General features: G+C 33.3%; 2 protein-coding genes and 1 long non-coding RNA gene across 3 annotated transcripts; 2 read left to right on the top strand and 1 right to left on the bottom strand.

Annotated features, from left to right (window-relative positions):
* Positions 1–11,732: 11,732 nt before the first annotated feature.
* Positions 11,733–40,513, top strand: LOC143256169 (cGMP-dependent protein kinase 1-like). The gene is made up of 19 exons (XM_076512997.1): positions 11,733–12,154; positions 21,040–21,206; positions 22,220–22,333; positions 22,585–22,690; positions 25,524–25,587; positions 26,185–26,262; positions 27,112–27,206; positions 28,298–28,366; positions 28,702–28,785; positions 29,737–29,824; positions 31,144–31,283; positions 33,468–33,557; positions 33,757–33,898; positions 34,164–34,327; positions 34,957–35,079; positions 36,975–37,037; positions 38,525–38,555; positions 38,637–38,675; positions 39,022–40,513. Exons 1-19 carry the CDS (start codon positions 11,904–11,906, stop codon positions 39,121–39,123), a joined length of 2,010 nt encoding a protein of 669 aa, XP_076369112.1. The 5' UTR covers positions 11,733–11,903; the 3' UTR covers positions 39,124–40,513.
* An 11,098-nt stretch (positions 40,514–51,611) lies between these two features.
* Positions 51,612–54,645, bottom strand: LOC143256168 (uncharacterized). Its single transcript, XR_013031200.1, has 3 exons — positions 54,499–54,645; positions 54,270–54,380; positions 51,612–52,058 (listed from the first exon to the last, which is right to left on the bottom strand). It is a non-coding gene; the product is annotated as an uncharacterized LOC143256168 (long non-coding RNA).
* Positions 54,646–58,660: 4,015 nt separating this feature from the next.
* On the top strand, positions 58,661–60,679 carry LOC143257721 (uncharacterized). Its single transcript, XM_076516754.1, has 2 exons — positions 58,661–58,905; positions 59,173–60,679. The coding sequence occupies exons 1-2, from the start codon at positions 58,882–58,884 to the stop codon at positions 60,223–60,225; spliced, it is 1,077 nt and encodes a 358-aa protein (XP_076372869.1). The 5' UTR covers positions 58,661–58,881; the 3' UTR covers positions 60,226–60,679.
* Positions 60,680–66,098: the final 5,419 nt, after the last annotated feature.

Here is a 66,098-nt window from a genome sequence, read left to right as displayed (position 1 = left end):
GTTCCGGGTTTTTAATAAATTACCAATTTTTATTTACTGAATTTTTTATGCTCAACTAATAGGCAAAGAATTACTTGATAGTTAACTTTATTGTAGCTAGCTGATATGGTTCATGATGATTTACAGTAACTACTGACTATTTTATCACATTAGTTTGAGAGGTAAAATGTTAAGCTGAGGATTTATTTAGAATATAGTAAGTATATATATAAAATAATGCTTAGCAATGGGCAAATATATGCCAAGAGTAAGGTACAAACCCACCTAAATATGAAAAACATCTTACGAATAGAAAAGCATCTGCTCTTTGCCTGAACGTTCCATTAAGTTTCGGTCCCATTCCTTGCGATCCGTATTATGAACCACTATCGTTGTTCGTGAAATCTTTTTAAAAATTCACATATTATTTATGCAAGTGATAAACATTAAATATTCTTTATGCAGCCCGACATGGCCAGGTGGTTAGAAGATGACTCGTAATCTGAGGGTCGCGGATTCGAATCTCCTCCGCACCAAACACGCTCGCCCTTTCAGCCGTGGTGCGTTATAATGTGACGATCAGTCCCATTGTCCGTTGGTAGAAGAGTAGCCCAAGAATTGGCGGCGGGTTGTGATGACTAGCTGCCTTCCCACTGCTAAATTAGGGACGGTCAGCGCAGATAGCCCTCGTGTAGCTTTGCGCGAAATTCAAAAACAAAGAAACAAAAAATCTATCGCTGTGCGCCAGGCTTGACAAATGGTTAGTATACGGGGGGGGGGGTGCGTATCAAAGGTCTAAGGTTTGAGCAACAATATGTCACTGAATATCCTCCACAGTTGCAACTAAGCTGCGAAGCTACAGTTGTGACAGTCAGTCCTGTTATCCAGTTAAGAGTAGCTGCACAGAAGAATACAGCAGCTTTTGCCAAGAAAAGCGACTTTTGACGAATTTGAAATCGTCAAATACAACTTACACGCGATGGATAGCCCTCGTGTAGCTTTGCGCGAAATTCGAAAACAAAACAAAAACATAAAAGTTAGGTACAGGATATTTTGACCTCCTACATTAAACTGGTTGGTTAGTTATCAGGTGTAGATATATGTCTCGGTTATATTTTCTGACTCGTATGTTAACATTACATTTAATCTAGACACACAAAAACCTTTCATAGTGAGAAATTCACTCGGACATGAACCCTTGGTACCACTTGAAAAGTAATGACTCAAAACGTGGACAACCTAATTTTGTAACTAAACTAAAACTGACATTGAATGATTATTGAAGAATATTCAATTTATGGGTATATTTAGAGAATGAAATCTATTTCGCATCTCTCTTAACGTCTTCTGTACATGCTGGTTCATTGACAGTAAATAGCTGAGACGGATGGTATTTTCATGGTATGTTTCTCAACGAACGCTGTTTGTTCAGCTATCTGGTGAAAGAAATACCACAAAACCTCTCCTTCTGCTCACGTCAGACTGAAAACTATGTTTGACCGCAAAAATATGAAATAACTTATTTGAGTTTTACAAATGCTACAGAGAAAGTTGGATAACTGTAAAATTAGATAAAACATGACTACTGACCAGTTTGGGGCGAAACTTTTAGAAATTTAAATATGTGATAAAACACTGATATGTAATTATAAAACTACTATTTTAAATCACAGCAAATGGTGCTTATAGAAGAACTAGAAAATGTGACGTCATACCTCAGTGCTGTACTTTAGGAGTAATTAAATATTACTGAAGAACATCCAACATGTTAGCATCAATTACCAACTGGCTCGATTACCATCACTTTTCTTATGGTAACTATAAATTATCCGACGATGTGTATGGGCAACATTGTTTCAGGATTTTTAGCTAAGGAAGAGGATAAAAATATATCTGAAATACAGCACGTTTCTATTTTACTTTATGGATTTTAAAGAAGTTACTGCTTACCTTGTGTAAAGCAGGATTTGTCATTAGCATCAATGAGGTTAATAGAGACGTAAAGCAGGGTACGTGATTAGCATCAATGAGGTTAATAGAGACAAAGCGGGGTACGTGATTAGCATTATTGAGGTTAATAGAGACAAAGCGGGGTACGTGATTAGCATTATTGAGGTTAATAGAGACAAAGCGGGGTATGGGATTAGCGTTATTGAGGCTAATAGAGATGTAGGCTATGGTACGTGATTAGCATCAATGAGGTTAATAGAGACATAAAGCAGGGTACGTAGTTAGCATCAATGATGTTAATAGAGATGTAAAGCAGGGTATGTAGTTAGCATCAATGATGTTAATAGAGACATAAAGCAGGGTACGTGATTAACATCAATGAGGTTAATAGAGACGTAAAGCAGGGTATGTAATTAGCATCAATGATGTTAATAGAGACACAAAGCAGGGTACGTGATTAACATCAATGAGGTTAATAGAGACGTAAAGCAGGGTATGTAATTAGAATCAATGAGGTTAATTGAGATTTAAAAAAGAAGGAAGTGGAACGTTATTTCTCACTGTTTATTTTATAGTTTATGGTTCCGTAACGAGTGCAAGTTAAATAATATGTTAGTGGGCCTTAGGAATTACAAAGGTTCAATTACATAAAAACCTAATTGTTGTTTAACTATAAACGACTGTTTAGAAATCAAAAAGTTTATATGTTCCATTCATCTATGTACAGATAGATATACATACGTACGTATTGTTTTATCGTAAAATTTCTGAAGTAATTTCATTATTTTATATTGTTATTACACATTCTATAACCGTATTCTATAATCTCGGTTAAAGATAAGACAAACTACTAAATTTATCATTGATTTTATTTAGGCTTATTTATCACCACGAAGAAGTCGTGCAAGTCTATAACACATTATACGTTTTTCTACTGTACGTTAACATCAAACAATGGAATTTGTGGTTCGATCAACCTTAGTACAGCATTAAACTTGAAGAAACTGTTTCCCGCTTCGGACCAGTGATTTCTTGATCTGTAAACGTAAAATATAGATCAACCATCGAAACGTTGATAATTATTTTAGCCTTTTATAAAGTTGGGTTAAAAGTTATTTGACCGTTGTATCAAGTCCAATTTAAAAGAATTCCCACCACAGACGATTACAGTTTAAATAAAAAACTGAAGTCAAAATTATATTACCAGAATACCGTACCAATTTAGGCCCGACATGGACAGGTGGTGGAGGCACTCGACTCGTATTCTGAGGGTCGCGGGTTCGAATCCCGGTCGCATCAGTCGTGCTCGCCTTTTCAGCCGTGGGTGGGTTATAATGTGACGGTCAATCCCACTATTCGTTGGTAGAAGAGTAGCCCAAGAGTTGGCGGTGAGTGGTGATGACCAGCTGCCTTCTCTCTAGTCTTACACTGCAAAATTAGGAACAGCTAGCGCAGATAGCCGTCGTGCAGCTTTGCGCGAAATTCGAAACAAACCAAACCTTCTCAATTCAAAATGTCAGTTCGGCACCGTCCCCAGCGGAACAGCAGCATGCCTCCAAACTTACAGCGCGAGAAACCAGGTAACCATACCCGCGGGGACAGAGCACAGATTGTGTAGCTTCATCCAAACTTACAGCGCTAGAAACCAGGTTACCATACCCGCGGGGGACAGAGCACAAATTGTGTAGCTTCATCCAAACTTACAGCGCTAGAAACCAGGTTACCATACCCAGGGTGGACAGAGCACAGATTGTGTAGCTTCTTGTTTAACTAGACGCACAGTTTAGAACTACGAAAAGTAAAATTTCATAATGAATTATTGAACAGCAAAATTCTCGCATCTAGTGGCTGAAAGTTAGGTTTGAGGCCTTATAACGCTAAAAATCGGAGTTTTATATCCGTGGTAGGCACAACGCAAATAGCCCACTGTGTGGCGTTGTGCTAAACCACGAAAAAATAAATAAATGCACTTTATCCGTTAAAACGCGTAGCTCGAGACACACGTGCGAAACGTTGCTTGTCATATTGAGCCCCTTAAAATGAAATACATTGTTTGTAGGCGAAATCACTATAATATAATAAACGTATTCGATTTAAAACACTTACTGTAATAATTTAAACATATTTGGTTTAAAGTATTTACTACAATTACTTATATTTAATTAAAGCAGTTGCCCCAATAAAGTACGTTTACTTTATACACATGCTATAATAAATTTCATGGTCAAGGGGTTAGAGGGCGCTTAGCTCGCACTCTCAGGGTTGTAGATCATTTTCGTATGACCAAACTTATTCGCCTTTTCAGCCGTAGGGGCGTTATAACGTTACGGTCACGTCAATTCCACTATTCGTTGGTAAAAGAGTAGCCCGAAACTTGGCATTGAGGGCTTAAAACTAGCTATCTTCTCTCTAGTCTTTCACTGTAAAATTAAGGACAACTAACGCAGGTATTCGTCATGTAGCTTTGCGTGAAATTAAAACAAATAAGAAATAACGTATTTTTACTAAACACCTATCGCGATAAGCCACGTATTTGTAGCAAGCGATAGATTCATCACGTGAAGCGTTCTTTTAAAAAAGTCAGCTTTATTAACTCCTATCTTTTTCCAATCATGGTTCGAAAGAAGTTTACCGGCTCTTTCTGATTGGTTTATTTTCCACTGTAGTTTAACGACTACGTCAGAAAGCCACTCTATGCAAAGCTCGCATTCTTTTAAAATATTTATTTTATTTTTACGTCATATTTTTAGGTTCTTGGTTTGCGAAAGTGATTTCGTGCATAAAATGAGTTAAATCTTACTAATCTGGTGTTTAAAATTAGTTAACTCCAACCAACACGTGTACTAGATGAAGGAACTATTATCCACGAAGCTAAGTCTTGTTTGTTTTTAATTTCACACAAAGCTACTAGAGGGCTATCTGCGCGAGCCGTCCCTAATTTAGCAGTGTAAGACTAGAGGGAAGGCAGCTAGTCATCACCACCCACCGCAAACTCTTGGGCTACTCTTTTACCAACGAATAGTGGGATTGACCGTCACGTTATAACGCCCCACGGCTGAAAGGGCGAGCATGTTTGGCGCGACGGGGATGCGAACCCACGACCCTCAGATTACGAGTCGCAAGCCTTAACACGCGTGGTCGTGCCAGGCTGAAGCTAAGTCACGAGGAAATATTTGATATTTTCAGTCACATGAAGATTTCTTATGACTTCAACCAAAAGACATTTTCTGTTCTTGTCACTTACCTGTTATAGCAGAATAATAAAAAAAAATGTTAGTCGTTGAATAGAACTATAATTCACCCGTCTATTTACTCGAAGAGCCAGAGCGTTAAGGCACTATGGTCGTAATTCGAGTGTTGTGGGTTCAAGATACTTCTTATGTAGAGGTTTATATACAGACTGTTTCCTGTAAGTGAGATTCACTCTAAGGGCAAAGAAATTAGGACAGCAAATTCACACTACAGTCCTGAAAATTCTCCTGTTAATCTGTGGATCCTACTCATTCGAAATCTGGAGGGTCTTAGAATAAACTGTACGCTATATTGATTACTGTGGAGTTAAAGTTTGGAAAAAAGCGACAGTTAAACATACGACTAACCGGTGTATTGTGTTTTATACATAACCAGTTTAAACCACAACTCGTATACTGGTAAAAACGTTGTTGAATTTTGATTTTTTTTTTGATGATGACGTGCGTAATGTGAAAATAAAAAACTTCAAGCTGAAACGCGTAAAAGTTCGGAAAACTTCATTAAAAATTAAACTACATTTCAAACCATGTTGATATATATAATAACCAGAATAACTTACTACATAAAGATGACCCGGCACGGCCACGTGATTAGAAGGCGCTAGACTCTTAATCTGAGGGTCGCGAACTCGTATCTCCGTCACAGCAAACATGCTCGTACTTTCAGCCGTGGGAGTGTTATAAGGTTAAGTTTAATCCCATTATTTGTTGGTACAAAAGTAGCCCAATGATTGACGGTGGTTGGTGATAACAGGCTGCCTTCCCTCTAGTCTTTCACTGCTAAATTAAAGACGCCTAGTGCAGATAGACCTCGTGTAGCTTTGCGCGAAATTAAAACAAACAAACAAAAACAAACTACATAAGAATTTACAAAACCGTGATAATATATAAAATAATAGCAAGTTTGTTTGTACTTAAACACACATCTACAAAATGGGATTATCTATGCCTGCCCACAACTGGTATCGAAACACAGTTTCTAACGTTATAAGTCCGCAAACATATCGCTGTCTTACTAGTGGCAGAAGGCTGTAAAATAACACTAATGTGTTATTACACATAAACACACACATTGTTAGGTCTTTTGTTTTAACTGCTCAATAAGATGAAATCTTCATTTCTGTACAGTGTGGGCTTCCTCCAAATAAGAGATAACACGTTGGTGAAGAATATCTAAACCTCAATCAGCCCATAACTTCCTTAACCTTCCTCTTCCTTTGTGTACTGAAAATCGAATGTTTTAAGGTCCTTGCTTCTGGTTGGTTTACAACTTTGCACATTAGGTGACCAAACCATCTGGGTTTATGGAAGTGGTTTTATTCTTCCAGTGTCTCTGATGTGTTAATTTCTCACTTTGTTCGCCTGTCCGGCCATTACATTTCAGAAGTGACGATTATTAACCTTATTATGGCCTATGAAGATCTCCATGATGTCTGTTGATGGATTGTTTCCTGGTAGATCTTGCCATCCTCTGTTTGAAGATGTCATTCTTACCATGGTTGTTGAGTGGTTTGAGGAATCGTATGAAAATAATTTTATGTTCTTATTTCCACTTATCTTTACTCATTACATTATCCATGTGTCACTGGAGTTAGTTACTATGTTACTGTTAATGTGGAAAACATTCGGTCATCTGCAAAGAGAAGTTCATTATTACCCATTGGTTATGTGTAACCAACTTTAAATTAACGAAGATAAAAAACATTCTTATCTTGTTTCTTATGTTAGTTGATGTTATTCTGTAAGTACACATAATGAACATTGGTCGTAATAACACACATCCTTATCTTGTTTCTTATGTTAGTTGATGTTACTCTGTATGTACACATAATGAACATTGGTCGTAGTAACACACATCCTTATCTTGTTTCTTATGTTAGTTGATGTTATTCTGTAAGTACACATAATGAACATTGGTCGTAGTAACACACATCCTTATCTTGTTTCTTATGTTAGTTGATGTTATTCTGTAAGTACACATAATGAACACTGGTCGTAATAACACACATCCTTATCTTGTTTCTTATGTTAGTTGGTGTTATTCTGTAAGTACACATAATGAACATTGGTCGTAAAAACACATATCTTGTTTCTTATGTTAGTTGGTGTTATTCACACATCCGTTATCTTGTTTCTTATGTTAGTTGATGTTATTCTGTAAGTACACATAATGAACATTGGTCGTAGTAACACACATCCTTATCTTGTTTCTTATGTTAGTTGATGTTATTCTGTAAGTACAAGTACATAATGAACATTGGTCGTAATAACACACATCCTTATCTTGTTTCTTATGTTAGTTGATGTTATTCTGTAAGTACACATAATGAACACTGGTCGTAATAACACACATCCTTATCTTGTTTCTTATGTTAGTTGATGTTATTCTGTAAGTACACATAATGAACATTGGTCGTAATAACACACATCCTTATCTTGTTTCTTATGTTAGTTGATGTTATTCTGTAAGTACACATAATGAACACTGGTCGTAATAACACACATCCTTATCTTGTTTCTTATGTTAGTTGATGTTATTCTGTAAGTACACATAATGAACATTGGTCGTGATAACACACATCCTTATCTTGTTTCTTATGTTAGTTGGTGTTATTCTGTAAGTACACATAATGAACATTGGTCGTAATAACACACATCCTTATCTTGTTTCTTATGTTAGTTGATGTTATTCTGTAAGTACACATAATGAACATTGGTCGTAGTAACACACATCCTTATCTTGTTTCTTATGTTAGTTGATGTTACTCTGTAAGTACACATAATGAACATTGGTCGTAGTAACACACATCCTTATCTTGTTTCTTATGTTAGTTGATGTTATTCTGTAAGTACACATAATGAACATTGGTCGTAGTAACACACATCCTTATCTTGTTTCTTATGTTAGTTGATGTTATTCTGTAAGTACACATAATGAACACTGGTCGTAATAACACACATCCTTATCTTGTTTCTTATGTTAGTTGATGTTATTCTGTAAGTACACATAATGAACATTGGTCGTGATAACACACATCCTTATCTTGTTTCTTATGTTAGTTGATGTTATTCTGTAAGTACACATAATGAACACTGGTCGTAATAACACACATCCTTATCTTGTTTCTTATGTTAGTTGGTGTTATTCTGTAAGTACACATAATGAACATTGGTCGTAATAACACACATCCTTATCTTGTTTCTTATGTTAGTTGATGTTATTCTGTAAGTACACATAATGAACATTGGTCGTAGTAACACACATCCTTATCTTGTTTCTTATGTTAGTTGATGTTACTCTGTAAGTACACATAATGAACATTGGTCGTGATAACACACATCATTATCTTGTTTCTTATGTTAGTTGATGTTATTCTGTAAGTACACATAATGAACATTGGTCGTAATAACACACATCCTTATCTTGTTTCTTATGTTAGTTGATGTTATTCTGTAAGTACACATAATGAACACTGGTCGTAATAACACACATCCTTATCTTGTTTCTTATGTTAGTTGATGTTATTCTGTAAGTACACATAATGAACATTGGTCGTAGTAACACACATCCTTATCTTGTTTCTTATGTTAGTTGATGTTATTCTGTAAGTACACATAATGAACACTGGTCGTAATAACACACATCCTTCTCTTGTTTCTTATGTTAGTTGATGTTATAACACACATCTGTAAGTACACATAATGAACACTGGTCGTAATAACACACATCCTTATCTTGTTTCTTATGTTAGTTGGTGTTATTCTGTAAGTACACATAATGAACATTGGTCGTAATAACACACATCCTTATCTTGTTTCTTATGTTAGTTGATGTTATTCTGTAAGTACACATAATGAACATTGGTCGTAATAACACACATCCTTATCTTGTTTCTTATGTTAGTTGATGTTATTCTGTAAGTACACATAATGAACATTGGTCGTAATAACACACATCCTTATCTTGTTTCTTATGTTAGTTGATGTTATTCTGTAAGTACACATAATGAACACTGGTCGTAATAACACACATCCTTATCTTGTTTCTTATGTTAGTTGGTGTTATTCTGTAAGTACACATAATGAACATTGCTCGTGATAACACACATCCTTATCTTGTTTCTTATGTTAGTTGATGTTATTCTGTAAGTACACATAATGAACATTGGTCGTAATAACACACATCCTTATCTTGTTTCTTATGTTAGTTGATGTTATTCTGTAAGTACACATAATGAACATTGGTCGTAATAACACACATCCTTATCTTGTTTCTTATGTTAGTTGATGTTACTCTGTAAGTACACATATTGAACATTGGTCGTAATAACACACATCCTTATCTTGTTTCTTATGTTAGTTGATGTTATTCTGTAAGTACACATAATGAACACTGGTCGTAGTAACACACATTTTTATCTTGTTTCTTATGTTAGTTGATGTTACTCTGTAAGTACACATAATGAACATTGGTCGTAGTAACACACATCCTTATCCTGTTTCTTGTGTTAGTTGATGTTACTCTGTAAGTACACATAATGAACATTGGTCGTAGTAACACACATCCTTATCTTGTTTCTTATGTTCACTGATATGTTTGATAACCTGGATATGTTCCTAGCAAATGGACCTTTGAAACATTATTGACCTGTTTGGTATCCTGGATATGTTTTTAGCAAAAGAAACTTTGAACATTGTTGGTATGTTGGATAACCTGGATACGTTCCTAGCAAAAGGAACTTGAAAACATTGTCGACTTGAATAATAAGACAAAATGTATAATTTGAATTAAACTCTAAAAATATGTTGTTGTGTTTGATAACTCGATTTTTTTTTCATTTGAGTACGTTTGTATAAATACGTTTGAAGAATGAATAGTATATATTGGTAGTTGAGATCAATTTCCAACACAGCTATGAGTGTTGTGGTGTTATATGTTGGTTTATCTAGTGCGGGTATTAGTACGCTATTTTTAGTGTTATAAGCCCTTATTCTTATTGCTGAGACATCATGGATCATGCGCTGTTTTAACGACAGTATAATTTTATCTCTTGTTTCTTTAAGTTCAACCAGAAAATGGTGTTTTTAATAATGAGAATTGGTTGAATGTACGATAACTGTCTGTTATTAAAAATAAAAACACGTATAGCGGACGATGTGTCAAAATCTTTCTCCTTTTGTCCACTCTATCAAAGAAAGACTTATTGATGTTTATTATTTAATTAGTTAAAACAATCGTGAAGACCATATAAAAACGTTAAGGTTACAATAACGGTTTGTTTGTATGAAGTTGCTAGTTGGGATCCATTTACTGCTTAAAATATCACCTTTTAACTTTGAGGCCATGGGTGCGTTATAAGAGCGACAGTGAAATCCTACTATTCAGTATTGGAAAAGAATTCAAGGGATATTTTGAACAATCGCCCATTCAGAAAGAAATCAACTTTTTAGGTGAATTACTATTTAAATGGGCTTGGCATGGCCAAGCGTGTTAAGGCGTGCGACTCGTCATCTGAGGGTCGCCGGTTCGAATCCCCGTCACACCAAACATGCTCGCCCTTTCAGCCGTGGGGGCGTTATAATGTGACGGTCAATCCCACTATTCGTTGGTAAAAGAGTAGCTCAAGAGTTGGCGGTGGGTGGTGATGACTAGCTGCCTTCCCTCTAGTCTTACACTGCTAAATTAGGGACGGCTTGCGCAGATAGCCCTCGTGTAGCTTTGTGCGAAATTAAAAACACAAACATCTAGACTTTACTGAATTAAATATTTTCTTTTTTTTTGTTCACCAACTGATGTAATTTATCAGCATATAAAGTTGCCGTAAATCGTAAAGGAACATTCTGTTTATATGTGTGTGTAGGTTCGAAATACGCATGAGAATTGTTTGTTTGTTTGTTTTTTAATTTCGCGCAAAGCGACCGGGATTCGATCCCGCAATCATCGGATTACGAGTCGAACGCCTTAACACACTTGGCCATGCCGGGCCTCATGCATTGTAAATCCGTAGACTTACAGCGGTATTAGCGGGAGACTATTTTTCACTGTGTGTATGGCAAATAATGAAAAAAATTCATATAAAACCTGCACATCGAGGATTCTGGGCGGCATGAAATTCATGGTTTGTAACCCGGCTTACCTAGCCCTTCTTTTAAACTTTTATTAGGATAAATGATGCTGTATCAAGAGAGATTCTAGAAGTTTAATTTTTATTGTTTTCACGTTATCTCGTCATGCACAGTACCTGTTTTACATAACCGATACGAAATAAATCATTGAAAATTATAGATAGAGCCGCTACTAAGTGTGATAAAAATTAAATACGTCAAATGATAGAATGTTATTGGTACGTAATTATTATTATTTGTCTAATAGAAGTTCATTTTACGAATAAGTGTAGTGAAATATCTTCACAGAACATGTTTCAAGAAAAGCACCATCCGCCACAACCTGTAGCACATGCTAATTAGTGACGTTACGAAACCTCACAAGGTGAACTTTATGATAGGCCTAGTCGTCTTACCATTTTTGATACGGTCAGGTGGTATTGAAGTTTGTCAGAGCTACAAAAGATCATTTATAAAATGTGTCGTTGCTTGAAGTAGATTACTGTTAGTGTAGAGTATGCCTTATTCGTTATTTAAGTACTGACTTTCAGATTAGTGTACGTTTCGTGTGTTAATTAACATCGCACAAGTGGTAAAGTTATCTAAAAAGAAACAAATATGGAAAAGGCAGAAGAAGAAACCCAATCGCTTATGGAGAAATATAAAGATAAGGTAAAACAGCTAGAAGCCAGTTTAGCGGAGAAAGAAAATGAAATTCAAGAACTGCAGATTTTAGTGGACAAGTTCAAGTCTGTGCTTTCGACGACTTTCTTGGGCCCAAGGAACCGCAGAGCCCAGGGGATTTCTGCAGAACCGCACACCAGTGAAGAAGTCACAACATGCCCACAGCACTTTCCAAAGTTAGAGAAGTGAGTAGTTCTAGTCATTGTTTGGATAATTCTTCTATTAGGTTTAGAATGGTTTGGAAGTTTATAGAAGTTAGGACGAAATAACCGCTGTTAGTAATTGTACTGTGACTTCTTCCGCCGTGTTTAAAATACACTTGAAGTTAAAGTGTCTAATGCTTGAAACCATTCGGCTCGTGGCGAAACGTCGTAATAATAAAATGGTAGGAAACAAAAACTGATTGTATCATGGTTGTAATAAAGGTTTGTAAAACGTGCAATCGTCTTTCTTTTCCTCGATTAATACCTCTAGGAAGAGTGATATAATTGGATCAAAGTGTGTTTGTGTAGAATTATGACACTGGTAATAAGGGTTCTAATTTTTGACTTTGTGTTTGTCTCGAGAGATAATATGGATTGGTAATAGGTGGAAATGCACTTCCTATCGAAAGGCTGTTTCTCATGTGCTGTGAGGTTTAACCAAATCCTAACATCAATACGATTTATTCATTACTATTAATGTTTTTTCCTCGTCAGTTCCTGAGGCTTAAAGAAAATCAAGTTAAATATAATTAAATGTTTCCAACCACACCCGTCTGGTAAACCTAAGTACGATTGTATTTCTGATATCCTGCAGTTAGTAACAATACTGACATGCAGTGAACTTGATGTAGTTTTTGCTGTAAATGGGACGTTGACACCATTTATTGTTTCAAATCTTCTGTTGATGTTAAGTATTCATTCTGTTGTTTTAAAATCTACAATTGGACGGTTTCGTTATGTTATATAGCGTACACGTTTTAACATGACAATGCTTTAAAAACATCTGGATGTCTCAAATTAGTATCATTACTGATCGTAAATCTTTATTAAACATTTGCTTTTCCAACCATTTCAGAAGTTGGCGAGTTCCTGAAAACTTCGCCCCTTATTGGCCTAGTCCTAAGTGAGAGGACTTTCTAACGCTAAACATCGGGTTTAGATATCACCTTTAGGCAGTGCTCGGATATTCCATTGTGTAGCTTTGCGCTTTACCAACAAACTGGTGAACTGACTTTACACAAAGTTCTATGCCACCCTCTACATTGTTCGGGAGTTTACAAAATTCACTGAAAGAAAACTTCCAAATACTCAGAAGTTGAACTCTGAGGTGTTGCACAGATTACAAGTCCATGCAAACTGTCTAATTTTAGGTTTTTAAATAAATAAAAGACTTGGGACCCCTCACGAAACTATTAGGCACCCGCTATTCTAAACACGGGTACATAATATCTACTAATAAGGTATCGAGCATTTCGGTTTTCCTGGCAAGTCTGTAGTTACTAAACGGTGATTTCAATATGCAGAATTCAATAATAATAAATCATTCCGTTAACAGTGAATTAGGCAATACCGGTTACTAAACATTTCTCACGAGTTGCGTTCCTTATTGTAGTAACTACAGAATCATTACGAAATGAAGATGGATGTAAAAACAACAAAAAAATCACTTCCTAAGCTTTTAAAATAGAAGAAAGAGAAGGGGGTTAATCCTACTTTTTTATTTTTTAAAAAGAAAATAAGAAAAGTCGCTTGTTAAACATTTTTTAGCGACTTAGCCAGGTTAATAATACAAGCTGCGTGAGTAGTTTCGTCACAAAACCACGTGATTCAACACTTTTTGCATGCGCTAGTCACTACGTGCACACTTTGACTCTGGTTTCTACAATCTCTTGTATGCTTATGTTTGAAGCCACAGTACGGTAGTGTTTGTTATTCATTTTAATAACACTGGACGTTTTAGTTCAATGTTCCTCAAAGTGGGACATTTTCGTGTCTCCTGAAGTTTCGGGGGGGGGGGCAGCTGAGCAAGTGGATCGAACATAGGACTTCTCCGCCGAACTCGGAACGTTTCATTATATTAAATTACAAATTAAATTAAACTGGAATGAATAAATTTACTGTTTCTCTCGTATTTCATGAACAAATTATTTTAAACTGTTTTATTTGATGTTGCATGGATTGGCTAAGCAATACTGAGTCAAGTAACTTGAAGCATATTAATCATCAACGGACGTGTTGAGCCTGTTGGATAGGTTCCGTTATTTAATATTTTTTATGAACTTGATTTGAAAATTTCAGCTTTTGAATTGCAAAAAATAACACATCCTCCAATAAGACTTACGCAAGTTACTAGTGAAATTTTTTGATAAAACTTGGTTACGCAAGTAGAAACTTTTAACGTACCAATAGGGATATGTTCTAAACATGTTGGTTAGGGCAGAATGGCTAATATAGAGTTCGCGCCCGCGTCGCGCTAAACATGCTCGCCCTCCCAGCCGTGGGGGCGTATAATGTGACTGTCAATCCCACTATTCGTTGGTAAGAGTAGCCCAAGAGTTGGCGGTGGGTGGTGATGACTAGCTGCCTTCCCTCTAGTCTTACACTGCAAAATTAGGGATGGCTAGCACAGATAGCCCTCGAGTAGCTTTGTGCGAAATTCCAAAAACAAACAAACCAAAATAAGCTAATATAGAGAATAAATTCAGTTTCTTTCATGTGTTTTAATTAAACTAGCGTCACACACGTGCTTCATCTGGTACAAACCACAAGACGAACGAAGCCTAGCGACATAAAGTGATTTAAAACAAAGTATTACAGACTTTGTACTTTTGTTTTGTATTTCTGTTTTGTCTTACTTTAATTTTCAATATTAACCAGTCTGTTTAGAACTATCTATTTGTAGCTATTCCTAGGTAGAAAAACGAAAGTACGTACAATGAAAAGGGAGAAAGCGGTGAGAAGTTAAAAAATAGAGCAGTAAGTTGTACGCAGGAGTACGTGCTCGGATCCGCAAAATTCGGGATCAGTGAATTGCGTTGTGCAAGATGTCCTTAATAGAACAATTGACAAGTTTTTTGTGTGGCCTGTAATTAAAATGACTGCGTCGAGTCTCGGACGGAGTAGTGTCCACGGTCGGAAACAGACTGACTTCTTTTAGCAGAGATGTCGCATTGGCTTAATAGCATTGTAAATAAACGAGTGTTGTGATGAACAGACCAAGTGAAGTGACTTGTCGTTCTGGACGTTCTGTTCTCTTTCTGATGTTAGTGGTTGATTTTTAGCTGTAGGTCGAGAATACCTGGTGAGAATTGTCTTCAGTGTGGCTCGAGTTGCATTAGGGTTGAGCGTTCATATTGTCGTAAGCTGAGTTAAACGTTTTTCGAACGTTAATTTTGTTTTTCCTCGTGTAACGATCGCACGTGAAATACTTTCATTGGTTATGTATATGATACACAACAACCAGTGAAAGGAATCGATTATACGGCGATTTACCTAAAGAAACCTGTCGTCATCTGCAGAAAAGTTAAACCCACTGTAGTAGATATGGTGAGCTCTTCGTCTAGGAGAGTTGCTTTTAATGGTCTCGAACTTTGGCACTGTAACTTGAATCGGTTTTCGTTACTTGCACAGAATTTCGTGTTTATTATATCACATTAAATATTTAGTGTTAAAAATTAAGTGTAAACGGTGATGAATTTTCCATTGGCTTCTTTCACACTTTAGATACCTGAATTCTAGTTGCATGTACAATATCTACGTCTTAATATCAGTATTTATAACGAGTTGATAGAAACGTCTATCAGTGCGTTGCTCTGAGTTTTTTACAAATGTAATCAGACGTACTGGTTTTTAAACGTGAAATAATTGTAAACCGTTTAACAATATACGCAATTAAAAAAAAAAAAAAAAAAGCGGTCCCTTAACTGTATAGCAACACCTCTGGTATTCTATATTATTCTTGAGAATACAACAAGTTAACGTTCGACGCCTGAATAGGTTTACGTTACCATTGTACTATAGCAAATGGATTGTGTCTTAGAGGATGTTAATCCTCGGTGTGTGTGTGTGTGTGTTTATCCTGACATTAGATTTAGTGATTTGTCACTGTTCAGTGTGGCGTGTTTTCATGTCTAGCTCCAGACATTATTTTATAGAGCAAAGTGCAGGAAAGTTGATAAGACATTAGTTTAACTTTTGTTTTGTCATGAGTACGTAGTACACAGTACAATGGCTACTGTAGGCGAACTACAAACTTGTCTTATTGAGCAGAAATATAGAGATTCTGCAAAAATACTCTTAATCAAAGAGCTCGAGGCAGAGCTCCGAAACAAAGGTACAAGAATTGGGGAACTTAAATTAGATAAGTTTCGTATTGTTATGAAGCCTTTAACCACACAAGTTGCCTAACATACAAGACCAATCTCTGAGGTTAGATCATCTTCCAAAGATGTTTGTAATGGAGAAGAAACGTCATGGATGGGCCTGTAGGTCCAGTTAATGAGAAATGGAATTCCACAATTCGAATTAAGCATTTGGCAATCTCGGCAGAACCAACCACATCACGCCTCAATGTTCCCATGAAAAAACCTAAAAACGAGTCGTAAGTACGTCCATTTTGATAAATGTTCCTTATGTACACGACCATATCTTCTAATATTCCCTTTGTGACTAGAGCCTTCCCGTACCCGATTTATTGTGGGTTAGTCCTTTTAAACTTTTAATATTTTAGTGCGAAAATAAAACTAACAGACGGATATGTGTAGAATAGAACATCAATATCTTAACTGATTCGTTAGTCGCATGCATATTAGTTACGAACAGAAAATTCAGTTACTCACGTTGCATCTCGTTATCCAACGTTATTTTCATAGTACTTTTATCCTGCTTATTTGCTGTGATAAACTTGTCGCTCTGTATGTAGTGTTTCCTGCTTTTAAAATGAAATCTGTATTTGAGGGTTCTGTTTTTTAATCGTACAGTAGCGCTGGACATGCTCTTCGATGTAGTATTGTTTTTATATTAAAATTACATTACGCTTATTAGCGTATAAAGCGCATAATTATAAATAAATGAAACGATAGCGAACATTACGGCAATAAGATTAGTGATGGCGGCCATTACACAAAATGACGTTTGAAACTTTTTTACTCTCGCCCCGTTGTTTGACCCTTGTTAGAACCAGGATAATTAAAAAAACAAAAAAAAAAAAAACGTTCGCATCTGAAACGAATACCCAAGAAAACGTATACCCTGATGTAAACTGTTAAACTAAACTAAACATTGAAGTTCATGGCACAGTCATTTAATATTTGTTTGTTTTTTGAATTTCGCACAAAGCCACTCGAGGACTATCTGCTCTAGCTGTCCCTAATTTAGCAATGTAAGACTAGAAGGAAAGCAGCTAGTCATCACCGCCAACTCTTGGGCTACTCTTTTACTAACGAATAATGGGATTGACCGTAACATTATAACGCCTTCACGGCTGAAAGGGCGAGCATGTTTGGCGCGACGGGGATGCGAACCCGCGACCTTCAGATTACGAGTCGCACGCCTTAAGACGCTTGGCCATGCCGGGCCATTTTCATATTTGTACTACTGTTAAAATAGTTAACTGTTTTACATCAGGTGAGCCTAAACCTCACGTAATTTTGTAGAAAATGTAGCTATTGATGTTATCAGATGACTAGCTTTAGTTCAATAGCCCTCGGTAGCTCGTTTCAAACAAACAAACAAAAAAATCAGTTTTAGTTCAAGCGGTTCGTTTTATGGAGTTTAGGGTATGAGAAAAATGAAACTTTTTACTTCACTTTACAAGTTTTAATTACTATGAAATTTGCTGTTAAAAAATAAGTGAATACCCTGAAGATAATGCACCTAAAGCAAAAACTGCAAATATTCAAAGATGAATTAAATTACCTATTACATTTTTCAAGGAGATCTGTGCTACACTCTAATTTAGCAGTGTAAGACTAGAGGAAGGCAACATATACTTTTATAGTGGGATTGATCACATTATAACGCCCCACGGCTGGGAGGGCTCATTTTCGAGAGTTACTCCCCCTCATATTTATAGTAATACATAAAGACGCACTCACGAACACGCACGTTTGAAGGAAAACTACAATAACATCATCATGTGGCGTACAAATTTCTTCATTGTATTTGGATGCTAGCAGTTACTTAAGACATCATTGGAGGACAGTGGTGTAAACCTTTGTGCAAAAGGCGTAGCCTTAAGCCTTTATGGTAAATCAGATATTATCTGAAAGGAAGTGCAACGGCCCGGCATGGCCAAAAGCGCGTAAGGTGTGCGACTCGTAATCTGAGGGTCGCGGGTTCGCGCCCGCGTCGCGCTAACATGCTCGCGCCGTCGGGGCGTATAATATGCCCCACTTTTCGTTGGTAAAAGAGTAGCCTTGGCGGTAGGTGGTGATGACTAGCTGCCTTTCCTCTAGTCTTACACTAAAATTATCTGAAATTCAAAAACAAAAAAAAAAGGAAGTGCAAAACAAAGCATCATAATTTTTCTGACTAGTTATCTTAAAACAGCCCGCACACACCAGAATAAGAACTTGAAATACTAATAATACACTAGGATAAGAAAGTAGAAATGATTGTATGCCTACCTACAAAATTAGGTTTGCCAAACATCGATGCTAGTTGTAGAGAAGTGGGCCATAATTTAAACTGTTTGGACAAAAATTAGAATGGCTCTGTAAATGATAAATTACAACTTTTAAAGCAACACCCTTGTAATCATTTGAAGATGACAAATTTATTAGTAATATAAAACTCTTAAGATGGTATTTTTGGTTCCGAAAATTCTTGTAAAATTTAACAAAGGGTACTTGCGCTAGTCAACCTTAATTTTGAACCCACTGCTAATTTAATAAATAATTGTATTTTATCTTATAAAAGACCCATGGCTTTAAACTGCAGAGGGCAAATTCGTAGTAGGACACAGCTCAAAGACTCTCAAATTTACCAGTTGTTATGCTAGGCGAAGCCTTGTTTTGTGGGTGTGGGAAAACTGTCTTCGTACCATTTAAAATAGCGTGCTTTAATGATAAGCCGTCGCATTGTAAAACTCTAACTTTCGTTAAATATCTTTGACTCATGTTTATTTACACAATAGTATTGGTTTAATGATACAAGTATATTATTTTAATATAATACGTTTTGACGTTTCTGAGGATATAAAGTTTTCTCAAAGAAGCATCGGGTTTAAAAAATATCCTCACTTTTATTTCCATTGACCAGCCAACAAATAAGTTAAGACTGAATGAATGGTTAGGGTTATAGACGGGTATCGCCAGCTTTTGATCAGCAATCTCTTCCACAGCTCATTTCTCGAAGAAATAAATTTCCACTTAAATTTAATGTATTGGAACCTTCGATGATTGGACTCTCAGGGGCAAGGCGGTCCGCCTTGACCAACGGGTAACAGAACCACTGATTTTTGCCTAGTTATTACTAGGCTACTATCGCAACATATTAATTTTATTTTCGTAGCTCCCTCTTTAAGAAAAAATAACGTGATTTTCATAGGTGTACAAGTGCGATATTCGGACTTGGATATAATTATAAACCATAATAGGAACTCGCAATTTACAAGGTTGAACATGGTTCTCTAATAAACTTGTTCAGTACTCGCTTTTTCTTTTACTATTAATAACAATAATAAACCTTCAGATGGCTTTATAATGTGATCTTATATCTGTTAACAGGTTGGTAAGATTGACTTCATAATGTTTCTACGTGAGCGAAAAAACACGTAAAAGTGGTACTATGTCTTTTAGAATTTTAACATGGTTGTTACTCGTTTGTTTATTGGCCAAAATTAGTGTTCCTGTATGACGTCATTTTCCTACGAGTGTAGATGGTTGCGGCTTATCTGTAAATATTTTAAAGTATCTTTTTTCACGTTATCGGCAAAGTTGGTGCTTGTATAACACATGGAAAGTAATATATTTTCTGTGTAAACACGCAACTTTGAAGACATTCTCTCCCACATCTTTCTAGTTATGCACTACATTGTATCTGTGGTAACAGTTGGAGCGTAATGAACTGCAACGTTAAGTTTATGAACGTTTTTCTATTGAACGTTTCCTTGTTCAAGTTTAATACGACAATTTAGCATTTTTCTTTCTGACAATTTTGAAGTTTCTATGAAAGGCGAGAGAGAATGTTTACTTTTTATGCATTTGATAGTTTTATTGACAGCTTTGTGTTCCATTGCTCGAGATGAAATTTAGTTAACTTATGAGGCATCGGTTGTACATTTTCACGACTTGTGACCTACCCTGTTTGTCACAATATTCAAACGAGGGTAGGTTTATTGTTGAGATGTTGCAAGTAGTATAAACTCTCAGATTATAGTATAGAATTTGTAAACGTTTAGGCTAAATGTTACCACTTTACGTACATCTTACAACTGTGATGTTTGAAGTTTACGCGAATAGCCGTTACATCGGAAATGACGGCGAAGTAGGAAAATTTTTTTCAGGCAGCTGATAGTCAATATTATCCACCGCTAACTTTTATCAACAGAAAGTGGGATTAATCGTTTAATAATAACGAACCCGCTGCCAAGCAGTGGTGGTACTGCCTCTATAATTTAATCTTGTACAATAAACTGAAAGTTGAAGTTCGTATAATGTGATTTCAAACTTGTTCAAAATCGAAATAAGTCATTTCATAATTTCTTATCTTTGCGTAATGGGTTCCATTTCTGATTGCTACATGTCCCCGGTGGATATTCCAGATTATCATGTGAAGTAAAAAAAAAAAAAAAATTGAAAGATTTAACCATTTATTGGTAAATAACTCCATTCACAGACCTGGAGCCGTTGAGAATCGAACTCTTGTGACGGTGAAGTAAACAGAATGTAAAAGCAAAGCCATATCACATTTCAACATTGTTAGCGTTACTTTAGTTTCTATAATTTACGCTTCCTATTACACTGCCTTAGTTATCGGAAAGTAGTGCCAGTTTAATTGCTTAATATAACAAATTATCACATTTTTAAAATTTCATTGAATTTCTAACCTTTTTTTTTTTTTCCTTTTTACATTAAATTTGTCAGATCCGAGGAGCTGATCAAACAAGCAATCTTGGACAATAATTTTATGAACCATCTAGCACCTGTACAGGTCAAAGAGATTACAAACTGTATGTATTCAAAGGAGTATCCGGAAGACAGCGTAATCATCAAGGAAGGGGAAATTGGGTCGGTTGTGTTCGTCATCGAAGGTTAGAAATTTTGAACAACGTAGTTGTGTTTTATATGTAAAGCAGATACAATAAATAAGGTTTGTTTTCATATTTAGCTTTGGAGAGCTTCATAAGATCGTTAGTTTGATAAACTAAATTGTATATTTTGTTTAGGGTATAGTACATATGAATTATTCAGGGTAATATAATTTTATGTAACTTGCAATTAAAAGAAACTTGTATAATTCTACAAGCTTTCGGCCCTTTATTGGATCATCGGGTAACAATGAGTAGGTAGATTCGTTAAACTGCGAGACTTTAACTTATTAACAAAGAATTATGATGAATATAAATGTAGGAAGACAGTCGTAACATTAACTGAAGTTATATATTGTAAATTTAAAGGTTTAATTTTTGAAACCACGATAAATAATGCTTTGTATGTCGGAATGGCTGGCATGGGTATTGACACTTTTACTAATAAAGCAGAGAACAACGTTTTGACCTTCTAGGTCAAGGAGATTTAATACTTGATGGACCCCACTAATAAAACTTGGAGTAACTACTAGCTGTTGTTTTGACCAGTATACATTGGTGGTGATCTGTTTCGTCTGAATGACAAGTTTTTTTTCCAACTTGTCTGATTATTTTGTTTGTTAATTGAAATAAGATCTAATAAACTACAGCAGGTACACATTATGATATGTAACTAAAATCATAAGTTCAGGTATTTACTAAACCCAGTGTTAAAATTATGATTTGAGATCATATATGAACAGGTCTCATCGAGTGCGTTGTTTAAAAAAAGAAAAGAAAAAAAAGCGTAGTTATATAATGTTATCTAATAAAAGATGACAAATTAACGTTTTAAGGGGGATGACTATTTGTCTATCCACTTATATAATAGGTCACTTGCATACTCTAGGTTTATGATCTTATCTTAACATGTTAATGACGAAATCCTTTACTATGTAAATTCATGACAACATAACATTTTTTTTTAAAGACTTTTTGTTTTTTTCAAACATTCGTATCTTTGTTTTCTTTGCCAGAGGGTAGAGTAGAGGTCACAAAAGAAGGAAGGCATCGCTGTTTTTTGGGTCCTGGAAAACTCTTTGGTGAATTAGCCATCTTGTACAACTGTACTCGAACTGCTACAGTTAAAGGTAGAAAAATAACCAGACAGATGAAATAACTTGTAATATTAACACTTGTGTATGTATCTTTGTATTGGTAACCATCTGAACTTAAGTTTAGGGAGATGTTATGACACTATTTCTAAAGGTTTAAATATATTTTCACACCAAAACAAATTCAAGCAAGTTTCCTGTGTACTGTTATGATATGGTTTTTATTTGTACAATCCAGTTTCTTATTTTTGAAGTTACTACTAATGTCTCAAACCTTTTTATTTCAGCTCTTACAAAGTGTAAGCTTTGGGAAATAAAACGACTATGTTTCCAAACAATAATGATGAGAACTGGGCTTTTGAGACAAGCTGAGTACACTGATTTCTTGAAAAGGTAAGTTCTATCAGGCTGAGGGACCCTATTGCCATCATGTAACTTCTCCTATTCATTATGTAAACTTACGGATGTTGCATCATTTATGCAAGGCTTCTATTTTCATAATCCATCTTTTGAATATTCTGTCCAGGATTCTAGGGAAGGGCATCATTTAGGTACTTGATATTTAAAGTAGAAGTGCATTTGAAAGTAATTCTTCCTTGTGATTCAGTTCTTGTCACTCTAACTACATAAAATAAACTGTTTACCAAAGGTATTTTAATTTGCCACATGATTAGCTTGGATTCAGTAATGTAAACTTAAATCTTCATTGTGCACATTGATACTGTGGGAAATAGGAAATAGTTTAAAATTGTTCCTACATGTGGTCAAGCAAATCCCCAACCCACATTGAGTTTTGAGGGAAACAATTCTTGCATGTCCAACTTGTTCCTCTGTCCCTAACCTTTAGACCATATCTGTTGGTACATTACTTAATGCCAACCTGTTGATCCACGTTGATAATGGAGTAGTTTAAGTCTTGGATGAAACTGCAAAACTGACACTTTCACCTACTTGTAGTGAAAAGGTTATTAGTATAAAAATAGTACCAAGTCTCTGAGAGCAGGTAAACCTGTTGCTTCACACAAATTTAGTAATCTAATGCACTGCAAACATGAATATGGCCTTGGAAGAGTTCAGTTTTGAGGAATGTCCATTCAAATAAACAGCTAAGGCTCCTGAGTTTATCCATATGTATTCAACATTGTAACAGTTTCCTGTTTGCTTAATGTGTTCTTGAGGATAAAAGTGCATGACAAACAGAAATGATTTTTCCAGACACCTTGGAGAAATGAGAATTATGGCTTGCAGTACATCTGTCTGTCTGTTTTTAATTTCGTGCAAAACTACTTGAGAGCTATTTGTGCTAGCTGTCCCTTATTTAGCAGTGTAAGACTAGAGGGAAGGCAGCTAGTCATAACCACCCACCTCCAACTTTTGGACTACTCTTTTACCAACAAATAGTGGGATTGACAGTTACATTATAATGCCCCATGGCTAAAAGGGGCAAGCATGTTTGGTGCAATAGGGATTTGAACACATGACCCTTGGAGTAAGAGTCAAACGCCTTAACCCACCTGGGCAGTAGTACATCTATAGTCAACTCTAACTTAGTGAAAAAAAATCGTTTTAGCTAAGTGAAAATGACTTAATTGACTATAAAACTGGTGTGTAAGTAGAGATACAAATTCTAAATTTTACTTTCTTTTCAGGCCTCCAGTGGCTGTGGTATGTCTGCAGACTTGCAACATTAAACACCAGGTTTTGATACCCACAAGGGGCAGATCACAGATAGCCCATTGTGCAGCTTTGTGCTTAATTCAAAACAAACTTTCTCTTCAGAGAATTAGTTGTATGAAATAACTTTTAAATGTGTAGAGAAATCTTTAGTTTTCTTCTAAAGTAAATATAAACTCGTTTTCTTTTCAGTATTTCATTTTTTTTTTTTTTTTTTTTCTCCATTTGTTTTGGGGGGGACTTGACTTTCTTATTCTGTTACACCATTCTCTCCTGTGATTAGAACAGTAAAGCCTGCTGAAATGACCTACTTGATAGGTTTTGGGATCACATGGTATGGAGAGTTGGATAAACGTGGAATAAACACATTATTGAAAATTTCTACACTGAAATGTGCAAGACTGAGCTTGTAGTATAACCACATACCACACGTAATTTTATTACACATTTTCTTTAAAAAAAAACCAAAAAACCCTCCATTAACTTGCTGAGAAACATTAATAGGAACTTGAAGTATTGTTTCCAAAAATCTGGTCTGAAACTAAAATAAAACATTTTCAAAACACTTGACTACAACATAGTTTCCTTATTCTGAGTCAAAACCATATTGTACATGCTGTTAAGTATAGTAGCTTGATTGTGATGTAGGTGTTTTTTAGTAGTGGAGGTATAGGAGACATTCATGTGACTAAACAATAAATGGTTAAAGCTGTAGACTTAACTGATTTATATAAATTGGTGAATGTAATGTAAAAACTGTTATAACATTATGCCAACTGTAGTAACACTTGTGGCTTCATTGGCAAATGGTTAATTTTTAACACAACATTGACCCCAAGCATTTAGCTAAATTGTATTTGGAATTCTTGATAAAATCAGATTAAAAAAAAAAAAAATCTGAACATATCTGGTCTGAATTCTATAGGAACAGTTTGGACTAATCTCAAACACAAAGCTAGGTGTAAGACCCAGATTATTTAAGATGTAATGTTGTCAAAGATTACTTTTTAAATTTCTTAAGACATATTCTAAATTTGTTTAAGTTATTAAAACTTGCTACCCATCTGTCTTTAATCCATCTTCTTATGGTGCCAGCACAGAATAACGGTAGAGTTAGTAACACAATTTGTATCTCCCAGCTCTTAACTTTATAATTGTATTTTCTCTGTAAGGGACCAGGAGTTTCTCAGACTAGAATTCTATTTGTTACTTTTCTCAGAATGCTTATTTCTTATGTTGATCTTGTGTCTGTGTATTTATAAATTATGCTATGAAAGTTTTATCTTTAACTGTAAGCACTTTGTTCACACCATCACTAACAAATTGTACACCATCTTTACATTCTGTGAATATTGAGGAATGATAGTTTTGGGCAAAAAGTGTCCAGATATATGCTCCAACTTTTGGATATGTATTGTATCATAGTAATCTAGATTTAGTAAAAATGTTATTTGTTCTTCAGGGAATTTTGTGAATGTTCCATCTCATCAGTAGATAACATCTTTAGTCAAAAATGCACAAACATTAATTAAAACATTGTTTGGTACTCTAGCGTTCCAACTTTTCGGAAGTTAAGTACAGAGACCCTCATTAAGATTGCTGATATACTAGAAGAGGTAAGTGTTGTCACATTCTTGCATATAATCTTGTGTGATTATTTGTTGATGGCTTATTTCAAATTAAGATTGATCAGTTCAGTGTGTGAGAGCACCAGATTTTATTCTTAATGTATTTACAGGTTGAATGTGAACTTGTAGGTGACATTTAGAACTAACTGCACTGTGGTATTGTGTAAAGAATGAACTTTTATATTTTTTCAACTGAAACTAGAGTACACTGATCCACTCTACTACTTAAACAACTTTGTTTCTAAATGATTCAAATTTATAATCAATTACTAGGAAGGTTATCAAAATCTTTTAGGCCTAGAACAATTGGAAAATTCTTGCTTGTTAAATGTTCTGTTAGTGTCACCATAATCACTCAAGCTCCCTCTATCGAACAAATAACATTTAAAAATGTAGCTTGGAACAATGTATTAAAGTTGCTTATTATAGGCTTTTTTTTTTTTTATAATTAAATTGTATACTTTTATTTAGTAATGTTTGAATTTTATTGTTAAATGCTACTGTATGTAACAAAAGTAATAAGTGCTCTTTGATTACTGTATACAAGAAATCTTAAAAATATAACAATGTTTATCCTTCCTTTAGACGGTGTACAATGAAGGAGACTACATCATTAGACAAGGTGCACATGGTGACACCTTCTTCATCATTAGCAAGGGAACGGTAGATATTTAGTTCAAATAATTGTAAATATTGTTACATTACAAACTGGCCAGAGCACTTCCAATGGTGTTCATAAAAACTGAATTAAGCATGGGAGTGCATGGATTCCTTGTTAGGTTGGCTGTTAGGGATGGCTTGTATTGTTCATCGAAATGGTAGCTTAAATCTCCTCTAAGGGGTCATCAGAACTTTACAATACTATGGAATGTTTTCTGTTGTAACATCTATGTAACGACCGAGTCGCAAGTTCTGGGAATACTCGTAAATATCATAACAAAATTTGAATGTTTTGTTCTTCTCTATTCATTATTGTTATATAACTGAAACAGTGGTATCAACAGATCTTTGGAGGTAACATAGTTTCAAACAGTATCCAGCCTTATAAGAATTAGTAATTTTTAAAGAAATTGTAATTCTGGTGTAAATGTTATCATTACCACTTTAAAGTTAACTTTGTTACAGAAATGTTGTTAATTTTTAAGTTGGAAGTACAGGGTGATACAGGAATTGCCAGTCAATAATAGATTATCGAACTTGGAATCTCATTGTATTTAGAACTTGGTTATAAATACCATATTTGTCTATTGAAATACTCTAACAGAGTAAACATGTAAAGGTAATTTTTTTTTCAAAAAAGGAAGTAAATATAAGGATGCCTAATATTAAACCATCAGAAACAACTTAAACCACATACCTAGATTTTTTTGTTAGATTTTTAACTTGGATATCTACTGGAGACATGAATCATTCAGTCTTGTGGCCATGTACTAAGAAATAGGTTAATAGTCAATCTATATTTAGGCTTATTTGAATGTGTTTAAACATCTTGATGTTTGTTTACATACATAGGTGAAAGTGACAATGAAGTCTTCTGAATCAGAAGAAGAAAAGTATGTGAGGACTTTATATAGAGGAGATTTTTTTGGGGAGAGAGCTCTTCAAGGGTATGTTAACGTCTTGTGGTCAGTCTGACCTTATGTTTTTGGTATTGGTTCAATCACAGTTAATGTAAAGTGTCTTGAGTTATTTTCTTTCTTGAACTACTGTATGATACTAGACGTACATTACAGGTGTGTGCATAAAAACGTATGGTTTAATATTTTCTAATAGTTTGAGTTGTGTATGTATCTTGAATAATTGTCCAACATCTTAAACTGAGATCCTCTTTATCAGAGGGATAAAATTGTTCAGTTTCATTTACCAACGATAGTTCTAAAAAAATCATTAAAACTGCAATTCTTAACGACAGCCTTAATCACCAAAGAACTTCAAATTTTGTATAAGTTAGATTTACACTATAATAACTGTTGGTTTAACATACTCATTATGAATGTATTTTCTGTAAGGTTTTCAGTTTTGAAGCTAACTCAGTTTTACTTAATGTTTCAGTATGTTCTGATATCTTAAAGTTTTAGCAGTCACTTGACTTAAAATTATTTAATTTATTACTGTAGATTAGGGGTGGGGATTCTAAATGTCTTTGAAAATGAAATAATAGCATCACATAACTTTCACGTAACCAATGTAAAGTGGGGAGAAAAATGTGTAGTTATGTATTCAGCTTTGGTTCTTCCTTCAAGTTTTAAACTTTGACATACCTTCCAGTTAGTTTAAATTTTCTAGAACTTAAACTACCCATCTTGGTTGAAAATGGGGTTTTCAAAGATAGTATCTTTTTTAAACACTGTTATAAATAACTAGTGTTCAGTATCTTTAGAGAACTCTGGATGTGACTGTATTTTAACTTGCATGCATTCTTTGTGTTCAGTATATTTTAATTCACAGTAAGTAATTTTATACTCTGTTATACATACTTTAATATATTCTGAAAATATTTCACTTCTAGTGCATGTTTGTACATGGTTATTCTTGAAATAATTATTTATGAATAAGGAATTTATCCAACTTTCAAATGATAAATTTACTACAAAACTGTAACGAAATTTCTAAATCGTGCATAACTCTGCTGATGTAATGTTTTAATAAAAGTAACTCTTAAAAATGACAAATGGGTTTTAATATTTTCTTGTTGTAGGGATGATGTTCGTTCTGCCAATGTCATAGCAGATGATACTCATGTAGTGTGTCTAGTCATCGACAGAGAGTAAGTTATTTATTATAAATTTTAATTTAAGTAGTGCACATTTATTACATTAACTTATTTAAGGAAGTAACTTGTGTATTGATATGTCCACATATGAATGTTATTTTTGATCTAAGTCTAAAACATATTCAAGAATTAAGCTTGTATATTGTAATTTATTACAAAAACTGAAGTAAACTGAGCTTTTATTAATATAGAATGTTTACCTTATGATTGTGTTGGTAAATATTTTATTTTACAATATAGAAGTTTGTTTTATCCATAAATATGAATATATTGTAAAGGTGTATTGTAAGCTGAACAGTATCTTGTAACAAGTTTTTATTTAAACTTAGATCATTCGTTCGACTTATCAGTAACATCGATGAAATTAAACAGAAAAGCTATGATGATGCAGAAGAAGTAACGCAACGAAAGGAGTAAGTTAAAGTAACTGTTTCTTGGATAACTCATTTTAGAAGACATTATTGTCGAATCACACAGGCCTGCAATGGGTTTTTGTCTTGAAATACTTCTATGTACCCTCAATTAAATATCCATTTTTATCCATCATACAGATTATTTCACAAGACATTGCATGTACTTTTACACAAGTGAATTATTTTCATTAAATTTTGTTGCATTTTGTTATGTTTTTAAAATATTGACAATCGCTGGCTATAGATTTCTCTAGACCATTCAAAACACAAGTCTTATCTGTACTAGAACTAAACCATGTTCATGGTTACGAAAATATTTTAATCAAAGTTTTCTTCACGATTTATTAAAAAAGGTAATACAGAAAGATTTAGTAGCACTTTCAAAATATTCATGGCTGAATTATGGAACATCCATTTTTAAAACCAAAACTTACGCTTAGTTGTTTCAATGACACCTATATACCTTCACTTACTAGGTTTAGTATGTGAACATGTTTGTTCATAAATGCCTCTTGTATATGGAATCTTTCAGAACCAATACAGAAAACTTCTATTTTACTTCAGAACAAGTGTCTGAATTTTTTTTTTTAAATAAAATAATAAAATCTAAACTAGTTACTTTGTTCAATTTTTAGAACAATAATTTCAATGTGTATTTAGCTTTACTACCTCTGTTCTGCTCTATTTGTGTACTTTACAAAATAACAAACCTGTTACACTTGTTTAAACATAATTTTGTTGTTATATACATTGTTAGAGAATGTACAGGTTGATATTATTTTAATGAAATGTTTCTAGATTTTCAGTCCTGTACCCAGAAAATTCTACCTTTTTTGTATAAATAAATAAATACATAATAATAATAAAAAAAAAAAAAATTGTTACATAATTTTCTTTATATAAAAGAAAGTGAAGAAAAACATCTTGAATCTGTGAAAATGTCTTTGTTAGACTGAACAAAGAATATGAGAACCTAACCCTAGATGATCTAGCATTTGTTGCCGTCCTAGGGACTGGAGGGTTTGCAACAGTTGAACTTGTAAGTAGCCTTGTTCTAGAAATAAAACAATGTAAAGTATAACAAACGGTTGGTAATAGCTTGAAGGAATAGAATTAAACATTATATTTTTTTTGGTTCAGTGTTGCATGCTCTGCTTTGTAAACCTGCATTACTGCAGTGAAATGCCATTTCTTTGGCTTGTTTGCTTTTTGTGAACGTGAGAAACTACAAATTCTTACAGCTGATTTAAACTATTTTTAGTTTTGTTTTCTTTAACTTATAATGCCTCTATTAAATAGGACATGGACTGTCCAAGTCTTTTTTTTTTTTTTCTCCTAGATAAATAATTGATAAAAAGCAAAATTGAAGGTATGTTGACAGCAGTAATGAAACTGAAGGAAGATTGATGGCTATTTCACCCTATTCCAAAGCTTTCTAACAGACAAGCTGTTGGTACAGAAGTATCTTAATGTCTTTAGGAATTTAAAAGATTTTATTCAAATCTCTTTGGAAGACAAGTGTGAACTATAAGAATTGTTTAATAATTTAATGTTTTGGACTGAAATTTAATGAGACTAAGTAATTAGAGGACACAACATAATGTAGAACTGACATGTTAAATTGTGTATGGATTTATCTGTTGCTATTCATTGCTGAGGAAAGTTCCAGAATTGGGCACTTGTTTTGGTTAACATGTAATTGATTATGGGCATTGCCTTAAAATTGCATATAATTTGTAGTTATTACTGTTTGATTTCCAAAGTTTTTAAATAGTATAGTTTATCACAACTACATAAAGTGGGCTAGCTGTTCTGTCTCCTGAGGTTAATATATCTAACTTTTTGGATATTTTTTAGCAATCGAAAGGGAAAGTAATCTTTAATTCTTAAAGATGTGAGTATAATTAGTTAGATACGAGTTACTTGTAAAATTACAGTAGTTGCCCAGTTCTTGGTAAATGAAATTAGATGCTAACAGTTTTGTGATTTTGAGTTTTGAAACCTAGCTACAGTTACAAAATGATTTACTAGCAGTTACATATCTACATGCAATCCATTCACAATCCTCCCACGACTTGATCTGCTGAAAAGTTTTCTTTTTCAAAATGTGTAGCAAAAGCAACTTAAGAAGTAAATTATCCCTTAATTATACATATTATAATTATACATATGTCTCAAAGTAGATAATGCATATTTGTACCTTTTTTATGTATTGGAAAAGTGAGAACCTTTGTTACAATGGCTTATTCTTAATTCGAGGTTATGCCAGTTTAATAGATGTACTTTAAGAATAAATCAGTTTTAGATTTTTTTTTTTAGTTTTAAAACTAGCTTTAGTCCCAAATGTTTTGACTTCAGGTGCAGCTGAAGACATGCTCATCGAGGACCTTTGCTCTGAAAAAAATGAAGAAAGCTCTTATTGTGAAGACCAGCCAACAGCAGCACATCTTATCTGAGAAGAAAATAATGGAAGAGGCCAACTGTGACTTTATTGTGAAGTAAGGAACATGTAGCTTTTTATAAATTTTAATGTTGTTGATGTAAGAGACCTGGAGTGTTAATATTGTTCCTCTTAAATTGGCAACTGACATACTATATAAAGATAATAGCATTGGATTATCTTTTAACAGTTGTCCTAAAGAAGGCTGGTAATAAGTATGATATGCAACTTTAACAAAACACTGAAATAAACTTATAGTTGGAATTTTCTTTCTGTCATTATAACACTTTTGTGCTAAGAGTACTTAATTTATTTCATCCAATATAAATGTTTTTTTAGGCATTGTCGAGAGCTCTCTGCATTATTTGATTATATTGTTTTTTTTTTAATAGTAAAGTATAAACTACAGTAATATTTCTATTAGTGTTAAAAGCTCTTCAAATAAATAGTGACAACAATTGTATTAATTAGTATATGTTGACGTTAAGGAAGTTCTGTGTATTCTAGGCTAAGCTGTTAGATTTAGTTCTGGTTATTGTGGTCAGCAAGTTGGTTGTTTGTAAAAACGAGGTTTTGTCTCTCCCAATCTAGAAGACGTTTCTCCTAAATGTTTAAGGTATTCGTGGTAGTTTATTGCAACATGATCTTCTATAGTGTCTAGACACTGATTTATTAGAATCTGTGTATCACATTCATAATGTAATAGTTCTGCTATCTAACTGATTAGTCTTAAGTTTTTAAACACTATCTTGCAATGTATTGCTGTTAAATGTAAAGCTTTTTTATTGTAGTAAATTAAAGTAACCTATTAGTCCATGAGGATTGTTCCATCTACTAAACTATGCTCTATAAGAAAAACGGAAATCAAAATATAGCCCTTGTTGTTCAAATATTTATTGAGCCTTTCTATGAAGTCCTATATATTTATTGTATCTCCCATACCTGAAGGGGATTTATTTCAAAGACCATCTGTTAAAATAGTCACTGAAGATGATTCATACCCTACTAACATTTGTCTGTGGTCCTACTGTTCTTACCATTAATAATGCATGTATCTTTTTTTTTTTTTTTTTGTACTTGGTTTTTAACACCTTTACCCACACCTTTTCTAACTCTCAAGATAAGCCATCAGTTTAACTTCCTTTTAACTTTTCATCCCAGGTATCCCACTTATTCTCCTCTGAACCATTTTCAACAGTTCTATATACTTTACTGCATAAAGAGTTCTATACTGAATATTTAACCAGTGATCTATAAAATATTAGCTTCTTTAGAGTGGTATTCAATAATTCTATAGCTAAAAACTCCCTTGCCTTGTTCCTGTCAAAAGTATCAGTTTGCACTGATGAACCAGGACACCAGAAACGTTGTACAACACTAATGCTATTTCTAATATTATAATTCAAATTATAACCCATGCATTACTTTCCATGTATAATTAATAACTATCAGGCTTTATTTTCTCCATCTTCAATAATTCATATCTTTTTAAATCAGCAGCATTCTGTTTCCATAATATTGTAAGGAACCTTTAGAAACTTATTGATTTACTTTGCTGGACTTTCTGCTCTTTTGATCTCGATCAATGAACCCTGAAATAACTTATGACGTTACTCTAATTTCATTGAACTCCATTTATAATCCTTTAACTTCTACCTAGCCAGTTTTCTACCAAATGAGTTAACTTATCACCGACATCTACAGATAATGTTAATCTTACGTGGCACCTTGTTAGAAGCTTTAAAAAACAACAACAACAACAAAACAAACAAAACAAGACAAACTACAAACTAAACCCACACCCTGGTCTACATAACATCTGTAAAGGTAATTTAGTCAGTCCAACTATTCAGTGCTAAAAGTATTGAGGTAAAAGTATTGTCTATTGAGGACTCTTAATTCTAATACTTGAGAATGAAATGTTATTTGTTTTTTAGCATGTTATCTACGCTAATTATTTGGTATTTTATCTTTTAGATACGCTTAACTAATAACCAATAAACTAGCAAGAGTTGCATTAGTCATTTGGAATAATTAGTTGCCAAACTATTGTTTTATTAATATTTACACATTTTATTAAATAATGTATTAATACAAATATTTTAAAATTCTTAGCTTAAGATAAACCTTCAAACATCTTCTCCTTCAATGTGATTTCTGGTAAGTTCTGTAACTGTGTAGTTTCCTTGTACCTCCACCAATAATAGCATAATGAGTCAACTTGTCTTAATTTGACTTGCAGGCTGTATCGAACATTCAAGGACTCTAAATATTTGTATTTGTTAATGGAAGTGTGTCTTGGAGGGGAATTATGGATGATGCTAAGAGACAGGTAAGTCTTCAATGTTTTGTAAGATTTGTAGTTTGCTACCTTTTTAAAATTAACTTCTCTTAATATTTTTCGCATCTTTGTGCTACACTTAATGCTTTTAAATCTATAGTAATTTTTCTAGAACTTTCCAGAAGATACATCTGGTAATGTTTTTGCATGTGTAAACTATGTATTGTAATAATTTTCCCATTTCTTCCAGAGGACATTTTGATGACATCACTACCAGATTTTATACTGCTTGTATTGTTGAAGCTTTTGATTACCTTCACGCTAGACACATAATCTACCGTGACTTAAAACCAGAAAATATGTTGTTGGATGAAAATGGCTTTGCAAAGCTGGTAAGACTTGACCAAAGTTGCTGGGACAACAAGCTAGGTTTTATGATTTTCAGATTCTAAGCTGTTGAATCTCGTAACATTCCTGAAAACTTGCAATGTTTACTACATTTTGAAATTTTCTTTAAGTCAACTTTAACTTTAAGTTCTTTTTACTGTTTTTTTTTCTAATGTAATAATTCAATACTGTAATTTGAATATAATCATAGCTTGATTTGATAAATGCAATGTTCCTTTTTTTTATTATTATTATTATTATTATTAATAGGTGGATTTTGGTTTTGCTAAGAAACTGCGTGTAGGCCATAAAACCTGGACATTCTGTGGAACCCCTGAGTATGTTGCTCCTGAGATTGTACTCAACAAAGGGCATGATATTGCTGCAGACTATTGGTCATTAGGTGTATTAATATTTGAATTGTCGACAGGAGTGTAAGTACTAGTACTCTAAGTGAAAAAGGGGCAGGTTGGGGCACAAGTTCTAGTAATCTTGGAACTCCTGTAATACTAAACATACTACTATATTTTACACTTCCGATTACTTCAGTTTTTATGAATTCACTAGACAATGTAAGAGTTCTATAGATTCTGATTTAATTCTATCACAGTTTGTGACCCAACAAAGGATATTAATGTTCAAGTTCATTTGTCTTGCTATAAATATGCTTGGGTGAAGACTTTCTTTTAATGTTATTAAAAAGAATTACTCTTGCAGTTTATTTCTAAAAGACTTAAACTACTTGTGCTTGGGAAAACTACTTAGAATTTAATTCTTACATGTAAAAATAAAACAATTTATGAATTTTCTCAAGCATGAGTGTCTGTACTTTAATGTATGATCTGTTACGTGATTTCTGTCTGGTACTTTTTTTTTGCTTTTTTTTTAAGCTTTAATTTCTGGTTACTGCTTTTGAGAAGAAAATTCTAAAATTTGATAAATATAAACTGGAGTGTGCATTTAGACAAAAAAATTAATTCTTTACTAAACATCTTGTGGTTGTAACTCCAAATGGCATGGTTTTATAAACCAGTGCTGAATTTGAATTTTAACTTTATTTCAGGCCACCTTTTAGTTCTCCTGATTCCATGGAAACGTATAATTCAGTCTTGAAAGGAATTGAAGTAGTTGAATTTCCTCGTACAATATCCAGAAATGCTTCATCTCTGACAAAGAAACTGTGCAAGTTTGTGCAATATATCTTAATATGGTGTCTGTGTCGAATAGTTTTTTAAACTGAAAGTTAACTTGCTTTAATATGTTAATATAATTTATGCTACTGAAATATTGTACCAAAATTTTTTTTCTTCTGAATATCTTGTAGAATGAACATGTTTTTTATCAGTTTCATTTAAATATTGACACTTTTAATATCACTTTACTTTTCTGTATTTAAAAAAAAACAACCTTACAATGTTTTTTTTTTTTTTTTTTTTTAAATACTGAGATGCAAGTCATTTTATCACATTTATCTATAGTCTCCATTCTATCCTAGTGTCTTGTCTATAATGTTTGATACTTTAACTTGAATGATCTATAATAACCACTTTGGAAGTATGTTACTGTAAATATAAGAAAAACACAAATTAAGTTATGATGACCAGAGGATAAATATTGTTTGTAGAATGTCCTAATTCTACTTCTATTTTTCTGTAACTTTGACATAATCTTTATGGACAACAGAGGACTTTAGTTCATCTCTGCTTTCCATCCTTTAAACTACTAATAGATTTAAATTCTTAATCGGCCCTTTACAACTATGAATTAAGTTTATTTTAAACTGCTTTAAATTTACTGCCTTCACAATTTCAGAAAACAAAAACCATTCCAAAAAATATGAAACTATTAAAGACTATCCCTACCTTGCTAAAGTTTATACCTTAGTCCTACTATTCTCCATCCTAAATATGAAAACTTTTAATATTATCAGTTCCCTTTATACTTGTGACAAGAAATCCACTTGAAGTAAAAAATGTATTCCCAACATGGTTGGTATAGGTATTGGTACTTTCTTTTAATTAATGGTAATACTTGTACCAACTGTCTTAAATATACGATTTCTTTTATAATTTTAAACATCGCATCTCAATCTTTTCACAAAAGCAAATCTTTCATTTCCCCTTGTATGACAACCCTTCTGTTGGATACCATTCTACTAACCCTCTAAACTTTCTAACAATTCAATGTCCTTTCCTAACAAAAGGAACCCAAGACTGAACATAATAATCCAAATGTGGCTTAACCAGTAATCTATATAATAAAAGTAATATCTTTTTAGACTTGTTTTCAATACTTCTATAAATACAACCTAAATTTCTTTTTGCCCTATTACTAGCAACAGCACATGCTTTGGCTTTAGACTCATTCATAATAATGTCAAGGTGATTTCCCCTCCAAATTATACTTTAATTCAAATTATTATAATCCACATGCAATATCTTATTTTATATTTAAAACCTGTCTGCCTGACTTGGTAAATTATTTAAATTGGCATCCTCTTCACAGGTGGCAACACCAAAGACTTTATCAAAAGTAATTAATGAAACCACTGAGGGCTATGGAGGAATTGATTGGATAAGAAAGGGAGTAAAAGTGTAATTACTTCAAGTACACCTATCTTAACTTTAAATTTCATGTTGGATTCAAAAGACTTATTATTTTAATATTATGTAATAAACAGGTTTGTTTTATTAAGCAGTCACTGTTGCTATTTGAAAAACATCTTCAGTAAAAAGGCTATTGCCTATTCTATGGAACTGTTGTAATGTTAGAAATAATGCATTATTTGACATGTGAGAAAGTCTAACTTAATACTTCACTAATATGTCCAATTACAAGCTAGTCTTTAATGGTTTTCTTGTACATTAGGGTTCAACATAAATTAAGATTGAAGATCTGTACACAAAGGATGAACTTGTACAAGGAGTTTGTCAGGAACAAATTGTATAATAATCAGTAAACTCAAGTTCTTATTAAATTGATGCTTCAGTGTAGTAGTCATTCTGTACTGTAGTTGTTTAATGTTGTGCTTCTTTCAAGTCTTGGAGGGAAATTGTTCAGTTGGTGGTAATTACATTACAGGGAGAATCCATCTGAAAGGCTAGGCTATCAGAAAGGTGGACTTGGAGTTATTAAGAAACACAAGTAAGTGGCATTAACCTTTCTTAAAAGGTGTCCCACCTCAGGGAACACCTTTTTGTAGTTACATCTATAAACTTAATGTAAGTCAATACTTGCTGCAAGTAATATTTTGATTCTGTTAAGGGTGATTAACGTATTCCTTTAACAAAAACCCAGATACCTGGTTATAAATAACACTACTGGTCTGGTGGTGCCTGTTGGTAATTAGATGACTATTTTACCAGAGGCACTTGGTTTACGGTTGTTTCAAAGCACCTGTCTAGAAGAAAAGAACGGAGCTAACTATCAGGATTAAACCTTAAAACTAAGTTGTCATTGTTTTAATAACTGAATATAAATGTTTTTATATTATAATTAAACATGTATTTTTACAGTGGATTATCACAACATTAAGCCATTCCAATTTCTGTAAGTTTGAAAACATTAACAGACAATAGTTGAATATTAAATTGTTGCCCATGATCTTGTCAGAGGGCACAGGAACATGTAGAACTCTGGTACTAATTGACAAGATGTACAGATACCTTAACAATATCTGTATTCATCTGCACTGTTCTTCTGATTTTGTTTAATTTTGGACAAACCATAGAAAAAGAAAATGGATATCCTGAAAGAACCATTGTATTAACTATAGATCACCCATATAATTTATTGTAAAACTAAGGGTTGACAGTCCTGGTTTATCTGAAGTGAACTCTAGAAATTTTGTTTTTTAAAATCACTTTCAGTTTGTTTTAACTTGTTTGCATGTGGTTTGTACAATTATTTGGTATAGTTTTCTAATATTACTCTAATATTATAATTAACATAAGTTACCATGTGTTTCTCAAGGTACTTTATAGTAACTTACTGTAGAATGTATTAATATCAATTAAGATATTAACCTATAACCCCTGGCCCTTGCTATCATGCAAAATTTTTAAATGTCTCAAGGCAATGATTGGTAGAAATAAACTGCGTGATTCTACTGTTCAGCATCTTTTGTTCAGATTTAAAATTCAAGTATAACCAATACTACTGTATATAGCAGTAATGGTTTTAGAGGTTTTAGCTTTCCACCTGTGTCCAGAATCAATATTGTACACCTCTTTTTGTTAACCTAACTATTTTGATCTCTCGGGTCACTTGTCCTTTTCAGTGGTTCTTTCTCCACTTCCAATTAATGATTTACTTGTCTATGGATTCATGTTTAAGTAAAGTAACATTAACAAACATTAGTTTCCTTTCTTCCTATGTATATGTTCCTATCAAAACATTTTACAGGTTTTTTTACATGTTTTCTTTCTTTCAGAAATGTTTATAAATCTATATAACCAGATTACGGTTACTTTAGTCTGGCACCTCCAATCCACTTTTTGGCTCTGTTTTCCTAAGTTTTTGAATCTTTTTTTTTTTTTTTTTTTTTTTTCAACCAAGGATCTCCACTCGTCTTTTAAATGCAATAAGTTTTATTTAATTGAACTTTGATGGTATTTTTCATTTACTTTAAGGTGGTTTGATGGCTTCAACTATACCCAGGGAATAGATTTTAATATACCTATTAAATAATGCAGAAGAACCACCGACTATACCCAGGGTATGTCTTAATAGATTTCAATATACCTATTAAATAATGCAGAAGAACCACCGACTGTACCCAGGGTATGTCTTAATAAATTTTAATATACCTATTAAATAATGCAGAAGAAACACCAACTATACCCAGGGTATGTCTTAATAGATTTTAATATTCGTATTAAATAATGCAGAAGAAAAGTTATGACTAGTTGTTCTTTTCTGTCTGATCACTTTCAATATTGGTTGAATGTATCTACAGTGAACTTTTTAGTCTTAAACTTTTCATATGCAACCAATTTTATCTTGTTCTTATGACTGTAGTATAAGTAATTGAGTATCATTTATATAGTCCTGTTAGAAGTGCCTCTGGTGGCATTCTTGACATCAGTAGTGTGATCGTGATAAGTGTTTAAATGATGTTTTCACACAGGTGAAAAACGCGGTGGATATCAGTAATTTTGATGAGCACCCACCTGAAATGGAGGAAGATGATGTTCCTGAAGATAACACTGGCTGGGATATAAATTTCTGATTGGAATTAACTAGAAGATTGAATGAGGACAAACTTGATTGGATGTCGCAACTAAAGTGTCAATAAGATCTATAAAAGAGATAAATTGCTATTGAATTAAACTTAACTTTAGGATATAACTGAAGTTGTGAACTTTTAACTTTCAATACTGACAAAAAAAAAAAAAAAAAAAAAAAAAAGGAAGGTAAATTTATTCATAGCTGTCTGTTCCTGGTTTCATCCTTCACTGTAATTAAATCTTGCATTTAATTTATATACTAACAGATTCCTTGTGATCATATTTATTTTTAAGCTGCAATTGCTTTTAGTTTCAAGCTGCAAATGAAAAAATGTAAACTGTTAATTATTAAATTAATACTAAAACAACTTCATTGATAGAAAATATCACAATTGTACTTTCTACTCCTTACTAAAACTATAATTTGTATTTAATGTAGATTTTGTAACAAACTTGTATGTTAGAAATTAATATTATAAATTGGTACCTGAAGTTGGTCTTATTAAATTTTGAGTTATTTGTAAGGTTTTAACTAATTTTTACCAAATATTCTAGAAGTTGATTTAGTTATGGTAACATGAAGAGAAATCTTAAGGTGCTTCTTTTAAACATGAAAGATCTGTTTAAGTGATGCAACAAGTAAACTTTCAAACAATTAATTGAACTATGTAACTACTACTGTTAAAAGTGGTCAATTATATTTATTGTTCAACCACTATATCTTGATTTTGAACTAATGCACATGCAATTAAAGTTTCTTAAACTGTCAATTCATTGTTTCAAAATGTTCAAGTGTCTTATGGATAACTTCATTTAAAGAAATATCAAATTAGTAAATAAAAAATTAAGTTTTGTTAATTAGTTTTTGTAGTTATGTAATAATTAACTTGTCTGTTTGATAAGTTTAATGCATATTATTTGAATAGAATGAATTTCATTTATCTAAACTTTAATCAACTTGACATTTAATTACTTTAGTTTTAAAATAAAACTTATTTATTTTTATTACTGTTCTTGGGTATACAATGTCTGGTGCCTATCTTCTGGATTTTCAAGTAATTCTATTAAATGTTGTATATAGAACATCACATGAGCTTATTTAAAAGTGAATCATGATGTGTGTTTATATATATATATAAATAGTAACCTTGTGAGGCTTACAACAAGATTTGTATATATTTTATAGTCTGTAGAATGTTTCTATACTACGAACCTAATTAGATGCATCACTTATATGATGCAAGGACTTTTCTGTTGTAATACAGTTGGTAATCTCTTTACACACCCTTAATGAAAATTAGTGTTAAATGTAGATATTTTAATCCATGTTTTGGTAACTGTTCTGATGTTTGGAAAATCGTTTGAATAAAATATTTCATATTCACTCATTAAATGTTTTGTGATCATAACCTTTGTAGAACTACCAGCAGTAAAACTGATTTAGTGTTATTTAACCATGTTTGTTATGGTGAATAGCTTTCTGGCTCTGATAGTTGTTTAAAGATGTTAACTTTACTAACTAGACTCTGAATCAGTCTACCATTGCTGGAACTTGTACAATAATTAATCACTTAATACCTACTAGTACGTATAAAGTACGATACAATGAGATTCAATTGTCAATCTGTTAAACCCATGCATGTCACTACATGATCATTAAATCATTTGAGTTAACGAAACGTTCACACGAAACGTCCACATATTGGTATAATGCATGCCTCAGTATCGCTGGTAAAAGATTCTCAAACAATCTATGGTTGAACTTGACCTATCAGATGCATGACGAATGTTTTGCTGTTTAGCTTTAAAACCCTGCACAAAAGTTGTTTAAATTCAAAATTTCTCAGCTTTTAAAAATGTAAATTGTTTTTAATACTGACTTTATTTCAGCGTAAGCAATAACTAGTCTAAATAAGAGCAGTTTAAAAGAAACAATGAATTTTTTTTAACATTCGAATCACCATCTTGGATCCAATAAGCTTTTGTTCCTCTTTGTACTTGTACCCTTTTGCCCTTTAAATATAAACGTTCATCGACGTTGTACACATCGCCTATTTATTTCAGGTAAGTAAACAATGCTACAATGTAGTACAATAAACTATATACTTAGTAACTATACCTTCTTAACAAAGTTATTATTGTTACTGGATAGTTTATATTTAAAACAAGACTAAATGTTCCTTGTATTTCTTCATCTTTCAACTTTTAAAACCTGTAAAGAGCAAATCTCTCGTGTCATCTTTCATTATTTCTATATAGTTGACTCCTTATTTTTGAGTGTCGTGTGTCTGTTTGCGGGTGGTTGGATTCGTTATTCTAACTTGGTTGTTTTCGTACGCCTGCAATGTTTTTTAGATGAGTTAATAACCGAGTCTTGTATTTAATTTCTACCCCATATTCTTTACGGTGGTTTTTAAAATTCCTTTCGACCCGGCGTGGGGTGTAATACTTTCACATATATTTACATATCTTCCCCTTAAGGAAGTAAAGCTTGCCTTTCGACTGTGTTTTAATATTTAAGTTTCTGTAAGCTAATTGGCTGCTGAAAATCTATTTAAATTGTTACTCCTTCAGTCGAATAGACCAAATCTGAGAATTGGGTCCACCCACCATCTTGTCCATGGTTACTGCATCTTTGTAACGTTTTATTTTGTTTCTATGCACCATTTACGTACCCCATAACTTGTCTGGAGATATCAGTTTAGATAGACTAAATTGAAGAGGTTTGTGTTTGTTTTAAATATGATTTCAAAGTGTCATAACTATTTCTTTCTTTTTTTTAGATGTTTAAATTTAACACGGGTGTATAATAACTTCAGTTTAATATTTTGTTTTTACAAATACATCTGTGATCACAGTTGTAACATCTGTGATCACAGTTGACTGAATAAATGTCGCACCGTTTCGGAATATACGAGCGGTGAGATATTCAACATCCGTATTTAAAATATTACGTTGAATACAAGGGATCACATACGTAGAAAATACTGGATTCTAACTGGTTTTATGGTCGTGATGTACGTGTAAGTAACATCTGAAAACACATGACTTTAGAATATAAGTGAAACTTTTGGATGTAACTTAATTCGTTTCACTTTAGTTTTTAATATTTTTTATTCTAATTCAGTTGAGGTATTATCTGATAGTGGAATACAGAGCGAAGGAGGCTTCCACCCCCCTCAGTTTCAAAGTTACTTTCGAAAAGAGTAGGAAAAACAACTTTATTTAGAACTGCAGCTATGAGTGTGGTAAGGACGCTGAATATAATGTAGTTAGCTGTAAACTAGCATAAATATCACTTTTTGTAATCAAAACGGGAAAAAGGCTCAACTTATTTCTTAATATGTAAATTGAAGTTTTAATTAATTAGCTATTTCGGTTTACTTAAGCAAGAAACGGTACCCTCCACTCTGCTGCAGTTATTATGTGATTTATAAACTAGCTGCTCTGTGACTCTGAAATGGTGGTCCGCGTGCATGGCCAGGTGATTAGAGCGCTCGACTCGTAATCTGAGGGTCTCAAGTTCAAATTTACGTCGCACCAAATGTGCTTGCCTTTTCAGCCGTGAGAAGCTATGCGACTGTCAATCCTACTATTCGTTGGTAAAAGAGTAGCCCAAGAGTTGGCGGTGGGTGGTGACGTCTAGCTACCTTCCACTCTAATCTTACACTGCTAATTTAGGGACGACGAGCGCAGATAGTTCTAGTGTGCGCGAAATTCCGAACAGTGAGTGGGTTTATAACACTAAAATTCGGCTTTCGATACTCGCAGTAAGCAGAGCATAGATAACTCATTCTAACAACTTAAACTACTAAATCTTTCCTTGTATTACATACTGAACCTTATCTCGCATGATTGAAAGCCTCGCACAAACCTTACACAGGGTTTAAGTTTATTTTATGAAATATAAAAATTAAACGCTGTGCTTACATTACGTGAAATTTGATTTAACGTGGGAAATAACGTATTTATAGTATAGCTTTCAAACGTATTAGTTATAAATCTTGACATAATTGAAACGAAACTAAGATATATAAATGTGAAGCCCAATCTCTAATTTCATTCACTTATTGTTCGGTTGGCTGAACAACTCGCGAAAATCAAATTACCAGCTACCAGACTGCATATTCTGTATTTTTACGTAAATACAAGATCACGCTGTGATCAGATATTTTAAAATGCTATACACACAATACATTTTGTATTGTGAAAATTATATACAACCCAATCTGGATAAGGAAACAATGGTTGGACCCTTATCTTTCAACAGTCATTTGAGGGTTTTCTACCAGTCCTTAATCTTAAATTCACAACTTGTGGCTTTGAAGATCTTTTAAAGGTGTTAAATTTAATTTTTATGGATATTTATGCCGTATCTTTTCATCACTTTTTATTTATTCCTTGCTGCATTTAGTCTTAATAGGTATTACAGTACTAAGCACGCATTCTGTGTAGGCCTACACAAAACATGTGAATGTTAAATAACTAACAGTTAAATACGACTATTGGCCTAAAATTGCCTTTAGCTTAGTTTTAAAATTCATTAAAAGTTTGCTGTTAATGCTAGTAACCCTAATCTGACAATACCCTACAGTTGATCAAAAACTGGTTACCCAATAAGTGCTCGAGGGAAAGATTAAACTGATACATTAGCAGAAAATCGAAGAAATACATTTCTGGAGATTTTCTCATTAAGTGTTTTGAATATTTGAATTTTCCCGAATTTTTAAGCGATTGTGCATACGCTAAACTCCCTGATAACCATAACACTTTTGAATTCGGATTTCTCTGGAGCTGTTTGATTTTGTTCTAACCTCTAGCCCAACGTATGCTAGATAATTCTTTTGATAATCTCGTTACTGGGGAACGAAGAAAATGTTCATCCACTTTCGGATGTTGTGGAGATAGAAGTGGAGACTAAGGGTGTCGGGTGAACTCGGGAAAACCCGCGAACATACTGTTTCTTCAACACTTTTTTTGTTTGGGTAGTTTAGACTTTGGTTAAACACCATCCGATAAGGAGGGGGTTCGATTCCCGACTGTATTGGCTAGGTAAAGTTTCTCGGAATCCGAATGGAGAGGTTACTCGCTTGAAATCTTCTAGACTGTGATGTCGAGAAAACCCATTTGTAGAGAAAAATATTCACGTAAAAACGGTTCGTTTGGGTTGAGAAAATATTTTTATGTAGAGGAGCGAACAACGTTTCGACCTTCTTCGGTCTTCGTCATGTTCACAAGAAGGTCGAAACGTTGTTCGCTCCTCTACGTAAAATATTTTCTCAACACAAACGAGCAGTTTTTACATTTTTCTAGACTGGTTTCGTGTTTTGGTGAGCGGAGATCCCAGTAGAACGAATCAAAGGGCTGTTCACGTTTCAAGTACCTCCTATTAAAGATTAGTTTTGGAAGTACGCTTCTCCAAGCATGACCTTATGGAATAAAGTAAAGCAATAAGAAACAAACTAACATCAGACATGTTTAAAACTATAATGTAAGTGTAGTTTCTTTTATACTCGATAATGTTTAGTTACAGGTGTTACATACAGAACGGAAGATTAGGAGTGAAATATTTTTGCCTTTGAATTTATTTGAACATTCTAAGCAAACTCTTCAGGTTTCAATATGAAATCGCTAGCTAGCTTCATCGAGTCATACCATGTATAAAGATTATAACAGATGTTCTTAAAGGTCAAATAATTTCCTTAAATGCACGATTTCCTAACATTAAAAGAAAAATGTCATTTTTATCAATTAGTAACAAGTATCGTTTTTGTTAAACAAGTTAATTTGGATTAGAAGAAAATGAAATTGCTCACTAAATTCTAGGAATAACCATTTGGTGGAAAGAGATAATCCTTTAGATTCCGGTTTAACAACTATTTTCGATCTTTGAGATTCTTTTAAGTTAGATGAACCGTAACAACTGTTTGAAATCTACTGCCCCTTATCTCCTCCAATTTTGAACTTGTATGAAACAAAATGTATATTTGATGGCAATACCATGTTGTGACAGTATAACTTTTACACTAAAGTAGTCTGAGTTATGAAAACGTTTTTCAAACATACTGATGTAGTGACCAGATGAGTCAAACACGGGTGAGAGATCCAGTAACTTGACAAAAACAACTTAGCAAAATCAACTTCTATTATGTAAGAAGCTGAGATTACTCAGTTTTTCAAAACAATGCAATAGACCTGAAGTCTACGTTAAGAGTATTTATATTTTGTATAACTTGATTCTCTGCGTTAAAAAGATCCATTGAAATTAAAATGTAGTTATTAGAAACCACCGCCAATGCTTCAGTATTTCATATAAATGTTACTTTTTAGCCATTTTTAGGCAGATTAAGAGTGATGTGAAAATAAAAACATTAACTTGGATAGCACATTCGAACTAAACATTTTGCACACACCTAGCGATTGTCACGCATTTCATATGTTGATAATCACGTGGCGATTTATTTCTAATAATAATAAAAGGTATTTACAGCTTGGATAAAATGTTCTTACCAATTGTCATTTTTACCTCCAATAACGAATATAGTATGAGCCTGCAGCGACATCTAGTGAGCTGGGAGTGTGTAAATAAGAAACTGATTTCCGCTGTCTGTTTGCTGGAGTCTATATTTGCTCTACGTGTCAGTAGGTAATACTGGGCGGCTACTTGATGTCACCGTGACATTTTATTGTGATGTTCCTGGAAACATTAATATATTACAAATAATTTGAATGTTTCGCTACATGTAATATGATTTCTCAGTTTATATTTCTCTTAGAAGCTTATAAAGTGAAATTTAACGAATGAAATAGTCAGTGTTGCTATTGTAAATCTAAGCTCGCCACTAGGAGGGAAATATTGTGATGCAGTAACTGTCAATGATTCTATTATATTTGTAATTACTATGTTCTGAACTGGAAATAACTTAAACATTTTCATTTTAATGCACGTTTAAGATTGTTCACCTGAAGATGGCGTAAGAAGGTCGAAACTTTGTTCTCTGCTTTATTTTGGTTAAAGTATTAATAACTCCATCAGCCGTTCTGAGATGCGTGCTTACAACTCGGACATTTCCAATAGCTTTGTCCGATTAGGCCGAAAAACTTTTTATACACGAATGGTAAGCCCCCCCGGCCTAACTCTATGGACTTTGAGCCATTCTTTCTGAAATCACGTTAAATGTCTGAAGCTGTCTTAGTACACTAACATTTGTCTGTCAAGTTTAAAGTTATACGTTTCGTAAACATCTAGCGTTCAAAAACTGTTTAGCTGTGTGCAAGCCATGACCAAATTAGGTGGCATAAGGGTAGATGAATGATTACATCTGGTTGTATGTTAACCTCATAACTGTTTATATGGCTCTCGAAAACCTCCAGGAAGGACTTCTACTTGTTTCCAATACCTAACTTATCAAATAAGATGGTTGTTTTCTAGTAAAAAAAACAAACAAAAACTGAATATCTACTAAACCAGCTTAAGTTATATACTATTCCTTGAACGTGAGGGTATTACTATACCCTAGAGCAATTTGTGGCCCATCTTTGATTCTTCCACGTCAATGTTGTCCAAGCAATTAACTTTCAAGAACACCTTAATCCCAGGTCTTCGGGAATGGGATGCAAACCCATAGACCAGGTGGTTCGGGTTTTATAAATACGATGTGTAACATATTACAAATATCAAATCTAGTGACTGTTGAGAGTGATAGTGTACCCTTTATTTACAAGTTTTTAATTTTTATTACAGTTAAAACACAAATCCCAGTAAATTTTTAAGTTAAGGGTAATAATTTTTATGTGCATTTTTTATTACAAGAAATATTTAGTTTTAGAATAATTTTTATACATTATGAATCAGCAGAACACTAGAACATATTTAACAAGTTGTGTTTCAATCACATTTAAATTTTATATTGTTCAGTTCTATTAAGTAACAGAATATACATACCTAATGTCCCGTTTTTATATTGTGTGAAAGAAAACTGACTGATTAACATTAACCATTAACGTATTCTATCTATAAACACTGCAGAAAATAAAATCATCTTGAGATGAATTATAGACAAAGAGTACGTTGTTCTTTAAAAAGGTAAAATACAGACATGACAGTTTCTGAGAATAAATTGTTGCATAAATAGTAAATAGTTACTGTTTGTATGAGAAAAATTTAGTTATTGTAATAGGAAAACCTTACTGTTGAAGAAAGATAAAAAACGTAATTGTAAAAAAGAAAAGAACAACATAATGCTGGCTGAAAATGAATTTTTACTTTGATTAATAACCAATATAATAGAAAGAAAACTTTAGGGTCAAAGAGTCAGCGACTGTTATTCGAGTAAAGTAGGCAATATGCTCATCGAGAGAACAAAGTCATTATTGTTTGGTCAGTTTAATATTGGTGTTTAGAAGGAAAAATATCAGAAACAAGTGGTCTTATTTAAATCATTTGATGGTTTGTACAATCAGTTTTAGTGAACGTTCCTAAAGAATCTGTCAAGCGAAACGCTGAGTGTCTGGTTAAATAAGACACTATATTTTGGTGTTATAAGATCGTTTAATTCTAGTATTCATCTCAGTTTCTAAAGTCCCTGAAGACGCAAATCTTGCTGAAGTTGTGTTTGATAAGTGATACATCGATGATGTAACGAATCTGATGCTCTAAGAGAACATCAAACTCAGTCTACAAATAAGTACACTACAGGTTTCTACTGATGTGTACAAACAATAAAATGGTATTGAAAACTGAGTTATATTATTGAGGAGGTACAAAAAATATGATTAAGATGTTAAATAGCATGTTTTATTCATGTCCGAGTTATAAATATGATCAAGATATTAAATAGTATGTTTTATTCATGTCCGAGTTATTCTACTACAAGTGTTTGACTTGTCTGTGATGTTGGCTCGCATAATATTATGGTTTTATTAAAATCTTTCAAACTAAGTATCAAAATACTTCTGAAAAAAGAGGTACTTAGTGCCCCTACTAATCAAAACGCGACTGGTACATATATTAAAATCTCGCAAATATACAAAACCATATTACCCGGATGTTCTCGAAAGGAGATTTCTTCATCAGTTTACTTTGAACAATTTTAAATTTTTATTTCTATTTTAAACACTTTACTTTAAATAATGAACCATAAAACAAAAGTAAATTAAAACTGAACAAACTATTTACTTTAAATAATGAACTGTAAAAATATCTATCTAACAACAGAAGTAATTTAAAAATGTACAAACAGATTGCTTTCAAGAATGAACTGTAAAATATCTTCCTTAAAACATAATTTAAAATTGTTCAAGTACTTTACTTTAAATAATCAACCATAAAACACTTACGCTAAAACAGAAATAACAATTTATTATTTAATGTAAACGGTTTGAACAATTATGAGCCCTAAAACTGAAATAAGAATTTAAGTGTCGTCCAAAACGTTCACTTCGAATTATCATCTGTAAAATACTTACTTTAAGAGAGAAATAACAATTTTAAAATTGTTCAAATAGTTTACTTTAAAAAAAACTGTAAAACGCCTCCATTAAAAACAAGTAACAATTTAAAATTTTTCAAAAAGAAGAATTTAAATAATGAACCATCAATGAAAAGTAATAATAAAAGTGGTCAAACCGTGAAACACTTATCTTGAAACTGAAGTAACAAATTAAAATTGTACAAACAGTTTACTTTAAATAATAAATTGTAAAATATAAATATAAATTTAAAATTGTACAAACAGTTTGGTTTCAAGAATGAACTTTAAAATACCTACCTTGAAAGAGAAGAAAAAATTTTAAATTGTTCTAACAGTTGACTTTAAATAAAGAGCGGTAAAACACCTACGTCACAACAGAAGTAAGAAATCAAAATATTTGAAACAGTTTAATTTAAGTAATGAACCGTAAAACGCTTACGTTACAACAGAATAAAACAACATAAAATTGTTCAAAAAGTTTACTTTCAAGAATGAACTTTAAAATATCTACCATAAAAGAGAAGTAACCATTTCAAACGTTTTTAAATGTTATTTAATCAATAATGTATGTTCCTAGTGTATCTAGTATTCCTGGAAACATACCTACCATTAGTGTATCTAGTATTCCTGGAAACATATCTACCAGTAGTGTATCTAGTATTCCTGGAAACACACCTACCATTAGTGTATCTAGTATTCCTGGAGACATACCTACCTTTAGTGTATGTAGTATTCCTGGAAACATATCTACCATTAGTGTATCTAGTATTCCTGGAGACATACCTACCTTTAGTGTATCTAGTATTCCTGGAAACATATCTACCATTAGTGTATCTAGTATTCCTGGAAACATATCTACCATTAGTGTATCTAGTATTCCTGGAAACACACCTACCATCAGTGTATCTAGTATTCCTGGAAACACAACTACCATCAGTGTATCTAGTATTCCTGGAAACACACCTACCATTTGTGTATCTAGTATTCCTGGAAACACACCTACCATTAGTGTATCTAGTATTCCTGGAAACATATCTACCATTAGTGTATCTAGTATTCCTGGAAATACACCTACCATTAGTGTATCTAGTATTCCTGGAAACACACCTACCATTAGAGTATCTAGTATTCCTGGAAACACACCTACCATTAGTGTATTTAGTATTCCTGGAAACACACCTACCATTAGTGTATCTAGTATTCCTGGAAATACACCTACCATTTGTGTGTCTAGTATTCCTGAAAATACACCTACCATTTGTGTATCTAGTATTCCTGGAAACATATCTACCATTAGTGTATCTAGTATTCCTGGAAACATACCTACTATTTGTGTATCTAGTATTCCTGGAGACATACCTACCTTTTGTGTATCTAGTATTCCTAGAACATACCTAACCTCCGTGTATCTAGTATTCCTGGAGACATACCTAACCTCAGTGTATCTAGTATTCCTGGAGACATACCTAACCTCAGTGTATCTAGTATTCCTGGAGACATACCTAACATTAGTATATCTAGTATTCCTGGAGACGTACCTAACATTAGTATATCTAGTATTTCTGGAGACATATCTAACATTAGTATATCTAGTATTTCTGGAGACATATCTAACATTAGTATATCTAGTATTTCTGGAGACATACCTAACATTAGTGTATTTATTATTTCTTGAGACATACCTAACATCAGTGTATCTAGTATTCCTGGAGACATGCCTATCATTAGTGTATCTAGCGTTCCTAGAAAGATACCTAGAATTAGTGTATGTAGTATTATTGGAACTTACCTACCATTAGTGTATTAATGGCATCATTATTGTTAAAATCATTCTGTAGCTTAATGTCATTGACTGTTTGCTGTAAATACAGTATTGTGAATTTGTGATCATGGTTTGTGTATTTATTTTTTTCGAATCTCGCTGGACTATGTTGGATTCACCGCTGTTTATGAGAACAGTACAAGAGGTGATGTGAAATCTTATATTTGTGAGACAAGAAGAGCCTAACAGTTGGCGGGTGGCAGCTGTTGACCAGTTGCCTTCCTTCTATTGAGTTAATTTAAAACTATGGACAGCTAGAAGCAAATAATCTTGAGTAACTATGAGTGAAATATTTAACAGGTAACAAATAGGCGTTGAAAATGAATCCTTTGCTCATATCTTAATGTGTATTCACAGATTTGTTCTTTTGGGACGTTAAGGAATTGTTTTGGAAGTTACATGGTTATTTCATTCTTATTCTGGTATTGAAAATACTAGTTACACATTGTTTCACACACAAAAAAACTGGTTCCTCTTTCAAGAATTAAAAATGGTAATATATTCTTATAGACACAAATCTGGTTCCTCCTTCAGGGATTAAAAATGGTGATGTATTCTTACAAACACAAATCTGGTTCCTCTTTCAGGGATTAAAAATGGTGATGTATTCTTACATACACAAATCTGGTTCCTCCTTCAGGGATTAAAAATGGTGATGTATTCTTACAAACACAAATCTGGTTCCTTCTTCAGGGATTAAAAATGGTGATGTATTCTTACAAACACAAATCTGGTTCCTCCTTCAGGGATTAAAATGGTGATGTATTCTTACAAACACAAATCTGGTTCCTTCTTCAGAGATTAAAATGGTGATGTATTCTTACAAACACAAATCTGGTTCCTCCTTCAGGGATTAAAATGGTGATGTATTCTTACAAACACAAATCTGGTTCCTCTTTCAGGGATTAAAAATGGTGATGTATTCTTACAAACACAAATCTGGTTCCTCCTTCAGGGATTAAAAATGGTGATGTATTCTTACAAACACAAATCTGGTTCCTTCTTCAGGGATTAAAAATGGTGATGTATTCTTACAAACACAAATCTGGTTCCTCCTTCAGGGATTAAAAATGGTGATGTATTCTTACAAACACAAATCTGGTTCCTCCTTCAGGGATTAAAATGGTGATGTATTCTTACAAACACAAATCTGGTTCCTCCTTCAGAGATTAAAATGGTGATGTATGTATTCTTACAAATACAAATCTGGTTCCTCCTTCAGGGATTAAAAATGGTGATGTATTCTTACAAACACAAATCTGGTTCCTCCTTCAGGGATTAAAAATGGTGATGTATTCTTACAAACACAAATCTGGTTCCTCCTTCAGGGATTAAAAATGGTGATGGATTCTTACAAACACAAATCTGGTTCCTCCTTTAGAGATTAAAAATGGTGATGTATTCTTACAAACACAAATCTGGTTCCTCTTTCAGGGATGAAAAATGGTGATGCATTCTTACAAACACAAATCTGGTTCCTCCTTCAGGGATTAAAAATGGTGATGTATTCTTACAAACACAAATCTGGTTCCTCCTTCAGAGATTAAAAATGGTGATGTATTATTACAAACACAAATCTTGTTCATCCTTCAGAGATTAAAAATGGTAATATTTTCTTATAGACACAAATCTGGTTCCTCTTCTGTTAAAACGAAAGTATTTCGTTAGAAACAACGTCATGATTAATTGAAATCATGAAACATTTTTTACATTTGGTGCTAATTACACGACTAATGATTCAATTTTAGAGTGACATCTGTTGGAAAACAAGATAACATAATGATTATAAATGAAATAATGTGTTATGCAGGTTCAAATTATCGTAATCATCCATAGTGGCAATTATAGTTTGTGACCAGAATTTAAATATTATAACTTCTAGGATTATATTAAGAAATAACATTTGTTTTGATATTTTGACTTCTTTATACGTGTATATGTAGTATTGTAGTAACAGAGGAGTAAAAATAACTTAAATTGACAATAAACGATTGTTAAATACACCGATGTGTTTCTATTTAATACCAAAAAGATTTTATTACATGTTCTTGAAATTAACAGTGCATTGACCCTGCATGACATCAGAAAATGTTCATGCAAGGAAGAAGTTAGTTCGAAAATAAAGTAATTTCTCTTTACTTAAAAGAGAAATATATTTATTATTTATGATGCATCTTTTACTTTATAGTCCTAATTTTAATTACAAATAAAGAAAGTGACACCTGGTGAGTGATAATCTTTCAGCAACAGATATAAATCACTCATTCATATAATTAGGGCAATCTCTTTCTGTGAAAGAACCATAATATGCGCGTATATGTATTTTTTTTTGTAAAAATAAAATGGTTAGAATTGTGTTTGTTTGTTTTATCGAAACTTTACTGTCAGCAGACATAGTATCACAGTTATAAAAAAATTATACTAAATCTAACTTCAATTGTTTCTCAAGGTTCCAATAAACAGTATTTAATGTTGAAAATAACATTCATCCATATAGGAATAAAAATAAGGAAATTAATATATTGGAAATACTTGTGGTAAATTATGATAGTGGACAATATAAACATAAGGAATAAACACGTGTATAATTATAAACTAGGTTTGTAGTGAAAATAGAGTAGAAACTAACTTGGATTATCGAAGAATTCTGTGTGACTTTCTGCAAAAAATATTTTAACTGTGACCTAAAAATTATAAGGTATTAATTATTTTCCTTTTTAATATTCTAACTGGGATAATATGAAAATAAATGTTTTACAACAAAATACATGATTTACCAATAATTAGCCATACATATGCTAAGAAAATAGTATCATAACTTTGTTTTGTTTAGGATAAAGCTGTACTGTGATATATATTATATACTCTTCAAAAAAAGAAACACAAAAGGTAAAATTTGAGACATATTGTTAACAAATTTATTCCGGGTAGTTCTGTATGACATGTGTGAAACTTTGCACATTCACTGCTGAACATCCAAAGTCTGCAAAGACTTTTAAGAGTATAACACAATAATGTATTAAAAATACATGTCTTAATTTTAGAAAAATATAACATAGTAATGTATTGAGTAAACACTAATTTCATTTTAAGTATATAACATAGTAATGTATTGAGCAAATACAGGTCTCATTTTAAGAATATTATATAGTAATGTATTGAGCAAATACAGGTCACATTTTAAGAGTATATAGTAATAGTATATAGTAATTTAGTACATAGTAATGTACTAAAAATACATGTCTTAATTTTAAGAATATTATATAGTAATGCATTGAGGAAATACAGGTCTCATTTTAAGAATATAACATAGTAATGTACTAAATAATAAGGTCTCAATTTTAAGAATATTATTTAGCAATGTATTGAGCAAATACAGGTCACATTTTAAGAGTATATAGCAATAGTATATAGTAATTTAGTACATAGTAATGTACTAAAAATACATGTCTTAATTTTAAGAATATAACATAGTAATGTATAGAGGAGATACAGGTCTCATTAGTGATAACAAAATAAATAAGGCCTTCTTCATAACAATATACCACATGTTTGTTAATTATGTTCAATATTGTTAGTCTAGTTTCTCAGATTCCTGTTTGATATTTTGTAGTTAGTAAATGTAAAAGTAATAAAAACCCATATAAATAGGAAAAGTATTTATATAATTTTAAATAATATAAAACTTGACTTTATGTTTTATGTTTCTTTATGTAAATTAAGACGAAACTAAAAGAAAGGGTTCTACAGTTCAAAACATGGCTAACTCTACGTTTTAACAAACCTTGTTGTTTGTTTGAGCACGAAGAATATATCAGCCATTGTAAAAAACCGTCAGTTATAAGTAACTTACAAGTTCGTTGTTTGTTTGTCAACGTGATCGGTACCAGTCCGTTCAGGCCAAAGACTTCGTTTGAAACGTGTTGACTATAACTACATGACACCATTCTCTTTCTTCATGGGCCTATTTTATAACACAAATAAGATTACGTTATTAGCAGCATTTGGAGTGAAACTAAACTTTGCAGGATTGTTCATTATATATAAGTTTTTACTGAAGTGAACAATTTGTGATTCGATACCTTGTCAATAATTCTGCTCTCTTTGTGGTAATCATTTAGCTCTAGACTAGAATATTTTGTGACGAAAACATTCAACCTATCTTGTCTTTTCCCATCTGGACTGCTGAGCTCTTACATTGTATAAATGTCTCGTCAACAGAGGTTATGGCAAACATGTTTTAACATTTTTATTTTCTTTCATTAATGGGGTCTTACAATTTCAATATCGTTTGAAGTATAGCAGAAAGTTAACAGTTTCATCCACTGTTTATTTACGCCCCAGTAAGCTGCTTTTTTTGTACATTCTTACCAACAGACTTTCGCCCTAAAACTTAGTTTCAAAATACACACTTTAAGATAAGGTATGTTTCGCACCTATAATTAACATTACAACTATAACTACATTTTCAAATCAGACCTGTATACTAAAGCGTATTATAAGATGAAATTTCCATAGAAACTCAAGACTTAAAATTACTTATTTTTTATCTTCCATTTTTCTGAAGAATTTGGTTTGTTTGTTTTTGAATTTCGCACAAAGCTACTCGAGGGCTATCTGTGCTAGCCGTCCCTAATTTAGCAGTGCAAGACTAGAGGGAAAGCAGCTAGTCATCACCACCCATTGCCAACTCTTGGGCTACTCTTTTACCAACAAATAGTGGGATTGACCGTAACATTATAACGCCCCCACGGCTGGGAGGGCGAGCATATTTTGGCGCGACTCGGGCGCGAACTCGCGACCCTCAGATTACGAAGCGCACGCCTTAACGCGCTAGGCCATGCCAGGGCCCTTTTCTGAAGAAGAAAAATACATTTTCTTTAAAGTTTTCGAAATATTGAGTTTCTGGTGTTGAGATTTATCTAATGATATCAGAACAATCAAAATAATGTTAATTATAAAAGTATATTGATAATGTCATAAAAACAACCTTTTTACTCATACGTTCGAAAAAATTAAATTTTAAATGTACATGGTTAAAAATACGTCATATCTGATTTTGTTAGAAGCAAGTGGTTAAACACACGTAGGGTAGTAACAGGTGATTTAGTGATTTTGGCTCATTAACGTACACAACGACTAGTGAAAAATGCGATAGAATTGATTATCGGATTTAACTATAATTTCACCAATGATGTACTAAGCCGAATGTTTTAATTCGCCAGAAAAAAAAAAAAACAACTCAACATATCTTTTCAGAACTTACTTTGCGACGTGCTTGTCTATAAGACAACAAATACATTACACTGATGTTTAATGAGTGAGAAAAATACAAATCATTAGCACCACAATACTGCTACTCCTAAATACATAGTATTTTAACCAATTACATAACAATACTGCCACTTCTGAATATACATACTGTAGTCTTAACCAATGACATCACAATACTGTCACTTTTAAATACACAGTGTCTCAACCAATGACATCACAATACTGTCACTTTTAAAAACACAGTGTCTCAACCAATGATATCACAATACTGTCACTTCTAAATACACAGTGTCTCAACCAATGACATCCCAATACTGTCACTTTTAAATACACAGTGTCTGAACCAATGACATCACAATACTGTCACTTTTAAATACACAGTGTCTGAACCAATGACATCACAATACTGTCACTTTTAAATACACAGTGTCTGAACCAATGACATCACAATACTGTCACTTTTAAATACACAGTGTCTCAACCAATGACATCACAATACTGTCACTTTTAAATACACAGTGTCTCAACCAATGACATCACAATACTGTCACTTTTAAATACACAGTGTCTCAACCAATGACATCACAATACTGTCACTTTTAAATACACAGTGTCTGAACCAATGACATCACAATACTGTCACTTTTAAATACACAGTGTCTCAACCAATGACATCACAATACTGTCACTTTTAAATACACATCACAATGTCTCAACCAATGACATCACAATACTGTCACTTTTAAATACACAGTGTCTCAACCAATGACATCACAATACTGTCACTTTTAAATACACAGTGTCTCAACCAATGACATCACAATACTGTCACTTTTAAATACACAGTGTCTCAACCAATGACATCACAATACTGTCACTTTTAAAAATACACAGTGTCTCAACCAATGACATCACAATACTGTCACTTTTAAATACACAGTGTCTCAACCAATGACATCACAATACTGTCACTTTTAAATACACAGTGTCTCAACCAATGACATCACAATACTGTCACTTTTAAATACACAGTGTCTCAACCAATGACATCACAATACTGTCACTTTTAAATACACAGTGTCTCAACCAATGACATCACAATACTGTCACTTTTAAAAACACAGTGTCTCAACCAATGACATCACAATACTGTCACTTTTAAAAACACAGTGTCTCAACCAATGATATCACAATACTGTCACTTCTAAATACACAGTGTCTCAACCAATGACATCACAATACTGTCACTTTTAAATACACAGTGTCTCAACCAATGACATCACAATACTGTCACTTTTAAATACACAGTGTCTGAACCAATGACATCACAATACTGCCACTTCTGAATATACATATTCTTAATTAATTACACCACAACACTATCACTTCTAAATACACACAATTTTAACCAATTACACCAAAATACTGTCACTTCTAAATACACACAATTTTAACCAATTACACCAAAATACTGTCACTTCTAAATACAGATAGTCTTAACCAATTACACTGCAGTACTGTCACTTCTAATTACACATAGTCTTTACCAACTACACCATAATACTGTAATTTCTAAATACACACATTCTTAACAAATACACCACAGTGGTGTCACTTCTAAATACACATAGTATTAACCAATTACATCACAGTACTGCAACTTCTAAATACACATAGTATTAACCAATTACATCACAATAGTGTCATTTCTAAATACAGATATTATTAACTAATTGTACCACAATACTGTCACTTCTAAGTACACATATTCTTAACGTATTACACTTCAATACTCACAGATGTAAGTTTATGTATCATCTCCCTAGTACGTTTTTTACCAAGAAGATTAAATTTGTATGTAATCTTACTCGTTGTAATTGGTGTATGATGAAACATTTGTATTTAAATGTTTTCAACATCTGAAAGTTAGGACTTCAAATTAAGTTCTCAGACCATTTTCTATGTTTCACTCTTACTCAGTGGAGTAATTTGAAGTTAGAACTTTATGAAACATTTCCTACGATTTGTTCTGTTTTCGTGAAGAAAGAACGTTTATTGTCAAAATAACAACTATGCTTAGGTATTTACATCACAGATATACATAATGTAACGTGAAACCTGTAGCTGGTTACAATGTCATAATAATAACATTTAAATTATATCTCTGTTGGTACCTCTCCTTAAATAATGACACGTTCTGAACTTTTACCACGATGTTTCAGAAATCTCTGTCAGTTTAAGTAATAGTTTTAACGCCTTAGTTCTGTGCCTTCCTGAGATCAAGAACGTATGATCCCATGGAATGCCCAAGAGGCTTGTCTAGTTTTGTCTGAAACCTGAGATAGTAGTATTATTGATAGGTGAGTGTCTACTAATAAACTTAGGCCTAGATAAGAAATGTATACAATAGAGATGATAGTGTCAGTCAGATGTTAGCTTGAAGGGACAATTGTATTAGCTAGAAATAAACACGGTTCACTTTGTTTTCCATTCAAATTCTCATATTGCTTTATTACATGCATGTTTAAATAATGGTCTTCCAACATTTTCAGTCTACATTTATTTTTACAAAGAAGAAACAGCTTCTATCTTCTACGATTAAATTTTTAATAGTTGACAGTTTCAAAAAAATCGAGTTTAACGTTCTCCTAAACAATGGCAGTTGAAAAACAAACCCCAGGTGATAGAAGAAAGCGACTGAAGGTAAAAAAAAGTCAAAGTTTGCACAAGAAACAAGACAAAAGCTCAGTTGGAAACGTCTCTAGATTTATATAAGTCTTCAAAAGTTAACAATCGAAACAGAGCTTAATTAGGATAATGTGGGTTCCAGACGAATGAAGAGATTCACCATTTGAGTGCGCTCTGGTTACGTTGCGTGGCTGCTCGCCAGTTTTAACAGTTTTATATCGATAAAATTAAAACAAATATGCTCAGTAAAGATGTTTTATGCATCCTAATAGATCGCTAAAAGACTAGATACGTTTGAAACTGGTTCAATCGTACCATACTCGACCGAACTTTGGAAAAATGTTGTCATTCGCTGCTTATTTAAGGATGGACACAAAACATATTTGGCAAAGCGAGCAAATGTTAGCAGACAGAAGAGACTCATCACAAAGCAGTAATCAAAGTGTGTCTTGTACTATTAAACTTGGTTCTTTCACTCAGAATCGAACCACCACTTACTAAGAATGAATTTGATCAGCGCCCCCTGGGTAAGTGTACTGTCTTAGTTTAAATTATGGTTTTCCAATTTTCTCAATTCACCACTTTCAGGTTAAAAGTTACTTTATCCAAAGTAAGGAAGTGAGAGATGTAGCAGGAAATGTTTCATTTATTTAAGATAACGTTAGCCTGTTTATTCTTTCTGTAACATGTTGCAGAACCGACTTTGTGTTTCGTCAAGGCTGTCAACGTTCTTATTTCTTTAGTTCTGCAGCCTGAGGACTGATATTGACTTGTTTAATCATTTCGTATTCCAGGTCACGGCTGGGGTCATTCTTCTGCTGTGGTCACTCACACTGGCTAAAGAACAGCCTGAAGTACTTGTGGCTTATGGTGATCTGGTAGCAGCAGAAAGCAAGACAGCTGATCTCCGAGTAGCAGCAACTGGTTATGGTGGGCACGGCGGTGGTGGTTACGGTGGACACGGAGGAGGAGGTGGTGGTGGTGGCTACGGTGGACACGGAAGAGGAGGTGGTGGTGGTGGCTACGGTGGACACGGAGGAGGAGGTGGTGGTGGTGGTGGTGGCTACGGTGGACCAAGTGGAAAGGGTGCCGTTAGTTACGGGAAGTCCCAACAAAGTAATAATGGCTATGGTGACTATAGCGGTCAATACAAACATGGGGGTAAAGACTTTAAGAGTAATGATAATTATGGAGGAAAGCACAAATATGGAAAGGGCGGCCATTACTATGACAAATATGGAAAGGATAACCACGGGTACAACAAGAACGGGGGACATGTAGGGAAGAAACACGGTTCAGACCAGTACGGGGCTAAAGGAAATAAAGGAGGAAAGCTTGGTAGCGCATATGACAAAGATTATGGCCACAAGAAGAAAGGCTTCAAGAACATATACCACAAGGAGGAATACGGCGACAAGAAGTCGTATTTCGATGAATACAACGACAAAGACTATGGAAAGAAGTACAAGGACTTCCGTGATTACTATGATCACCACGCAGGTAGGAAACACAAAAAATACGACGACAATAAGTACCATGACAACAAGAAGTACGGGGACGATTACCACAAATACGGAAAAGGTGGTTACGACAACTATTACGGAAATGATAATAAACGTGGTGGCAAATATTATCAAGGTGGTTATGGGCATAAACAGGGTGGAGGTGGTTATCAGAAAGGAAGTTACAGTGGTCATAAAACTGGTGGTGGTGGTGGTCACGGAGGCTATGGAGGTGGTGGTGGTCACGGAGGTTATGGAGGTGGTGGTGGTCGAGGTCATGGAAGAGGTGGTCACGGAGGCTATGGAGGTGGTGGTGGTCGAGGTTATGGAAGAGGTGGTCACTGAATTTATGGAGGAGACAGTTATGGAGGATCTGGTGGACATGGGTACAGAGGAGGACATAGATGTGGTTATTAAAGAAACTTGTATAACAACTGAAAAAAGTCTAAAAATAATAGATGAGTCTTAACTAAGATCAGTTAAAGGGCTTTATGATACCTTTGGTTCTAGGGACTGTTAGATATTTACCTATCGTAGTTCTGGAGGTAAAGTAGAATGCGTGCTTTAAACTTTGACCTTTAATCTTTCAACTTTTGTTCTTCTATTCAAAATACGTTACCGTTTCTAGTTTCAGTCTTTTGCTTTTTGAAAAATAAATAAATTTCAGGATGTTAATCTAGGTATTAATTTTACATTTAGAGTGTGTACTAATTTCTAGCTTTAGTCATTTCTCTACATAAAGCACGTGCTAATTTACAAACGATGTTTTTGTATTTAAAACAAATACTCATTTCCAAAATTTTCTCTTTACATTAAAAATCTGTAAATCGCTGAGTTTTAATCTCGTTTCGCTGTTTCTATAAACGAAAAAACAAATAGTTTTTCTCTGCTGTTTTTATGTGGAGGATGGAGACCTATAGGATTAAATTAATAAATGTAATAACTTAACTGTTCAGTATTTTAAATAAAACGTTGACATGAATACCGAGTTTTGTGTTTTCCTGTTTCTCTAGGCAGATGTCAAGACAGGCCTATGATGATTTTGTTGTTTTGAATTTTTCTACAATAATTCCTTTACATTGAATTCAAAAATATCTATTTTTACCATCACGTACAGATTTTCCACAAAACGTTCTATTTATTTTTACATTAGTGAATCATTAAACTGAAATGAGGTCACATTTTGTTACGTTTTAAAATGTTAACAGCCATTGACTATAGATTCTCCAGAACAATTACGGCGTCAGATCCTTATAGACCGTTCATGAACACGAACACAGTAAACATTATAATAATAAAAAAGTTCGTTGTGGTAAACGAAATAATAATTTGTTCTAAAAATGTTTCTTATCCAGACTTATAAAAAAAACAAATCCTTACCTGGTAGAAAAATTAATATTATTTTCTGAAATCTGCGAAGCCTAATTATGGAATATTTGTTCTTAAAACCAAATCAACTTATACAAAGAGTTTAAATTCACAGGCCTAAGTAACCAATCGTTATACTATTATACGTTAATAGTTTCAGTTAATTATGAGTCAATAAAAAATAGTACACAGCATAAAACATAGTGGTTTTTCATACTGATCCATTAACAGAACCACATAAAACTGGCATTTTTGGTCTAGTCTCTTCTCAATCAATAACCAGTAACTTACAAGTATTTATTTAATACTGTTTTTATATTTCACTATCTGACATTGATGGTTTAGTCTGTTCTCAATCTATAACCATTAACTAATTGTTATTTTTTATATTGTTTATATGTTTCATTAACTGACATTGTTGGTACAGTTTTACCTCAATCTATAACCAGTAACTAACTGGTATTTATTCGATATTTGTTTTATATTTTATCAACTGATATTTTTGGTTCATTCTGTTCTCAATCTATAAACAAAAACTAACTTTTATTCATCTGATATTGTTTTTATGTTTCATTAACTGACATTGTATGTCCAGTGTGTTCACAATCTATAACCAGTAACTATTTGGTATTTATTTGGTATTGTTTTATGTTTCATTAGCTGACATTGTATGTCCAGTGTGTTCACAATCTATAACCAGTAACTATTTGGTATTTATTTGGTATTGTTTTTATGTTTCATTAACTGACAATGTATGTCCAGTGTGTTCACAATCTATAACCAGTAACTATTTGGTATTTATTTGGTATTGTTTTTATGTTTCATTAGCTGACATTGTATGTCCAGTGTGTTCACAATCTATAACCAGTAACTATTTGGTATTTATTTGGTATTGTTTTTATGTTTCATTAGCTGACATTGTATGTCCAGTGTGTTCACAATCTATAACCAGTAACTATTTGGTATTGTTTTTATGTTTCATTAACTGACATTGTTGATTAAGTGCGTTCTCAATCTCTAAGTAAAAACTAGCTGGTATTTATTTCATATTGTTTCTATTTTCGATTAACTGATATTGTTAGTCCATTATATTCTCAGGCTATATCTAGAAACTAATTGGTGTTTATTTGATAATATTTTCATGTTTCATTAACTGACATTGTATGTCCAGTGTGTTCACAATCTATAACCAGTAACTATTTGGTATTGTTTTTATGTTTCATTAACTGACATTGTTGATTAAGTGCGTTCTCAATCTCTAAGTAAAAACTAGCTGGTATTTATTTCATATTGTTTCTATTTTCGATTAACTGATATTGTTAGTCCATTATATTCTCAGGCTATATCTAGAAACTAATTGGTGTTTATTTGATAATATTTTCATGTTTCATTAACTGACATTGTTGGTCCAATCTATAATGTATTCCTGTTCGACTGTTTAATGACGTATGGTTATTTAGTCTGTAAAATAATGTGTTGTTGTCTTCTCTCTTGAATGGGGTGTGGTTGTTTGCTCTGTAATATCATATATGGTCGTCTACTCTTTAAAATAAAGTATTGTTATTTTCACTCTTTAATGACATGGTATTTTACTCTGTTATATAATGTGTTATTTTCACTGTTAAATGATGTATGGTTATTTACTCTGTAATATAATATATTGTTATTTTCACTTTTTGGCGTGTGGTTATTTACTCTCTAGTATAATGTATAGTTATTTACTCTGTAAAATAGTGTTTCCTTAGTTTTACTGTGTAATGGCGTATGGTTATTTTCTCTGTAATAAAATTTATGGTTATTTACTCTGTAATATAAAGTATTGCCATTTTCACTGTTTAATGACGTATGGTTATTTACTCTGTGGTATGATTATTTACTCTGTAAAATATTATTTTTACTGTTTAATGGCGTATAGTTATTTACTGTAATATAATATATGGTGGTTTATTGTGTAATATAATATATTGCTATTTAGACTGTTTTATGACGAATGGCTATATACTCTGTAATATAATGTATTATTATTTTCACTGTTTAATGACGTATGGTTATTTACTGTGTAATATAATGTGTTGTTATTTTCACTGTTTAATGACGTATGGTTATTTACTCTGTAATATAATGTGTTGTTATTTTCACTGTTTAATGACGTATGGTTATTTACTCTGTAATATAATGCATGGTTATTTACTACGCATACTTATAAGGAAACTCATGACCCAACTAATTTCAGCTGTGACATACGTAAAGATATTTTGAATCAATCCCAATGACACCTAGCGATATACTTGCGGACTAGACACCGGGTTTCGATAGCTGTAGTGGGCAAAGTACAGACAGTCCTTTGTGTTTAATATCGAACCTCAACAGTTCTACTGCTTGGAATTTTTATATTTGTTCTTCGTATCAAAAAACTCAACGTTTGTGTTTATTACGTTGCGATAGTTCAAAATACAGGGAATGTTTTAAGTTTATTTCGAGTTTGCTTGTAAAGTAAACAGAATTGATCTATATATAAATTACTAAGAGACCAATGATGTAATTATACTAAAGAAGATGGTAATAAATAATAATAGCAAAAAAAGTGCGAAAATGTAACAAAATCTTACTTGAAAAGTTAAGACTAATTGGTTGAGTTCATAACAGTCCTACCTGTGGTCCAGATGTTGTGATCATTTTAAATAATATTCACTCATATTTTCAATCACTGAGATTTCACGTGACCGTGAATCACTCATATTGATAATAAAAGCTAGATTACGCCGCACAACAGAGTTTTTGCTTCTTGAACACTATTGGGTGTTCCTTGTAGATTTTTGACTGCTGATCACAAAAATCACATCCAAATTTACCCATCACGTACCGTTTCATCGAAAGCTTCAGTTTTGCCATGCTTTTTTCTTATATTTGTGTCCAAAAATTTTCGTTTCTGTAATAGACCTATGAAAAATGTTTTGTGCAGTCTGGGCATGTCCAGGCATGAAATCAGGCCAGGTTGGAAGCTGTTCTTTGGAAGTATGCAGCCCGGGCATGTCTGGGCAGGCTGGAGCCAGCTTGGCACTGTCTCAGCAGGCTATAAAAGTGGCTTGCATACACAGATGCTGCTTATTGGATTAATATAGACTTCATAGTGTGTACTTATTGTTTCAGAATATAGCATTGCCTCAGTAGCACTGTAACAAGTAAGTCAGGTGTTATATACGTTTCACAGGACGATTGGTGTCGGTCAATATGACTCGTCAATGTCGTAACAGCCGCGATACATTCTGCTATATTTATGGCGAGTATACACTTTTTCATTAGAGATGCTTAATGACTGCTCTTGTGAAGAAAGCATATCATCTGTACTTTCTCTGTTAAATTGGTGATCAATACCAGGAATGGGTGCCTCACATTTGTTGTGCGACATGTGCTGTCTGTCTGAGAACTTGGCTCAAGGGCACTCGAAAGACAATGCCATTTGCTGTCCGGATGATATGACGAGAACAGAAAGACCATGTGATGGACTGTTACTTCTGTTTGACTAATGTGTCTGGTTTCTCTGCCAAAAACAAGAAGTCAATTGAACGCCCTAATCTACCTTCAGCAATGAGACCCGTGCCACATGACGACAGTCTTCCAATTCCGAAACCACCAGAGGAATGGACCTTAAACGAACCAGATGAAGAAACTGCAATACAAGGAACTGGCAGTGACACTGATCCTGATTTTGGACCTTGCTCCTCAGGCGATCCACATCTCATAACACAGTCAGAATTAAACAATCTAATCAGAGATTTGAGTCTGCCAAAAGTAAAAGCCGAATTGCTTCACCCTTCAATACCTGTTGTCTATGCAGCACACATGAAAGAAACCTATGAGAAAATGGAAATGTTGCTGAAGCACATCCAGTACAGCAAGTACAACTGGAATATCTGTGGAGATCTGAGAGTCGTTGCTCTGTTACTGGGACTGCAGCTCGGCTATACAAAATACTGTTGTTTCATCTGTGAATGGGACAGTCGTTCCAAAGAGTCACATTATTCTAGACAGAACTGGCCACTCGGTAAAAAGTTAGTTCCAGGACAGAAAAATGTGGCGCATGAATCGCTTGTCGACCCGACAAAGATGTTTTTGCCTTCTCTTCACATAAAATTGGGACTTATGAAGAATTTCGTGAAAGCAATGAACAAAGAAGGCGAAGGTTTTTGTTATTTAAGACAGATGTTCCCAGGAATAACTGAAGCCAAGATCAAAGAGAGCATTTTGTTGGCCCTCAGACCAGACATGTTATGAGTGACAAGCGGTTCGAAGATCTGTTGGGCTGGAAAAGATTGACTGGAAAGCCTTCAAAGATGTTGTTGAGAATTTTCTTTGCAAATACAGAGCCCCACATTACAGTCAGCTGGTAGACAAACTTCTCAAAGCATACAAAACAATGAAGTGCAACATGTCACTCAAGATTCATTTCCTCCACTCACACTTGGACTTCTTCCCCACAAACCTCGGTGCTGTCAGTAACAAACACAGTGAAAGGTTTCACCAGGACGTTGCTACAATGGAAAAACGATATCAGGGTAACTGGAATCCGTCAATGCTTGCTGACTGCTGTTGGACACTGCAACGTGATGCACCTGACATTAAATGCAAACGAAAATCAGGAGCAAAACACTTTTAATTATGTTGAACTTAATAGCGTATTAGAAACATAAACGCAATTAAATACATTATTACCGGTAAACAGTTAACTGTTTATTTCTCAGAGTTCCTACGTGATGAAGCAAAACCAAAACTATGTTTGTGCATACCCACCAGGTACCTGTCACAATGAGCAAAAACTTTTCAGGAAACAAAATTTTTCACAAAATTGT

This window comes from Tachypleus tridentatus, chromosome 7, assembly GCF_004210375.1.
Source record: "Tachypleus tridentatus isolate NWPU-2018 chromosome 7, ASM421037v1, whole genome shotgun sequence".
NCBI classification, from domain to species: Eukaryota; Metazoa; Arthropoda; class Merostomata; order Xiphosura; family Limulidae; genus Tachypleus; species Tachypleus tridentatus.
Note: the sequence above shows the minus strand (reverse complement) of the source record. Positions and strands in the feature narration are given on the sequence as shown.

Bases quoted from the DNA above. Each gene is read 5' to 3' on its own strand.
- LOC143256169 (XM_076512997.1), top strand. From the start codon at position 11,904: ATGGAAAAGGCAGAAGAAGAAACCCAATCGCTTATGGAGAAATATAAA. The intron at 12,155-21,039 runs GTGAGTAGTTCT...TAAATTTGTCAG, and splicing joins CACTTTCCAAAGTTAGAGAA to ATCCGAGGAGCTGATCAAAC. The intron at 34,328-34,956 runs GTAAGTACTAGT...ACTTTATTTCAG, and splicing joins TTTGAATTGTCGACAGGAGT to GCCACCTTTTAGTTCTCCTG.
- LOC143257721 (XM_076516754.1), top strand. From the start codon at position 58,882: ATGAATTTGATCAGCGCCCCCTGG. The intron at 58,906-59,172 runs GTAAGTGTACTG...TTCGTATTCCAG, and splicing joins ATTTGATCAGCGCCCCCTGG to GTCACGGCTGGGGTCATTCT.